Source organism: Pinus tabuliformis, chromosome 8, assembly GCF_031772625.1.
Source record: "Pinus tabuliformis cultivar Carrire ecotype Pingquan chromosome 8, CPIR1, whole genome shotgun sequence".
NCBI lineage: Eukaryota > Viridiplantae > Streptophyta > Pinopsida > Pinales > Pinaceae > Pinus > Pinus tabuliformis.
In genome coordinates, this window is record NC_142294.1 from 1,140,224,199 (window position 1) to 1,140,296,287 (window position 72,089).

The window sequence follows — 72,089 nt, forward strand, 5'->3', positions numbered from 1 at the left end:
CTACTTCCCACATTATGAATTCTCGAGGAAAGAATCAAGAGGGCAATGTGAAAGTACCCGAGAGAACAGAAACTTGGAGAAGAAGGGAAATTATGTCATACTGGAAGGACAAATGGAAAAGGAGCTAAGTCTGGTGATGACCAAATAGCTTGTATGCTGTGACAGTTAAGTCTTGCAAGAAATCATCAGTCTTGTGAGCAAGAGCTTGGGGGAGAGTTGGCACTCAAGGCAAGTCTCATGGTTGAGAGGATAAATTTGTGAAGTAAAGTAGAGACTTCCACAGTTGACTAATTTCTGTTTTTATACAGGTAAGTACCGAGTCCTTTATGTTGCATTAACCATAAACAGTGCATGTAGTAGCTCTTAAATTAAATAAATTGGTCTGTGGGGGATAGTTTGTACTATGTTAAATAGAAAAAATCATCAGTAAGAGAATCTAGCTAAATTCTATTTGTTAAGAAAGAGGAACTGTAGAATCTTTCATACAGAAAGAAACAGTATTGTGAAATTTACAAAGTTATACAGAAAGCACACAAAAAGATACATTAGTATGATATTTACTGTACGAAAGCCTTTCATTGTAATATATATAACTAGATATTGTGTCTATAAATGAACGATATAATAACTCCTAAATATCTAAATCAGTAAAATAATATTTCTGGAAACCACACCACGACAAGGAACTCCATATAGCAAAATATAGACAATTGCTACAATTACAAGGTCGGGAATTCTGGAAAATAACCCTTTTCTGACAAAGGAATTTATCCCAAATAAATTTAGAAAACATGTAGTATCCTATTTAATAAGTACATCAGGTAGAAAAAAATTATATGGAAATAAATTTGCTGACAGAAAAGAAAAACCCTCGCGGCCAAGCCTGGGGTTATAACATTCCAAAGCATGTAATTACCAACCGAATGATGCAACTCAATTTAAAACCGTTCTTGAAGGATCATTTTCGACCTACATGGAAGAGGGCTAATGATGCCATAAGAATTCCCGGTAGATATCAAGGAAACAAAGTCGTCAGGTAGAGATTCCCCAAATGGGATTCTCTCTCTATCTTCAACCCGTTTGCAAACAACCATCAAGATTTAAGAACATGGAGGAAGCACAAACACATCTGAGTGGCTCAAGATTACGCTTAATAGAGCAACTCTTGCAAGAAACGATATAGGTTATTCTAGTTCAGATAGTAAGAAATAAAATGATTCCACCTTTCTAACTAAGATTTAAATAGAAGCAACCAAACATAAAGGGTTTAAACCATAACAGGTAAAACCCTAATCAAAACAATTTGTGAATAGAGCCTTTTGTAAAAGAAGAAACAATAGAAGCATTTTCTTTAGAAATAAAGTTAAATATATAACTGAATGATTTACTACGAGCTACCGGACGAGAAAAAAGTCAAAACCTGAGACTAAGAAAAGAGTTATTTGCATCCTCTGTTCAAAATTAAATATATATGTATAACTGATAAATCCGAGCAAAACCCTCACTACATAGAAATTACAGTAATCATAACAATAGAGGCAAACCTCAATATATGAAAAGGGTTCATAATAACACTAAAAGCCTAGTAGCATTTTAACACTCAAGCAGAACCAAAAAAACTAAAACAAAAACCTCTCTAGATTATAACATTCAGAAAGTAAACCAGCCTCTACCAGAACCCTTAATGAAGATAAACAGAATGCACATACCTAGAACCACCGAGAAGAGCAGGGTATAGATCTGTGATAGTATATCAGAGGCGGTGCCTTGCTTCATAGCTCGGAGCACTAGAGGGCCTCTATAGGCACCTACAACAAAACCCATAAATGCATTCTCTTTAGAATTGTGAGCAAGGATACAAATCAAGCAACATTACATTGCAGTCAAAATAACATAGAGGTACCTGTCGAGGTCGCGCTGTGGACCAGGGTCTTAGCTGGAATCGACCCTAGGGGTCACCCTCCAAATGCAAAGCAGTCGCTTGGAGAAGCCTGTAAGGGTTTCACAAGACGAGCCTGACAACTTAAGAACACCAACGAACAATGACATACCCAAAATTCAACAGTCTAAATCATAGTCTCAACCCTAGCTTAACCCAATCTACGAGGAGGAGTCTCGACCGTCCGATGTGTTTAGGTCAGCTTGACCATTGATGGAGAAAGGATTCCGAGGAGGGAGTACCACCAAGATTAAAGTTCGAATTAATGAAATTCTGCAAGTTTATTAATGTCGAATATACAAAGTACAGATATATTCAATTATCGAATAATGTTGTAGATATTGTAATTCAAACCATAATTATTAGAGGTTATAATGTTCGGAATGATTTCTCATTATATATATGTAAAGTAAATTTGAAATATGTAATTGTATTAGATTCGCATAATATAGGAATTACTATAGATACATGCAATTAAAGTTAAAAAAAATTAAGTCGATATATGATAGTGATTTTTTGAAAATTTTTCTCATTTATTTTTCCCATTTAATTTGATTAAAATCCTATAGGATTTCATTGAAATCACAAGTCGGATGGATAAAATCTACACAGTTGATGTGCTTTACGGGTTTTTGAGGGCGTTGAATCTATATATGCAGTAAAAAAACCAGTTTAAATAACAAAAATTCAAAATTTCACCTCAAATTTTTCGGCATCCACCATAAAATTCAAAAAATCACATTAAAAACAACTCATATATATATATATATATATATATATATATATATATATAATTATAATAATAATATTATATTGTTTAAATTATATTTATCAATGAATTTAAATTATTGAAAATTCTTTTAATAATTTTCTTTTGTAAATTACATAGCTTAAATTTACAAGTCAAAAACAATTTTACTAGTTTTAACATAAGAATATAGTAAAATAATGCTAAAATGTAAATTTGTGTAACATACAACAACCTACACCATAATACTACTCAATGACAAAAAATAAAATCTACATATTTCTCTTAGTCATTAACTTTTTGAGCTTTTACTATCAATCAAAAAGTTGATAGTAAATGAAAATTAATATGACGTGCGTCCTAGAGTCAAAATTTAGCCGTTAATCTTTTGTAGCCGTTGGAGTCTCTGCTTAGACTATTTAAGATGCTAGACTGGATCTTTTTCTTCAACTTGTTCTAACCATGAACCACACTAATTGGTACGAAACACGTCTTTCTATATGTGATTTACACCGAAATTCTTCATATAACTATGATGGATCAGAGAAGCCTCAATTCTACAATCAAAAACATATAAAAAAATATTATTCACTCGCTCTTAAGATATACCACCTTCGATACGCGTTACCCCCTTCATTGGACTTTTGGTGACCACTAAGTTCCTAAAGTTAAAATCGGACGCATGCCTCACTAAGATGGGCTCGAACTTAATATGTGTATAAATGCATAATTGTGGGTCAATTTGGATCGAACCCTCTCAACTTCATGAATGACACCAACTCATTGCTTCGAGATGGGAGCCATTGGGATCTGAGCGTAGATCAATGATGACAGTGTAGGTTGGCGAGCTTTCGGTTCTGATGAGGAACATGTGGTTAGAGTAACCAGTGCCTTTCCCTTGCAGTGTTTCCCTTGGTCATTTGCAACTTTCACGAATGAGGGTTTAGCTCCGCAAACCCTACACCATCAGGTGCTTGCGGACGAAGGATTGAGCTTAGAGCTATCAAATTTGAAGGGTTGATTTAGTAAACATCACGTCGCCATTCTACACAGTTGGCTTCTTCTTTGGATCACGTTGAATTCTTTTGGATGAACATTGTATTAGCATGTACAGGTCTGACTCAACAAGCAAAGGTATGGATTTCTCATCTGGCATTTGGATTGTCGCATGAACGATGATTTTCAATGGGTATAAGTTCTTCTTCTTGAATCCACTCAGTTTTTTTTTTGAAACTTGCCTTCTAACTGAGTTTATTTTCTTCTTGGTTACCAACGTTGAGTAGAAGGGATTTGACGGAAACATTATAAGGTAATTTCTTGAGCGCTGATTTTATGGATTTATCTCTCTCTAATGATGGCTCACTCAGATATATATTTGTATATTGTTTTTTAATTGACTGTTCAATCCTTAATTTGGATTCCTGATCCTTTACAGGTTTGACATTACAATCCTACTCATCGCAAGCCCAGTATTATTTACTCTTTCGAATGCACAGGTTCCAAAGCCTAAATCTATTTCTCTTGCTCTGTTTGATCCAAATACGAAATGGATTTTCCTATTTGACTCACGGTGAGGACCATTGTCCATCGCAGCTAAGCACGTATATATAGCCTGTTTGTCATAGTTTAGGGCTTTATTGTACAATGTAGAAGGGATTTGCTCACTGGACTGTTACCTCTAGTTGTTATTTCACTATTGCTAAATTATATGGTAGATATTATTTTTCCATAATACTCTGGTTTGGGAACCCGACTAGGGTTTTCGGTGAAGGTTCGCCTATCATATTATCATAACTTCTTTTTTTGGCTGTTGTAATTTTAAAGAAGTGATATGGGCTATGCCCCTTTTTGTTTTTATTGATGGTTTCCCACATGGAGCATTCGAGCCTCCTCAACCCTCATCAGGGCCTGTCTTAGTGTAACTGTGCAGGGATTTACGAATCATGCTAACCGCTATTCTTTTATAATGAATTTCACCAGATATTTAAATACAAGTAAGTGTATGTGCTTTAGCATGTTGACCCTATACCTACGGTTTTTTTTTTCATCATAATGGTACTATCTTTTATCTGTCAAATTTAAAAATATATCATCAGGACTACTTCGTTTATTTACTCATTTACCCTTGATTGGAATAACGGTTAATATTCTCTTTATTGATATTTCTATTTAAACCATGATACTAGCTCTCTCTCACACAAAAGACATTATTCGATTTCCTCATGGTTGACTTATTTCTTTAATACGACTGTAGTTCGGCTCTCGACCCCGCGGGTACATTTGTACACTAGCCTCCACCAATTGAAAAGAAGAAATCCATAATATATATTGTACTTATGTAAACATAAATTAACAGTTTTTTTTAAATAACTAGGTTAAAGTATATTTCAACTCAGATGGTAATTTATAGACGGCTTTTAACCTTTCTTTGGATATTGGGTCTGATATTTCTTCAAGTGAGGCCTACTCATCCATTCTAACATTCAACCATAAGCCAACACTATTTTTAGTTACTATCCAACCATGGAACTAATCTACTTCTCTAGTTTTAGTCCATTTATAAATTGAGGTTGTTGTCGTTAATCGTACTTATAGAATTTTTAATATTTAAAAGCGTAAAATAGATATCAGGTTGATTGCCACTGAAACTAGTGCTCAACCCAACCAGGGATATTGGCAATTAAGTCCATTTCTCCCCCAAGCTTTTTCATTTTCCAGAAAGCAGATGGAAAACAACATAACAAGGTTTGTTCCAGGGTATAAAGACTTTACGAGTCCAACCTAGTAACAAAGACTCACATGTTAAACTCAAGAATCCCACTGGTCAACCAATAGCTCAAGGATACCTCAGTTTGGCACCGTCCTACTAACCTTCAACAACATCTTGTTTCAGGTTCCAAAGCTTGAAACTCCAACTCCTCTCTTGGACCACCTTAAGCTAGGCACCAAGTCTCCAAGGTCACCTTAGGTTTTCCTTCCTCCCACCCTCTTCACTACCTTATCCCAACTAAGATTATTTATCTCAAGGAAGAGGAATAATTGTCTTAAATCTCTCGTAAATGAAACTCTCTTCTAACACTTTTCCTGTAATTTTATGGCTATCCACAACTTGTGTTATTTATAATAAATTCAATTGCACTGAATAACATTTATATTTTACCTTCCACCCAGGTATTTAAGTGACCCATAGTTTTACCAAGTCATTTGCAATAAAAAAAAACATTTACTTCCTTTATCGAGGGGTGTTACATCTTCCCCCTCAAGAGAGAAACACCATCATCGGTGCTTCTTAGCCCTCCAAAATAGGCTAGAATATGTCTTCATATATATGATCTTCATCTTTTCCAAGGTAGAATTTCCAATTGAAGTGCTTCTATTTCACTTATCCTAGGTGATTACTCACCTTCACAACTTTTTTATCCACTTAAACGATATATAGGTTCTATTACAAGCTTTTCCTCCGATGTGACCTGCGTTCACCATCAATATGGTTTTGGTTAACTTCCATCCATTATTTAAGAAGTAGGTATACATATCAAATTCTATCACAGACATCTCCAAGCGTTACTTATGTGTCCAACAATGATGCTCAACATACTTCATCACTTCACTAGATTCACAATTTGTACTCAATAAAAGTTAGTAGTATTATTATCATTAATCCATAATAGCCTCAGTCCTTTTATTTATCCAATGGTCATGTCAGTTATCAAGGACTCCATCATGTGGTTCTGTCATAAATTTCAGTTTATGGAAGTGCCAACTACTTACATGGTAATAATTTCCAAAAACTTCTTACCTTTTTATTTTTATTATTAAAGATGGATTACCATTAGCGCATTGTTATACTAGGGTAGGATTACTATATCATATGCTTTTACGTTAGTTATATATGCTGTTAGGGTCCCACCCTAACACCCTTATTTATGTCATGGGATCACGTCATAGTCAAGAGTCAATAAAGCCCATAATAATATTTGTAAATGGTTAACCCGCAATTAATGACGGGACCACAGTTAGTTGCAAATGGGCCGTAGTATTAGATAGATGGTATTAATAAAACCCACGGTATTGGCCCGTGGTATTGCATGTATGAGTCATATATAAAGGATAGAGACTCCCTGCGAGGAGCATCGTGTCTTATTTTGTAGTCGAGCTCTGCTCTGTTGGAGGTTCCCCCCTCGAAGAGGCAATTGAACATTACTGTCTCAATAATAAAATCATTGCTATTCTGTGTTCTGGGTATCTTTTCTTCGCATATTCTATATTTGGGTATCATTTTGCAGGTTAAGAGCATAACAAGTGGTATCAGAGCACTTTCCAGGGCCGGTGGGATCTCCAATTCTTAGCAAAAAAAAAATTTGGCTAGAGACGTGTTCCGGCGTCTTTAAACCACGGGATCTGTCGTTGAGCGCATAAACCTGCGGATTTGGGGAGGCATGCACGCAGGAAATACAAGAGGTGGTCATGTCTGTTGGACTCCCTTGTAACCCCTGTGAGTACCCCTTCGAGTAGTAGCACATTAGACAGAACCGCGCACGGACTGTCTTCCACATACCCTCTGGGTATATCGGAAGCCCCCTAGGCTCCCTTGAAACCTCGCCATAGATAAACCGTCGGCTGTCTTGTGGCTACAGTACACCAAGAACAACACTCGGAGAGATTACTCGCCCGTACGATAGGGTAGTCTAGTAGTACGGCTAAGGGTAGAGCCCTGAAACATTGGGCTGAGTATTACTGCCAGACCCTTATGTATATTGCGATCTGTAGCACCTGACACTCCTCAAGACCATAGTTCCCTTTTCTATCGGGGGATCGCACATCATCTATATCAGATCCGCTTGTGCAAAGGAGTGCAGTAGCAACAACAGACATCAGTCCCGCAGTCTCGAGTTCGCAGATCAGTCATTCTGATCTATTAGATCCAGCCAATCCGCAGCAGCAGTCTGTTCCGCCGCCCAGAGCTATCCGATCCGCCATTCAGATCTCTCAGATTCTCCAGATCAGAGTTGTTGTGAAGGGTTCCTATACCGGGGTATAATTTTCGTAGGACTTTTGGCCGAATTGACATTTTGAGGATTTGGCGACTGCAGTATTGATCAGGAAGGAGTAAAACTCCGTTAGGAGTTTTCAGAAAAAAAATAAAAATAAAAAAATTCTGAGATCTTCCGAGGCACTTATTGGTGATCTAGCCCATCAGAATCAGGACGACGAGCTGAGCACGGTGGTACCATTCAATTATTAGTGAAAAATTTTTCGGCGGTCCCAATTGTTCATCAGGTTGGTGTATGGTAGAAACTAGAGCCCAAGCGATGGCCAATGAAAGGACGAAAAAACTTGAAGAATCCGTGCAAACCCTCACCAATCAGATTAATGGACTATGTATCCAGGTCCAGCAATTAATCCCGAAGGGCAAGGAGCAAGCCCATGAGGAGGCGTATAATGGCAATGAATACAATGAGGGTGAGTCTAGCCACTCTCCTCACATCTGGCACACCCACCAACCACCCAGTCAGCGACCTCCCAAGTTGGATATGCATAAATTTGACGGTTCACACCCATTGGCATGGATAGCACAAATGGACCAGTATTTTAAATTGAATCGTATCCTAGATGATGCGACTCAGCTTATGTTGGGGAGCATGTACTTGGAAAATGAAAGGTGGCAATGGTGGGAATGGCATCAACGTTGCAATGGACCTTTTAAGACTTGGACCCAATTTACAAAAGCTCTTCAAAGCCGCTTTGAACAGGAGGACTCTTTTTTGGGTCGTCTTACTAAGCTCCGACAGACGGGTACAGTGGATGAATATATTACAGCTTTTGAAGCCTTAGCCTTCCGCACTTGGGGTCTCTCAGATGTGTTCTACACGAAATGTTTTATCAGCGGTCTTAAAGAAGCCATCAAAGCTCAAGTCTTACTGCACCACCCTCCCACATGGACAGAGGCTTGCAAGGTAGCCTATAACGTGGAACGTGCCTTAGCAGCCCAATACAGTTGCCCAAATTTCTCCACTAAAGGGCGCCCCCCACAAGCTCACAACACGACTCAAACACTTAAGGTCCAAAAGGTGTCACCTGCGGAAATGGCAGAAAGAAGAAAGCAAGGACTATGTTACTACTGTGATGAAAAATACTCCCTAGGTCATAAATGCAAGGAACCTAAATTTTTTCAAATAGATGCCACTGACTACAACTCAATAGAGGAAGATCCACCACTTGAGGAACATGAGGCACTAGAAGAAGACAACCAAAAGGACAATGTCTCTGACGAACCAGTTATTTCATTGCATGCGTTGGTAGGGATTTCTTCCCCTCAAACGCTCAAAATCAGAGGTTTTCTTAAACATCACCCAGTAGTAGTCTTGATTGATAGTGGAAGTACACATAATTTCATCCATCAAAAAGTCGCAGAAGCAGTGCATTGTTTTGTACGAGCAGTTTCTAACTTCCAAGTCCAAATTGCGGATGGGGGCCCAATGAAATGTGAAGGCCGCTGTGAAAATGTCAAACTTCAAATGGGGGATTATCAGTTGAAAACCCACATGTTTGCCATACACATGGGGCGTTGTGACATTGTCCTCGGCGCTGAATGGCTCCGCACTCTTGGGCCAATCACAATGGATTTCCAGGAGTTATATATGAGTTTTAAGCAGAACAACTCCACACATACCCTCCGTGGACTCCAGGCAGGAGCCCCCTCTATCATCAGCTCGCATAGGATGGAAAAATTGTTAAAAAAGGGCCATCATGGAGTGGTAGCTCAATTTAATGCCATCCAGGTAGTCGAAACCAAGTCTCTGCCAATTAATCCTGAGATGAAACAGATTTTAAATAACCATCTGCCGGTCTTTGACAAGCCTCATGAGCTTCCACCCTCGCGAGGGGAACATGATCATAGCATCACCTTGGTTCCAGGGGCCCAACCCCCAAATGTGCGGCCATACAGATATCCGTTCACCCAAAAGAATGAAATAGAAAAAATAATCAAGGAACTTTTGGAAGCAGGTGTCATTCGTCCCAGCATTAGTCCTTATTCATCCCCAGTGGTCATGGTGCTCAAGAAAGATGGGGAGTGGCGGATGTGTCCCGACTTCAGCGCCCTCAATAAGCTGACAGTCAAAGATAAATTTCCCATCCCGGTGGTTGACGATTTGCTGGACGAACTCAATGGGGCTCAATTCTTCACTAAGTTGGATCTTCGCTCAGGCTACCACCAGATTTGCATGAAGGAAGTCGACATTCCCAAGACTGCTTTCAGAACTCATGAAGGCCATTATGAGTTCCTGGTCATGCCATTCGGTCTTTGTAATGCCCCCTCTACTTTTCAAAGCCTTATGAATCACATTCTCAAACCATATCTCAGGAAATTTGTCCTTTTCTTCTTCGATGACATCCTCATCTATAGTGGCACTTGGGCTGGACATCTTCAGCATGTAGATCTACTCTTGCAACTGCTCCGCAAGCATAAATTATTTTTCAAGATGTCCAAGTGTTCGTTTGGCATGGAAGAAGTTGAATATTTGGGCCACATTGTGGGGCGTGAAGGTGTCAAGGTGGACCCCAAAAGGATCCAGGCAATGCAAGAATGGCCTCAACCTAAGACCTTGAAGAGCCTGAGAGGATTTTTGGGTCTCACAGCCTATTATCGTAAATTTGTCCGCAACTATGGCTGCATAGCGAAGCCCCTCACTCAACTCCTAAAGAAAAATTCCTTCTTCTAGAACGAGGAAGCACAATACGCATTTACCACTCTCAAAAACGCCATGTGTTCCACTCCAGTCTTAGCACTACCGGACTTCACCAAATCCTTTGTCATTGAATGTGATGCTTCGGGGACAGGTATTGGGGCGGTCTTAATGCGGGAAGGGTGACCTTTGGCCTTCACAAGCCAACAACTAAGTGGGAGGAATCTGGGCCAATCTACCTACGAAAAAGAAATGATGGCCATCTTACATGCAGTCGAGACCTGGCGACCTTACTTATTGGGGTGACGTTTCCAAATCCACACAGATCATCACAGTCTTAAATATTTTTTGGAGCAACGCCTATCCTCCCCACAACAAAATAAATGGCTTGCCAAAATGTTGGGATATGATTATGAGATCATTTACAAGAAAGGGAAAGATAATAATGTAGCAAATGCATTTTCTCGCCAATTTGAGGATGAAAGTACTATGCTAGCAATTTCCCTCCCCATTCCAGAGTGGATTGAAGAGGCTCGCAAGGAATGGTTTTCACACCCCGGGATATCCCAACTCATTTCTCAATTGCTGGTAGATCCAAATTCCACCAAGGGCTACTCGTGGCAGGATGATATTCTTCGCTACAAGGACAGATTTGTAATAGCACCAACATCCACCCTCAAAAGTCGCATTTTGGCAGAATTGCACTCATCTCCCATGGCAGGACATTCAGGCTTTCAGAAGACGTATGCTCGCACCAGAAGATCATTTTTTTGGACAGGCATGAAAAAGGACATCCTTACTTTCGTGGCAGAATGCGATGTCTGTCAACGCCACAAAGGAGAAACCGTCAACACACTAGGCACATTACAACCATTTCCCATTCCAACATCAATTTGGACGGAGGTTTCTATGGATTTCATTACAGGTCTTCCAAAGTCCGGGAACAAGTCAGTCATCATGGTGGTTGTGGACCGACTGTCGAAGTATGCTCATTTCTGCGCCCTACCCCATCCGTTTACACCAACTTTGGTCACTCAATCTTTCATGGATCAGATTTTCAAATTGCATGGCATGCCCACTTTTATTGTGTCTGATCGCAACCCGATCTTCACCAGTAATTTTTGGCAGGAACTTTTCAGGATACAAGGCACTCAACTAAAACTCAGTACTTCCTATCATCCGCAAACGGATGGTCAAACTTAAGCCATCAACAAATTTCTAGGAACCTACCTTAGGTGTTTCACTTCAGAAAAGCAACACCTTTGGGTACAGTGGTTACCTCTGGCTGAATGGTGGTATAACACCAACTATCATGCCACCACCAAAATGACTCCCTATGAAGCAATATATGGTCAACTTCTGCCTTCCCCTACTTCTTATCTCAAGGGGTGCTCCAAAGTACAAGCAGTGGATCAACTCCTACAACACCGCGCAACCATGCTCGCCCATCTTAGAGAGAATCTTCATCAAGCCCAGAACCGCATGAAGCAACAGGTCGACCAGCATCGCTCAGAGCGCCAATTTGAAGAAGGGGATCAGGTCTTTTTGAGGCTGCAACCATATAAGCAAACATCACTCAAAGACAAGGGTTGTCAAAAGCTCTCTCCAAAATTCTACGGACCATACCAAGTACTTCAGCGAATTGCCTACTGCAAAAATCCATGCAGTTTTCCATGTATCGTGCCTCAAGAAAGTGATTGGGAACAATTGCCGAGTTCAAACCAGTCTACCTGAATTGGACGAAGAAGGGTCAATCTAGCTTCAACCCGAATAGGTTCTAGACACACGAGACAAGCACCTGCGCGGCCGCATGATTAAGGAAGTCCTCGTCAAATGGAAAGACACCTCTCCGGAAGATGCAACTTGGGAACCAGCCACTATTCTTTAGCAGTTTCTGCAACTTCAGCCTTGAGGACAAGGCTAGTCTTAAGGGGGAGGGCATGTTAGGGTCCCACCCTAACCCCCTTATTTATGTCATGGGATCACGTCATAGTCAAGAGTCAATAAAGCCCATATTAATATTTGTAAATGGTTAACCCGCAATTAATGACGGGACCACAGTTAGTTGCAAATGGGCCATGGTATTGCATGTATGAGTCATATATAAAGGATAGAGACTCCCTATGAGGAGCATCGTGTCTTATTTTGTAGTCAAGCTCTGCTCTATTGGAGGTTGCCCCCTCGAAGAGGCAAGTGAACATTACTCTCTTAATAACAAAATCATTGCTATTCTGTGTTCTGGGTATCTTTTCTTCGCATATTCTGTATTTGGGTATCATTTTGCAGGTTAAGAGCATAACATATGCAGTAATTATGCTTCAAATCTATTTTGAGACAGCTTCCTTCCCTTCCATTTGTTTTCTACTTAGTCAAGTACTTTTCTTTATTTCCATCTTAGATTCTTTAATGTGTTCTTCCATCGTAACAACATACGTTAGCACTGCTCCAATTTTGTCCCTTTTTCATGCTACATTAAAGGTGATGTGTGCTCATAAAATTTATCTCTTTTATATTTGTACGTATATTACCTATCCAACACTCCTTCAATAGTATAGCACAATGCTTTCTTATATATATATATATATATATATACATATCATTTCCCTGAATGTCGTTCACCTCATTTAGTCCACAAGTTCCTTTAATACCTTTAAACTATAGGGTCTTAGGGGTTGTTAAAAGAAGAAGAAAACACCAACTTAGCCCTATACACGATTAACTATTCATTTCGTACCAATGAGTCATAATTGCTATCATCATCATTCTTTTATTCTCTTTCAATTTGAGGGAGCTCCTATTTTATCCCCATGAGGCTTGAAACTAAAGATTGGTTCTTTAGACACCCTCGTTGTCTAGAATGTCACAGCAACATGTTGTCCAAGTTCTAGATTAAAAGCTTCACCTTACCATTTTCACAACAAATATTGCTAGCCTGGCTTATCTAGGGGTTCCTTCCTAGCCGTCATCTTATTTTTTATGTCCTTTATGTTCTTCACTCATTAATTAGGGTATCTAGGAAATCTTATTCCCTTCAATACATAATATTCATGTGGTTATCTTGACATGGTAACTTGTAAACAAAATTCATTCTAGTCAATCATTTAACCAAACTTCATTTGTGTCTATCATAGTCTTAACAAGGTAATATTAACTTACACTTTCCATGTTGGTATGCTTTTGTTAATGTGCTATCAACATTTTTAGCTTTAAATTTTGTTAAAAGATAAAACTAAGTGCCATATTCTTTCATTCTCTTACTGAACTATCTATTCATTTTTAATCATCATTTTACTTGAACCCCCTAAGCATTCATTAATGCAAGCTAGGACAATGAAATATAAGAATTTTATTTTCATTGTCATGGGTACCAACCAAGGATAATCTCTTTTCTTTATTTCTTATATCCTCACACTTTGTTTTTCTTCCCCTTTTCATCATTAATTTTTTTTAGTAGTCTCGCTAGAATTGAATTTTTTCTTTTCCAAACAGTACTTATAGAAGTTCCCATGCCTGTAGCATAGCCTTGACATAGAGTGAATATTTCTCTTATGTAACACGAACCTTCATACCCTAGGAGTTCAGTTATTCCTACCCACACCAATGTTGTAGCTCATTATACCCAACAATAGATTTGTGGAGACTACTCTCCCCAACTCAAATTGAAAGACATATCCCAATTTAGGTGCAACACCAATCTCGTTGATACCCAGGCTAGTGTTGTGGCTCACTGTACCCAACAATAAATTTGTGCAGACTACTCTCCCTAACACAAATTGAAAGACATATCCCAATTTGGGTGCAGCATGAATTTTGATCAACGTTTTAAAGGACATATTTGCAATTGAAATAGACAAAGGATCAAATTAGACTCATATCATAATTACATCATGACCAATCGATAACTTAGTTTAGATGAGCCACCAAATATTTTGTATATATCCACTACATTAAATGCCCAACATGTAAATATTCCTCATTCATACACCATGTATAGGTGAATACGAAAAAATGTTACACGGGGCCATACATGTTGGAAACGTGATACATAAGAGAAAACTTACAATTGACTTCTAGATTTCATAAAGCAATAAGCTACTACATATCAACAATTAATTGGTTATTTCTTTCTCTCTCCTTTGGATCGAAATATGTCATTAACAAACTTTATTGTTATTATATATAATTTTAATATGCTACCCAATTAATTATACGTCATTTGTTTGGTCCACCTCTATGATTCATATGGGGACACTTACGTATAAATGCTTATGATCCATTTTCTAGGTTAATATATTTTTTAACTCATATTTCCACTAAACTGTCGATGGTATCTAGCTGGAAACTATTAATGTTTATTCTACTGTACCATACCAGATCAAATCTTGCAATTAACCCCTTTTTAATTCGTCAAATTTCACTAGTTATCCTAATTTCAGTGACCTTAATCTTTTCCAATCACGAGGTGATCAATTAGTGAACCATTCCATGATTCACTATTATCAGGCGCAATGAATTAAATAACTATCTAGATTCCTTTTCTAATAATTATATCTATATATATATTTTAAATGTTATTGGCTCCAGTGTTGCTCATTTTATGCTTACTAAATTTGATGTATAACTGATGTCTTCTTCGGTATTAGTAGCACTTGTTTTCTGAAATGTTTCCATGTGATATATATATATATATATATATGCTAGTTTCAATTTAAAAGTCCTAACTATGTTGATTCTTTTCTTATTTCTTAGGCTATCTTTTTCATCACAACATGCTAGAAATTTTCATCACAATTTGTGTCCAATGTTGGTAATTTTTCAGTAGAAATTATATCTAACAATTCCATGGTAGTCCTTAATTTCTGGATATCCCTTTTGTAATCTATTTATTTTGGTTTTGATTTTTTTAAGAAAGAGAGCTTATGGATTATGTTCAAGGCTCATCCTTTTGCAACTTGTTTATGATTTTTCTTTTTTCCTTTTTTCCTAATCACCCATGTTATAGTTTTCAATTGTTGAAATTTAGATTCTCAAGAGGCCCAAGGATTTCCTTTCGAAAATCTGCTAGCTACAAAATTCCATAATATCTCTCTACATGCAAGGATCTTCACAATTTTTAGACATGTAAATGGTATTAATTTAAATACAATCCTTCGTACTAATGGCGTGTATCAGAGACTTCCTAGTGAAAAGGTTCATTTACCCCCTTACTAATTTATTTTCAGTGGTCATGAAATCCAAGCTTACTCATACCATCTAGCTAGTTTTATATTAACTCATTTATACCTGGATCATGCTATTAACATTAAGGTTTTCACCTTTTTATGTCATGAACTTTGGTTTATACCATGTTACTTACAAATATTTAACTTTGTGAAAAGAGCTCCAACCCTACTAACCAATTACCCAAGATGGCCTTAATGTTTTATATTTATAACTTTTCTAATTTCTCGATTCAAAATGACAAGTTATTATTGAGTGTGTCGAGACAACAATGCATGTGCTACATGGTTCTTGATCCATTTTTGGATTTCTTCGCATACATAGGTAAAATTTACACTTAGGTTAGCATTTGAAAGCATGTTTCTATTACCAAGTGTTTCTTCCACTCCCTATTCCAACAAATTCCTTGGGCAACACCCCATATATGCGCAAAGGGTTAGTTTATACTAATTAAGAGACTACTTCCCAATGTAACTAGAAACTAGACTATACATGACTTTCTTTATTAAACAAATATGTTTAGCATTCTTAGATAAATCTTCCAAACAACTGTTTGTTCTACTAGGTGCCCAACACATTAGTTTTGATAGTTCTTCCATTTTTCTTACTTACTTAACTGTAGTCTGGTTCATAAATAAGCGACAATATTGCAACTTGACTCTCATAAACCATAATATTTCAACTTAGCTCTGATACCGCTTCTAACCTATAACAACCTACACCATAATACCTAACCTACAACAACCTACGCCATAATACCATGAATAAAAAAAAATAAAATATACATATTTTTCTAAATCATTAACTTTTTGAGCTTTTACTATCAATAAAAATATATAAGAAAATGTTATTCACTAGCTCTTAAGATATACCACCTTTGATACTCTTGCAAGGTAGTTTATTGTGAATTTATAATTTATGGGACGGTCATGCCGCCATACCCCGTTCATTGGGGTTTTGGTCACCACTAAGTTCCTAAAGTTAAAATGAGACTGAGCACCTTAGTGACTGAGAATGCCTCGCTAACATGGGATCAAACTTAATATGTCTATAAATGCATAATTTTTATTCATGTTATGATTTTATAACGAGTAAGTATGGATCCCGACTTCGTTAATGGAACCAACTCATAGCCTCGAGATGGGAGCCATTGGGATCTGAGTGGAGATAACGGACAATAGTGTAGGCTGATGAACATGTGGTTAGAGTAACCACCGTGTTTCCCCCATGCTGTTTCCCTCGTTCATTTATAACTTCCACCAGCGAGGGTTTAGCTCTATAAACCCTAAACAATGAGGTTTTTGCGGACGAAGGAATGAGCTTATAACTAGAAAATCTCAAGGGTTGATACAGTAAATATCAGACCTTCACTCTCTACAGTTGGCCTCTTCATTGAATCACATTGAATTCTTTTGGATTACCATTGTATTAACATGTATAGGTCTGACGCAATGGCCAAAGGTATGGATTTCCCATCTGGAATTTGGTTTGACGCACGAAGGAGGATTTTCAATGGGTATAAGTTCTTCTTCTTGACTCTAATCAGTTTTTTTTTTTTGAAACTTTTGTTCTAACTTAGTCTATTTTCTGCTAGGTTGCCAGCGTTGGGTAGAAGGTGTTTGACAAGAACATTATCGGGTAATTTCTTGAGCGTTGATTTCATGGATTTATCTCTCTCTAATGATGGCTCACTAAGATATATATTTGCATAATTTTTTAATTGGTTGTTCAATCCTTAATTTGGGTTCCTGATCCTTTACAGGTTTGACACTACAATCCTTCTCATCGCAAGCCCAATACTATTTTATTCTTTATGATGCACGTAATGAAGCCTAAATCTATTTCTCTTTCTTTGTTTGATCTAGATTCATAATGCATTTTCCTGTTTGACTGACGGCGAGGACGACCATCCATCATGAGTGCTACCTCTAGTTGTTATTTCACTATTGCTAAATTATATGGTAGATAGTTTTTTTCGAGAATAATCTGGTTTGAGAACCCGAAAAGGCTATCATATTATCATAACTTTATTTTTTGGTTGTAATTTTTGTTTTTAAAAGACTTTCATTTGCTGTGCAAATTACAAATATTTAAAGACCACCGCCCAAATATTTAAAAAAAAAATTTCCTGCTTCTGGCCCAAATAATCTGCAGTATTCATCAGTGACACGATTCATAACGATGCCATGGACAATGAATGATGCGCATCACAACAGAGTGGCAGAAGTTGACATCCTTTTTCTCTTCTGCACGGCCAGAGAAAAGGTGTGCAGCAACCAAAACAAATATACACAGCAAAAATAATCATTTTACCGAGGAGCCCGTGGGTTTCGATTCCACATCTCTCTTTGTTTCTCATGTAAAGCAAAAAGACAAGGCACGGCTTTCAGTAACATAGTCTCACAGATTAAAAGAAATAAAACCAAATTTTGGCACAATATGCTGTTGTGCTCAACATCAATTTCCGTTGTTTGTTTGCGTGCCCATGTGAAATGGCATACTGAACTTGTTGAGGGTAATAAACAGAATTGTGTTACGAATACTGAATTTATTGAGAGCAGCGAACAGAATTGTGTTACCTAGCACTTCTTGAGCCACTCTCTCCACGCAACACCAGCACCTCCGCGCACCTCGACGCAGTTGAACAGCAGTTCAACCACGCACAGCAACAAATACCTCCACGCAGTTTTGGTTGTCACGGGTTTATTAATGTATACGCGCAGGTCTCAGATACTGATACATCGAACTGTCACTATTGTTACAGCCGCCGCTGCTCCCGATGTAGCCACAGCCACCATCACCATATCGCAAAAAATGAGAATGACTCTCAACGCTGCTCCACGCAATAGCGCTCCCTTCAGTGGTCTGCGCGCTGGCGATTCACCTTCACGCATCCGCAGTTGGTCCACGCAGCAAACTCAGCACCCTCACGCTCACACGATGCCTCCAACTTGCTCTGATACCAATTGTAGCAATTCATAAAACATATACACAGCAAATAATTCAATCACAGGAGACACAGCTTTTAAAGTGGTTCACCCAATCAATAAGTCCACCAAACATAGGCAACGGCAATTCTTATTAATCAAACAGGGGATTACAAAATTAAATTCTCACAAACTCTCACACCATCATCCCAAACAATTAGTATGTATACCTGTTATATAGCAAAGGAATCTAACTGCTTCATAAATCCTCTCAATTCAAATTTAGGATGCCTTAACTCCCTCCCAACAAGCTGGAGCTAGAAACTGATTCCTATTGTTGTCATCTACTGAGATTTTGCCTATCTTATACAAAACAAAAAATCTCAACACTCAACTGGAGGGTTCGATAAGAGATTTATGAATCATGCTAACCATCAGTCTTTTATAATGAATTTCACCGGACATTTAAATACAAGTTAATGTATGTTCTTTAGCATGTTAACCCTATACGTAGTTTTTTTTTTTTTCTTTTTTTTTCCTTTGTCACTATTTTTTCTCTGTCAAACTTAGAAATATATCATAATACTTCGTTTAGTTATCATTTACCCTTGATTCAAATATGGGTTAATATATTCTTTATTCATATTTCTATTTACAGCATGAGGCTAACTCTCTGTCACACTTAAGACATTATTCGATTTCCTCATGGTTGACTTATTTCTTTAACACGAGTGTAGTTTACCACATTTACAATAATAAATCTAGAATATATAACGTAGTTCTGTAAATAAAGATTAACCCCTTTTTTAAATAACTAAGTTCAAATATATTTGAATGCAGATGGTAGTTTATAGTCTGATTTTAACTTTTCTCTAAATATTGGGTCTGATACTTCCTCAAGTGGTGCCTACTCATTCATTCTAGCCTTCAACCATATAAAACCAAAATTTCTTTCAGTTACTATCCAACCATGGAACTAACATACTTCTCTCGTTTTAGTCCATTTATAAACTAAGGTTGTTGCCATCAATCGTACACAAAAATTCTATATACAGAAGGAAACATAATTAAGACGAATAAGACCAATAGAATTTTTAATATTTAAAATCATAAAATAATTATTAGGTCGATTTCTTATCTTAGTTTCACTACTGACTAACAATAAAATTTCCAAGGAAACTAGTGCTCCTCCAAACTAGTGAGATTGGCAATTAATGCCAATTCGCCCCCACAAGCCTTTTCATTTTTCAGACAGTAGATGGACAACAACATAACAAGGTCTATTCAAGGGCATTAATACTTTACCAAGGAACTTTTACTCACAACTTAAACTCAAGGATCTCACAGGGCACCCACTAGCTCAAGGATACCTCAACTGGCAACCTCCTACAACCTTCAACAACGTCTTGTTTTAGGTTCCAAAGCTTCAAGCTCCAACCCCTCACTTGGACCACCTTCATCTCAACCTTCAAAAAAGTCTTGTTTTAGGTTCCAAAGTTTGAAGCTCCAACTCCTCACATGGACCACCTTCATCTCGGGGCATGTCTCCAAGGTCACCTCAAGTTTTCCTACCTCCCACCCTTTAGGCTCTCTTGTCTCAAGTAAGATTATTTATCTCTAGGGAGAGGAACAAATGTCTTACTTGTTTGGTAAATGAAACTCTCTTCTAGCACTTATGGTTTTCCACAAGTTGTGTTATTAATAATAAATTCAATTACATAAAATAACAATTATATTTTACCTTCCACCCAGGTCTTTATGTGACCCATAATTTTACCAAGTCATTTGCAGTAAAAAAAAATGTTTACCAACTTTAAGAGGGGTGTTACAATTTGTCTGATTAAACATATAAATACAAGTAAAATAGTACCAAAATGTATAATTGTAAGAGTAGTTGAAATGTTTAATTTTTAACGAAATATAATACTATATAGTTGACATTGAAATATTTTATAATTGACTTATATTGAATTTTACATTAATATTATTAATATTTTTTAAATACCACATAATAGTTTCATATTAAGAACATATCTCTGTCATTAGAGCTAAGAGAATTTGTACTTTAAATTACACTTTCTCTTTAAACATTGAAATATTGTATTATGGTCTTTATTAAAATAATAAATTTTTCTATTAAAATTGTAACACCCATGGTCCTATAAATAATTGTCCTTTACATTTTCTTTTGTTACTATGTAAAACTTGGTAATTCGTGATGAAGGTAGTGAAGAATTTGAAGATGAAATAAGTAGTCATTATTGATTAACTTAAAAGATTAGGTTTGGTGGGAGAAAAGAGAGTAAAAGACAAAAAAAAAAAAAAAAAAACACTTGACTTTCCATGCAGTTAGATACTCACTTCCCTCCCAAGAAGATTAAAGAGAAAAATCTGAGATGGGAAATGCATGAGTAGCCTAGGGAAAAAGTAGGAGGAAAAAGAAAGAGAATTAACACGATGCTATCAGGAAGCACTTCTTCTATTGTAAGGAATTTTGGAGCTGGTGGTAACCAGTGGAAACCTTAGTAAGGAAGGAATTCCACATTGCCACCTTAGTAAGGAAGGAATTCCACACTGGACTGGTGGTCTTGGGGCTCTCGAAATAATACTGTCGAAGACTGTTTTCGAACCAAGAGGCTAGGGGGAGGTCTGGAGGTCATTGCCTGCGTGGGTAAAATAAGTCTCTTCTGGTCTTAATCTATGACAAAGATAATTAGAGATATAAGTATAATGATAATAGAACTATATTAATTTGATTTATTAAATTTGTACTTAGAAAGAAATTGGAAATTCTCAATAACCTAAGTAGTTGCTTGTTGTTTTCTTTTCCATGATTTTACTACTATGGTAGTCTTATGAATTAAATATTAAATGGTCATTATGGAAAGGAAATATTGAAAGATGTCTGGGTAATTGATTATAAACCTCTCTACTACTATGGTATTCTTATGAATTAAATATTAAATAGTCATTATGGAAAGGAAATATTGAAAGATGTCTTGGTAATTGATTATGAACTTCTTTACTTGTGTGTTTATTACATAATTGTCTTTGGAAAGAAGTTTGCTTAACTAATCCATGTTCAAGAAAAATTGGTGGATGAAAGAGAGGCCAGAACCGACCCCTTGTTGGGTACAATGAAAAGAATCTGACACTCATTATCAATAGGAAAAGGAATTGCCTCGAACAATTGTGCATGAGCGAATAGATCAAATAAGTTACAGGTTGTGAGGTGGGTAAAGGGTAAAATAACTCATGGAATGATTACAATAACATGGGATAGGTTAGTTATCTTTGCAACCATAGGGAAACTAGGAAAAAATCATCCTACTTGCAGAGGGATAATATCTTTGTGGCTAGAAACCACACCCTGTAGGTGATGTACTAGTAAAATAAATAATTAATAATAAAACCCACATGCAAACATTAAGTCTATTCAATAAAGAAGATTACAAACACAAACTGTAGCATAAACCTATAGTAATAAAACTGCAGAGCCCTATAAAAATGTCATGCATGATAACAAGTGGATACAACAAGAACCTTATTGAAATATAATGAAGATAGCAAGAAGAATTGTAAATTAACTCAAAATCTAACATAGATAATGGACACAACATACAACAAAACTTAAGATATTGACCTCGTTCAAGGAATAGACATGAAAATTAAGAATATGAACTACAATTGAAACTACTGAAATACTAATTAAAATTTTATATCAAAATGATAAGTCACAAGAGAAGAAAATCGAATTCTCTATGTTAGTTAAAGTTCAAATATGTTGTGCACAATAACCCTGGTTCATACATTAAACTGTCTATTAGACTTCATTCATAAGGAATTTCTAATTATACAAGCTCTAGAATTCCCAACAGGACACATAGATAATTACAACCCTAAATACATGACAAATAAGAATAATGACATTAATATAGAGTATGACTTCATTTCAATAGAGTTATCGAGAGATGATAAGAACATGGAAGAAAAGCATCCATTTAGAAAGAGGCTTCAAAACCTTGTAGATTAATTCCAGGAGTCACAAGCAAAAAACGTGAGGAATTAGTTCAAACCCCAAGTTTTGTATCTTCAAGAAACCGAGAGCTATGAGATTGTATCCATAATGCTACTACCACATTTGGTTGATGGAAATATGCACATACCCTTGATAATCTTATGATAAGCAAAAAATAAAATAAACTAACTTGAACTATAGCATTACCTGAATTATTCTCTGAGAGCATAGGCATCAATGATAAACCTCACATCAGAATAAAGAAAAGAGATTAGAATCGGGTGTGAATGTGTGTATATGATACCTTGTCAAAAGAACAAAGAGATTGAGTAAAAATAATACAAGGTAAAAACCCTTACCTGAAAGCATGAAGATGGCCTTGCTCCCTCAGACCTAAAGTTCTCAAACCAAATTACAACCATCCATGGCACCTAGGTGAGTCGACACATAGGACGGTGTTGTATCAAAGAACGTAAGAAAGGAAAGGGTAGTCTGAAATCACTAGGTAATGGAAACATAATGGTTTGGCTCACCTGAAGGGTAGCAATCTAAATTGGGCCAAAAAACTGAGGCAAACTAGCTACAGAGGGAAGCATCATGAGGCAGAATAGCAGTATCAGAGAGGATATAGGAGAGGGACAATTACCATTAATCATCCTTCCAAAACCAATGTCTTTCAATGAGAACCCTAGCACGTGAACGGTATGGATCAATCCAATTGTAAAGCACCAATCATTTCAATTTTTCTGCAAGGTTATCTTTGGAGGGTTCTTAACTCTTACATGGTTAATCCATGACCAAGGGCAAGTAACCTGTATAGCATATTGAAGGTTCCCCATAGGGTTAAACCAGAGCATATTGTATGTGAAATTTCCATATTGATACATGTATTATGGTCAGACCATATGTCAATCAACACATTAAACCATGTTAAATATGCGAACCAGAATCTATAACTCCATTTGATATTTCATAATAATTATTTCTTCTTGTACATAGTTATGTATTTATATAAATAACAAAAAAAAATTAATACAGGTAAATTGTGGTTTTTGTTATGAGGATTCTGACAAGTGGTATAAGAGCCCTAGGTTCCAATACAGTGGGTTGTTTGCGAAATTGATTAATAAATACTTATATGATGTGAACAAAAAGTGGAGACATAATGTAGAGGGGATATTGAAGTATACATACTTCAGGGGTTAACCATGAAATTTGGGTACAGTTGGATGGAAAGCACTAAAACCCCACTATCATGGTGTTGGAAATTGTCCAATATTTAAGGGCTGAAATGGCTAGTCTACGGGCGGATAATGAAAGATTGATATGAGATCCAGAAAATATATTAAAAAGTATTTCTAATCACGGAAATCATCGAAAGTCTATACCCAACTCTGGCAATGATGGTAGGGGCAAGAAGCAAAGATAGAGAGGTGAAAATTCTCATGAAGGACACCATGCCCAACACTTAGAAGGTGATAAGGGTGGGAATGAAGAAGAATCTGACAATGTGCCAGACCACTAGAAAAATAAGAAGCATAGGACCCAGTTAAAAGGAGAGTTTAAAAAGATTAAGCCCCAACTTTTGACAGGGAAATGGAAGAAGTTGTTGAGGCATGGCTTAAATACTCCCAAATTTATGAATATGATAACAACCTAAAAGTGAGATTATCCATTTACCAGCTTTAGGGAAAGGCTACGCTATGGTAGGAGTAGGTTAAGCTTGTTCGTGCAGTTAATGAAAAAGGGGGGACTTGGGGAATCTATCAAAAATAGTTCAAGGATAAGTATTTAAGTAAACGATTTTACGATGATAAGGAAAAATAAATTCCAGGGATACCTACTAAGAGGGAAAAGATTTCACCATAGAATTGATTCCCACATCTACGCTTGTGTTAAAAACCTCGTAAGTAAAGATTATTCCAGAGCTAACTGAGCTAAAAATGCAGTTGTAAGAATTAATTGACAAGGGATATATCCGCCCAAGTACATCCCAGTGGGGAGTACTTTTCTTTTTTGTTAGGAAAAATAATAGTACTCTAAGACTATGCGTGATTACTCATAACTTAACAAACTGAAAAATTAAGAATAAGTATATGTTTCCCATAATTGACGATTTATTTGATCAGTTCAAAGTAGCTACAATGTTTTCTAATATAGATTTGCAGTTAAGGTACCATCAAATAAGGGTGAGGGAGGAGGACATGCCTAAAACTTCTTTTCAGACCCGTTATGGCCATTATGAATTTGTAGTTCTACCCTTTGTCTTAACCAACACTACAACAACTTTTATGAGTCTTATGAAGGGTGTATTTCATCCTTGTCTTGATAAGTTTTTTCTAATATTTATTGATGATATTCTTATATACTCAAAGAATTTAGAGGAACAAAAGAAGCATTTGCGAATAGTTTTAAACATGTTACGAGAACATTAATTATATGTTGAATACGATAAGTGTTATTTATTTAGACATCGCATTCAATATTTAGGACATATCATCTTTGTAGAAGGGATAGTTTTTGATCTAGAGAAAATCAAAACTATTATGGAATGGCATATTCTTGCCAATGTTACTGACATCTGATATTTCATGGGTCTAGCATGATACTACCACCATTTTATTTAATGATTTTCCAAAATAATCTATCCTATCGCCTCCTTGCAAAAAAAAAGAATTTTTTTAAGTGCAGCGTAGCTTTGAATTACTAGAACATTGGTTAACCACAGCTCAAGTATTAAAAATAATAGAGCTGAGAAAGGAATTTGTTTTTTACACTGACGCATGTCAGGAATGAGTAGGAGGGGTGTTGATGCAATAAGGCAAAGTTATTGCACATGAATCCTAGAAAATAAAGGAGAATGAGCAGAGATATTTACTTATGAATTAGAATTAACTACAATTGTACATGCTTTAAAGGTATGTAGACATTATCTTATAGGGAATATATTTTTGTTAATGACTGACCATGGCAGTCGAACAAATTTATTTAAACAACCTAACCTTAATGCACGTCAAGGTAGGTGGACAACCATTTTGAGTGAATTCGATTTTGATATTAAACACCTAAAAGGGAAATAAAATTGAGTAGCAGACACATTGAGTAGGAAGTTGCATCATGTGTATCAGATCTCGTACAATCAAGTTGAGCTTAAATTTTTAGTTTTGATTAAAGAGGTTGCAGATAAGGATCTTGAATATTTGTTCTTATGGAAACAAACCAAACAAGTAAGAAATTTAGGAAAGAAAACTGATTATAGCATAAATAAAGACAATTTATTGATTTTTAAAGGGAGAATATATGTTCCAAATTAGGTGGTCGTTATAAAATTAATGCTGGATGAATTTCATAAAAGGCCTTATGTTTCCCACCTCGGATATCAAAAGTTTTTTTTCTATTGTTAAGATTTTTTTTGTTGGCCCAGAATGAGAAAACATATAAGAAAATATTTGCATAAATGTTTGGAGTGTTAGTGAGTCAAGGTTGAACAATAGCACCCAACAATATTACTTCACCTACTACCCATTTTAGAATGGGAATGGGAGGTAATTATTTTATATTTTATCATTGTCTTTCCTAAAACTAAGAGGCAGAGCGATTCAATCATGGTCGTAGTAGATAATTCAAGTAAATTAACCAATTTTATTCATGTTCAATTAATGTATAAGACTGTGAAAATTGCAGCCATATTTATTTAGGAAATTTTTAGATTACATTGAATGGCCACAGTTATGATCTCTGACAAGGATGTGAAATTCACATCAGCCTTTTGGAAAACACTCTTTATTGGCCTAGGAACTCAAGTTCAATTCAACATGACATATCATCCGTAAACCGATGGATAAACAAAGAGAGTGAACCAAGTGATGGAATACATGCTACGAATGTACGTAATGTAACAACCAAGTAAATGAGAAGAGTACCTCCACTTAGTAGAATTTGAATATAATAATAATTACCATGAATCATTGAAAATGAGCCCCTTTGAGGTTTTATATGGAATGAGGTGTAAAACACCCATTAAATGGAGAATACTATATAAAAGGTTCAACAAAATTTGAAATCCTCCTCAGATAGAAAGAAGATATATTTGGATAAGAAAAGGACTTTTAAATAATTTTATATAGTGTACCACATGTATGTTTGAGTTAAGCCCAAAAAGAACACTTTGCAGTGGAAAGGATGCGCTAAACTCGCCCCACGATACTATGGGCCCTTCCAAATTTTAGAAATGGTTGGAATCATTGCATACCAGTTAGCATAACCAGATATATGTGATTCCATAATGTGTTTAACATATCATTGTTAAGAAAATATCTATATGATTCTAGAGAGATAATTAATTGGCAAGAGGTGCAGGTAAAAATGTTGTTAAATAATGTGTTACATTTTTTTGTAATCGAATATGATTATGAAATATTTGACCATTTTAATAGTTTGTGATATTGGAACATGTAGAACCAGATAGAGAGTTCTTCGTAGATCCTCCATTCATTCTTGGTTGGAGAGAAAAAATAGTACGAAAGTGAGCTATCGCCTAAGTTAAAGTGGAGTAGAGGCACTTTAACCCGAAAGAGGCCACCTAGGAAGATAAAAGTTGGATGTGGGAATCATGCTGTGACATGTTCCAAGGGCACAACTAAACACCGAGGACGGTGTCTTTCTCAAGAGGGGGAAGATGTAACACCCATGTCCTCTAAATAATTGTCCTTTATATTTTCCTTTGTTACTATGTAAAACTTGGTAATTCGATCTAATGAAGTTAGTGAAAGAATTTAAATATTAAATAAATATTTATTGTTAATTACTTTAAGATACTATATTTGGTGAGAGAAAAGGGACGACAAGACTTCTAAAAGAAAATATTTTCATTTTCTGAATAGTGAGACAATTACTTCCCTCCTAGGGGGATTAAATGGAAAAATATCAAATGGGAATGGCGTGTGTGTCCTAGGGAGGAAGTAGGAGGAAAAAGAAAGAGAATTGACAGACATTGTCAAGAAGGAGTTATTATGTTGTAGGCTCTTCTTGAGTTAGTGCTAACCAGTCGAATCCCTTGTGAGGAAGGAATTCCAGGCTGGACTAGTGATCTTGACACTCTAGAAGTATTACTGTCGGAGACTCTTCTAGAAACCTAGCCGCTTAGGGGGAGGTTTGGACGTCATTTACAACCTCATAGGTTGGGTGGATAAAAGAAGTCGCTTCTGGTCTTAATATCTGACAGATCTAATCAGACATATAAGTATAATGATAATCGAACAATATTACTTTGATTTAGTAAATGTGTACTTAGAAAGAAATTGGAAATTCTGAATAACCAGAGCAGTTCCTTGTTGGTTTTCTTTTCTAGATTGAAAATTTTACTACTGTGGTAGACTTATGAATTAAAGATTAAATAGTCATCATGGAAAGGAAATATTGAAATATCTCTTAGTAATTGAATACAAATTTCTTTATTGTTGTGTTTATTACATAAATGTCTTTGGAAAGGAGTTTGTTGAACTAACCCCTGCTACATGAAACATTCGAAAAAAAATTAGGGAAGAAGGAGAAACTAGAACCGACCCTCGCTAGGTACTAGAGGGAGTATGTGACACTTATTATCAATAGGAAAAGGAATCTCCCCTAACATTTTTGTATCCGTGAATGGGTCCAAGAAGTTATGAGCTATTGGGTGGGTAAAGGGTAAAGTAACTAGTGAAATGATTACAATAATGTGAGATAAGTTAGTTATGCCTGTAACTCGAGGGCCACTGGGAAATAATCCTTTTCCCTGGATAGGGACAAGATCTTTGTGGCCATAATTTTCACCTTGTAGGTGTTGTACCAGTAAAATAAATCATTAATAATAAATTCCGCCAACAGAAATTAGCTTTATTCAATAAAGAAGATTATGAAAACAACCTACAACATAAATCAATAGCAATAAAACAAGAGATTCATATAAAAATGTCATGCATGATAACCAATGGATAGAACATGAACCTTATTTAACTCTAATGAAGATAGCAAGAATAACTATAAATTAAATGGAAAGATAACATATATAATGGCCACAACATACAACAAAACAAAAGATATTGAATAACAACAATACAAGCTAAAAGCCCTTACTTTGAAGCATGAAGATGGCCTTATATGCTCGGACCCAATGTTCTAGAATCAAATTACAACCTTTCATGGCACCTGGGTGAGCCAACACAAAGAACAATGTTGCATCAAAGAAACTAAGAAAGGAAAGGGTCGCATGAAATGATCGGGTAACATAGACATAGTGGTTTAGCTCAGCTAAAGGGTGGTAATATGAATTGGGCCAAAATACCGAGGCGATGTAGCTGTAGAGACAAGAGTCGGGAGGTGAAATAGTGGTTCTAGAAAGGAGCTGGGAGAGGGGTAGTTACCATTAACTGTCCTTCAAAAATTGACGTCATTCGATGAAAATCCTAGTAGGTGAACGGTGTGGATCAATCAACCTATAAATCATGAATCGTTTTGATTTTGCTACAAGGTTGTCTCTAGAGGGTTATCAACTCTTCCAGGGTTAATCGATGACCAGAGGCAAGCAAATTGAGTACCATATTGAAGGTTATCACATAGCGTTACACCAGAGCATATTGTATGTGTAATATCCATATTAACACATGTATTATGATCTGGCCATATGTCAATCAACACAATAAACCATGTTACACACACAAACCAAAAGATATAGCTCCATTTGATATTTCATAATAATTATTGCTTCTTGTACATGGTTATGTATTTATATAAAAATTATTATTGTTAAATTGTGATTTTTGTTATGAGGATTGTGATATAAATATATTAGTTAACATTGATATCTAAATAGTTTAATTAAATGGTATATGAATTTAAATGTCGTTGAATGTAGAATATAAATACAGTCATTATGTAATTGTTGAACATAGATTTAGAATATAAGACAACAAGATTCAATTAACTATTTGAATGCAGGTTTAGTAACATATCTCGACTACGCCATCACGAAAGTATAATAGAATAATTGTTAAAACCCTAACAATATCTTGAATGAAAATTTGATCGAATTCCATCGGAATTGATCCATCAACCTGGTAAATACTTGCATGAATTAAAGAAGGGTCCTCTCAGCCTGGAAAGCAACAACGATGAAAAATAACTTAACTATTCCCAAATAGATAAATAGATAGGATCAGTCCCATAGAGGCAAATATATAATTTAAGCATTCCATATAACTGGACATAAACTGGTTCACCTCAGTGGCCGCATAACAAAATAAATAAATTCTTCTGCAAGACAGAGCTTAAAACCCTCCGTCGATGACAGAGCGGGAGTATTCTCCTCCAAAACTACAAAAAACCTACACAGAGTTCCTTAAACCATCTATGAATATTTACATAATTATATAAACAACAGAGCCATAAAAACTGGATCCAACTAGACGCTCAACACGAGATTGAGTATCTATCTTCGACTATGTGAGTCATGTTTCCATAAATTAATTCATGCCAGAGTTAAGAAGCCAACCTATAAGGGCAAATAGTGTCGTTGTGAGAATTTGCATTTCGGTGAGAGGTGGTATTTACTAATACAAATACCAATAAGCACTATGAATTTACCTTTCATAGACATCTGAAAACTTAGATTAGTAAAACCATGATGGGAAAAAGTGTACAGACCAAGAAAACAGACAATGAGAAGAAGTATTACCTAGGAATGGGAGGTTTCCACGTGAGGCAGCTTCCCTGTTCACCAGTGAACACATAGCATGAGTGATTTTTAACAACCGAAGGATAAAAAGAAACATTCAAACTAAGAAACACTTAATAGTTACCTTTTGTGGCTAAGTCCTGAAAGCGATTGACGTCAGGTGCAATGAATCAGCCATGGGGTTTTCCTGCACAGTGAAGGCAGAGAATTAAGCGTTGCCAAACCATAGCCCAACCCTATAGTAATCTCGCTATACGGTCCAAGCAAACAATAGAGCAACGACCTGATGGGGTTACCTGGTTCTATTTTAGCAAATGTCATCACCTTCACGATTCTCAAAGGATGCACAGAAAGGAAGAAGCCTTGATCAGAGCAAAAAACCCTCGCAGAACAACAAACTGTCATGAAGTAGCAAGAAACTATAGGAGCAGCAGAAACAATGAACTACATGAAGGCCGATAATGAGAAGTTAGTTAGGGATTAAAACCCTAAGTGTTTTCCATCGTCTGATCGTAAGAGCCCAATCAGTGGATGCAGTACCAAATAGATGGCATGAGAAGAATTAACCATCTAACCAATGCTGATAGCCTCCCACCATGTCCTCCCGTTGCATGGCTCCAGGTATAGAGGATAGCAAGTCAACATAGGAGCAAGGACAGGGAAATCACATTGTGAATCATATGCACTTAAACCCAATCTCTTCACCTTTAATATAAACTGTGTGATTCATTAGACCTCTGGTAAATGTCAAGTGTATGGACATACTATTTAATATAACAAATTAATCCAATTTCATACAACAAACAAAATGCCAAAGTCCAAGATGGACATAGTTAGAAAGTAAACATATATATATATATATATATATATATATATATCTATATATATATATATATATATATATATATATATATATATATATATATATGTTTGGTAAATTAACTTTAGATGTTACAAGTGGTATCAGAGCTCAGGTTCGTACACTGAGACTCTTTGGGATAGATAATTATATGAATGTGCATGTAATAACTTGATTTTTTTTCTTAAAATCTAACTAAATAAAACTCATATGTGAACACAGAAACAGTCTCTATACAAAAGACAGAATGCGGAGAAGTTCAAGACTGCCCGATACCACGAAACCAGCTTATGTAAATTCCAACCTTGACATTTGGATATAGTTGGAAGAGGAGATTCTTCAGGCTAATGCAGTTTTACTCGAAATTGTTCAGCAGTTACATGCTGAAATGACAAATTTACGAAGGGATAATGAACGACTATGCTTGGAATAGGAAAGGATACTCAAAAGTCTGTTTTATCTACAGAATAAAAGACACCCAGACCCCAGTGTTGACGATAGAGAAAAGACCCCAACAGTCCACCATGGTGACGAGAATGCCGAGTGAGTTGAGAGACATAGGAATGACGACGAAGGATGCTCAAATAATGTATATGATCAACAGAAAGCTAAAAGACAAAAGTCAGAACTACAAGGAGAATTCAAAAAGATTAAACCCTCACTTTTTGAAGGGGAATCTAAAGAAGCAGCGGAGGCTTGGTTAATCGATATGGGTAAGTATTTTCAGATTTATGAATACACAAAAAGGTTGAAAGCACGGTTGGCAGTCTACTAGTTAAGAGGGAAGGCAACCCTATGGTGGGAAGAAATCAAGACAGTAAGAAAAATTGATGAGGAACAAGTGACATGGAATGAATTTCAAAAACATTTTAAAGATAAATATCTAACTGAGCATTACTATGATGAAAAAGCAAAAGAATTTCATGAATTAATACTGGGGGCCTTGACTATGGATGAGTATGTAACTCGATTCACCTCCCTTCTATGCTATGTGCCTTATATGCAGGAAGAGAAAGCCAAGATTCAGTGTTTCATCAGTAGCTTACCCAATTTCATGAAGGAGAAACTTGAGTTTGACTACCCCAAAACAATGGATGACACAGTGTGGAAAGCCCACATTTTTTACCAGCAAATGAAACAAAAAAAATGAAGGGTATAGAGGAGGGACGATTAAGAAGGGAAGGAATCTAATTTCAAGTAAACACCCAAAATTTTCTAATAACAAAAATTTATAGCAAAAGTCTCTCCATAAACTTTCAGCAAGGAACTAACCCAAAGATGGCTATTCTTAAAATCAATAATTAGAAGGAGTTAATAAATTCAATAATGAACAACAGTCAAAACCGTCGTTGCAATACTGGGGATGCGGAGAACCCCATTACTACAAAAACCGTCTGCACAAGGCAAGGATAGAAAACTTGCAAACCTACAGGAAGCATCTATTGTTGGAGAAGTGGAGAGAAATATACCTATAATTAATGCTCCCTTGGATGATCATCAAGTAGAATATCAGTCCACCATGATTGAATGTGAAGGTATGGTTGCTAAGCAACATGTTTCAGTTTTATTTGATCCTGGTGCTAGTTTAAGTTATGTTAGTCATAAAGTGGTAGAAAAATGTCAACTAAAAACTAGTAAATTCCCAAAATCTTGGCTAGTTTAGTTCGCAACTGGGACAAAAAGAAAGGTAGTCACCAAAAATATCAGTGCCCCCTAATCATTTCCAAACAGCCCATTCACGTAAACCTCAACATTCTTCCTTTGGTCTCATATGATGTTTTAATCGGAATGGACTCATTGGAAAAATTCTAGTCTTTAGTTGATTGCAAGCATAAAACCATTAGTTTTATTTCTGAATCATGACAAAGGAGGGAACTACAAGTAATTAAGTCCAACACCAAGTAGCACCCCATTATTGCCAGTCAGCTAAGAAGGTGTATTAGGAAGGTTTGTTAAATATATGAAGTTCAAGTGGAATTTACCAACTCCAAGAATAAAATGACCTCCTTGGAAAATATTCCTGTCATTCAGGAATTTGCGGATGTATTTCCTAGAAATATCCCTATTTTACCACCAAATCGAGATATTGACTTCACCATTGAACTTATTCTGGGTGCAGCTCCTGTGTCTAAATCCCCTTACCACATGAGTGTACCTGAGTTGACAGAACTCAAAATGCAACTTGAGGAGCTTTTGGATAAAAAGTATATCCACCCCATTGTGTCCCCATGGGGTGCTCCCGTCCTATTTGTATGAAAGAAAGATGGAACTTTGATATTGTGCATCGATTATCGTCAGTTAAACAAGTTGACCATAAAGAATAAATACCCCTTTCCAGTTATTGATGATCTATTCGATCATGCGCAGGGAGCCAAGGTTTTATCAAAAATCGATTTAAGATTTGGCTATCACCAGATGAGGATAAAGGATGACACTAGTACATGTAGGGGGGTTTAAGACAATATTTAAGACAATATTTGCGTCAATTTTCTTAACTTAAGACAAAAAGAAACTTGTGTATTTTCTTAGATATTGTCTTTAAGTGGGTGTCTCAAAATATAATGTCTGTATAAAGACAATATAGAAAACATATTATTACTATCTCTATAAAGACAAGAATTATTGTCTATTAAGAGAGAATTTCATTTGTCTCTCTAGAGACAATTTCATTTGTCTTTGTAGAGACACTTTAATTTTTGTCTCTTTAGAGACAATTACATTTTTGTCTTTTTAGAGACAATACCTGAGATTAAAAACACATTGTCTCTATAGAGGCTATATGTCCATAATTCAAACTATTGTCTCTCCAGAGACAATATAAAAAAATATTTAAAAATAAATAAATAAAATCATCTTGAATGTTCTTTCAAAGTAGATTCAACATTCAAAGTTCCCAAATAGTGATCTAATTACCTTAAATCTTTTTTGCTTATGGATACCAATTGAATAAAAGATAAATAAATCCATTATTTTTAGTGCTAACAGCAAAGTAATTTTAAATCTAAATGAAAAAACAATTCTCGAACGAAACATTGAAAATAATAAGGAAACACACTTATATTTTATGAAAATTCATTCATGTCATTTGAACATGTAGGATCCTCAGTTGGAACTTCATTTTAAGACATATTATGAGTCAAAAAAGAAATGTTCTAGATTTCTCCATCCTACAAGAGGGTTTACTCTCTAACATATAAATTCAAAGCTTCAATCACATTAAATGGTGGAAATTAAATTCATATCCAGTTGTTAAACCACAATTTCAATACCCTTGTATAATTGGAATTGGCTTCCTTGATAACAAATAATTGTAATAATGTATATGAATTTGAATTTACAATTGATTGGAAATTCTGTCTTCATGAAGGTTTTACAAAAGATGAAAAATTGACATAGGTCCTCGCAACATGATATAGGCCAATTCTCAATCTATTGGTGACCTACATAATTATCTTCTCCACTACTGGCTTTCACAATTCAAGTTGGCTCCATCTCCTGTTTGCAGCCTGAGAATTGTTGCAATTGGTATCCAAATTGGTGGTGATATAGTTCCCGAGGAAGCTTCATATCCAATGAATCTAATTCGGGTAATGAACTATTATGATCAACTTCATAGCAAGCTGAAGTTGCAGAGAAGTCTCTATCACTAGATTTTTTCTGGGCAGTTAATCATTTCTTGGAGGCACACCAAACCACCCATCCTTCTTCCTGTTAAGAATAAAATAATAAATTCCTATAAGGCAAGTTTTATACCATTGCTCAAACATTTCCAAGAGAGTTACTTACTGAAATAAAATAAAATAAATGTAGTGTGTACCTAGAATAGAAAGGTGTTCTCTCTTAGTATTTCTTCATTATCACTTTCCTTGTGTTGCTTGATTCCCTAGAGAACTTGCAAATGAAATAGTAGAGTCATTTTATGTTTTTTATAATAAAAATCCCTACCATCTTTATAATAATTAATAATTGAAATAAATTAAAATTTTGAAAGCTTATTAAACTCTCAATATAAAGATGGCTCAAAAACAAAATCAATATACTCCTGAATATAAAAATAAATTTTAATGATGATACCATCTCTATTTTTGGTTGGTAGCACTGTTTGTTCCCAATGAAAGCCTAAAAATTTCATGAATACTAGTGAAAAAACTAGGTAAGTTTCAAACCCTTTTAAAATGAAAGTACATCACCTATTTTTCTCTGCAGTGGGATGGGAAGTATTTGAAAACTCTTATTAGAAGAGTGAACATAATCTTTGACTAAAACTTGCAGAATCTCAATCAACATTAATACTCAACAATCATATGGGATTTTCCATAAATGAGGAGATAGGGGAGAGAGAAGTGAATTCTTCCACCTAGCCAGATGATGTGAGATTAAGTGGTGATTGAATCGGAAAACATAAAACAGAGAAGAGGTAAGTTGGTTCAAAACATAATAAATGTCCTCCTTCCCAGCGAACTACTCAATTGGATGGTACTCTCACTATTGCAGTAAATCACAGATAGAACTCTCTCACAAATGCCATTACTTATTACAATAATGAGTTGGGAAGATTGAGAAAATGAGTTCAATGAAGATAGGTTGAGCAGAATGAATCTTCATTGAAAAAGGTTGGTAGTTTGTATTCCCCTGGAGTGTTGGTAGTGGTGAGTATCACTAATCTGGTCTATTAGCAATTGCCCCAAAAGGTGCAAAGACAAGCCAATAGATTTTAAAAAATTTTAAAATAATATGAGGAATGCATTTGTAAATATGTAGGCCATATATATTGACAAATTTAAATTTCAGTGGTGTATAATTGTTCAGTCTTATCTATTGTGGTCTTATGCATACAAGTGATGGCTTCAAGGTGGTTGTCCTGGGGTAAGTAGTTTAGCATTCTACATGCCTTTTTTGAATGCAAATGAAATATAATATAAATATACACATAATTATAAAATAGATGCTCCTGTGACACTCTACTTATGAGGTTTCTTGGAAATGACACTCGCACTCTGCTGCATGTTCTCGCAATGTGTGTTGAAAGAAATTTAATAGAAGAGTGAATTAGAGATATACGATAAGATCTATACGTTCAAGTAACATAAACGATATGGGTATGATGAAGGATAAATCCTTTAATCACAGTGAAGGAAAAACATGATGACAAATTGGCCAATCAATAATTTTAAGGAGCAATTTGCAGCAATTAATAAATCTATCATATAGGAAGATGCATCTTCAAAGCTACAAATATCCAAAAATGGCATATGGTGGGAACAACAATAGTAGTCACAAACTCAAATGGAGTAGAAATATTTTGAGGAAATTAAGGAGACACTAATACACAAAGGTGTATATGGAAGGACTCATATTTTAGGCATCCTAAATGAATGCTGTGGATAAAAGCAAGTCTTTGTTTGGAAGCGGCTATCCTTACTGGCCAACTATTAAAATTTGAAATGGTTATTGAGGAATAATAGAGGCAGCTATTAAGATTTGAAACGGCTATTAAATAATAATAGACGAATAGTTGCTCACAGTCTATGCTTGCCTCTGAACGGAAAAATTATGTGGAAAGGCATTGTGAAAGCAACCAAGGTGAGATTGATGCTAGTAATTCATGCAACAACGAATAGATAGTTTATAAAGATGGGCAGTGAGCACCATGAACGTCCGTGTCAGTAACAGTTGGATAAAGAGAACGTTATAGCAAGTTAAAGCCATATATCATATGAATAACCGGCTTCGAGTGGCATGAAGAGTTGGTTATGCTGCCAAAAAATATTGACAAATTTCCAACCAAAATTCAAGGAGAAATTTGTAGCAATTAATTAGTCTATGACAAATGACGGATAAAGTAAAAAAATAGAAAAATTGCAGACTCAGAGTTCAAGGAGCAGTTGGGAGAAATTAATCAGTCTATCACATATGATGATACATCTTCTAACTTGCAAGTATCGCGAAGGAGTAGCCCATGAGAAAAAGAGTAGCAAGTGCAAAAATAGACGAGTGGATGCATTTTTAGCAAACTTAGGAGAAATTAATACACGAGAGGTATATGAAAGGACTCAGTTGTTGGCCCTCCCCAGTAAATGTTGTGTAGCAAAATCATTAGAGCGGACTTGCTTTATTTCTTGGTTTTTATATTGATCACGTTGCAGTGATCTTACCCACAATAATACTCTATCTGCAGCTATGGAATCTGGAACCATATTTTGATGTATGGATGTAGATTTTTGGGTTGTTTTATGGAGCAACATATAGTACATAGATTTTTTGGGTTGTTTTCTGATTGGTTTGTGACGTCATTTTCACTTCTGAAGCAATAGATCCATAATTCCAGCATTAACTTATAGATTATGGAAAAATGTAACATTGAAAAGAGTTGAGAATACATACACAGTTTCCTTCTCAGGTGGGGTTGCCAAAGGTGGTTCCAGGTACTTTTCCTCCAATATCTAGGTTATAACATTGGAGTCTGGAATCCACTTATAATCAATCTTGATGATAGGAACTTTTCCTTTAGGGTTCATATGCAAAAACCTGTGCACCAACATCTTCAACTTAGCTCCCCCTAATTTCCCACATAAACATAGGCACAGTCTCACACTCGTAATTAGTTTTAACCATAGCCATAAAGAAATGGCCTACAATGAAAATGAAAAATAAGATATCCTCCTCAGAGCTAGAAAATTACTAGTCAGGTTTGTTACTGGTATCAATGAACTTCATGTTGCATGGAACCTGTTTTTCCTCAAGAGTAAGCAAAACCCTCTTGTTGAAGGGACCTGCTCAAAGATGTGTTCAATACATTAAGCTTTACCTCATACATTAAAATGTTTAAAATGCACTAATAGATGACAAATTGTTTGACAAATAAAGATGAAATAAAAGTTAGGAAATGCAACATTGAATCATTATTCTAAAAAAGGGAAAATGACAAGAAAATTACTTAGAGCCCCGAAGGGGCTTGTGCAAAGATGTGTTCAATACATTAAGCTTTACTTCATACATTAAAATTCTTGAAACGCATCAATACACCACAAATTGTTTGAAAAATAAAGATGAAATAAAAAACAAAGAAAAGAGGAAATGCAATATTGAATAGTTCTGCTAAAACAATGGAACATGACAGGAAAAATTATATACAATCCCCAAGCTTGTCAGGTGCACCTGCGACAGCATTAACATAGACTTCCAGTGCTTCATCCATGCTCACAATTCATGTACTGCTAATCTTCCTCCTCTAAAGCAAGACCCTAGATCTAACCCCTTTCTCACCAAACAAATGGGTACCCGAGACCATAATTAAAGGCTCTACAATACAACACCAATGATTCCAAAGAGTCGTAGTGTAGATTTTTTGCTATAGTGAGAGACGAAGTGGAAGCTACACTAAGCATGGATATCATAGCCATCTCTGACTTCTATAAATAGACCTCACTCTCATAGGTTTCCATCCTCCCCATTTTTATGACACTCATTAGTGGAAGATCACTCTGCACTACAAATCCCCATATATGAAATGCAAATAACAAATGAATTCATTGTGCAATCTAATCCCCATCACATAAATGCTAAAATAAGAAACTCTGGGTTCCTTCCAGAGACCTGTCGACGTGTTTGTCTCTGAGAGACCCTCGTATGCGCTGTAATGCAGCTCGCAAGAATGTTGGCAAGAAATCCAATCGTGCACCATAAGTTTTATGTCCAATGCCATAAATTCCATGAAACATTCAAACGGACTCTCTCGGAACCTCGGCTTAAAAGGTGGGTGATGAGCCCCAAATTTGGTAACATTTTGGGCTCATTTGGCCTAACTACCCTTGTTCAATCCTTCATTTTTCATAACTTATGCATTATTTTTTACTATGTTTATGTCATTTGTACGAATAAGGGTAGTCACTATTCCTAGTTGGCTAACACGTGCTCATTTCAGGATTTTTTGACACATGTTGGAGCAAAACCGAGCAGACATGGGCTAGGAGACAGCCAAGCTTGGGTTGAGGATTCGTAGGGGGGTTGTCTATGGCATTAAATAACCTCCCTCATGATCTTCACCCCCAACTCCGAGCTCCAAAGGCCACCAAAACCTGATCTAGAAGGCAGCCAAACAGATTTCTTGGAAGGAGCTGTTCACTCACAGTTTTGGTAGCCAAGTCCCATAGATTTAGGAGGCTAGCTAGGGCCTCGTGGTGTATAAATGTTAAGGCCTCAGCCTTCGAAAAGGACTTTTGAAAAACTCTTGCATATTCTGCACTACAGGCTGCTAGCTCTGTTTTGTTCTTTTGTAGCCATTATTGGCATAACTCTTGACTTATGATTATTTTTTTGATAATGGGAAGCAGTCAGATTTGATATCAGCTCTGAGTTTTTAATAGGAGCCACAGCTCTCGGGGTTGGGCCCAACCTGAGAGCCTAGGGCCTCCTCCTTTGTATTGTTATCTCTCCTTTAAGCACTGTGATTTTCCTTTTTCTTGCATTTGAAACGAAGTTTTGTTGAGCAAGATTTAGTTGTGTTGGTTAAATAGGTCATTGTTGAGGAATAGAATTGCTTCAGATGTGTAGAATAGACTGATAAGATAAGAATTTATAAAGCTCTAGAAAAGGGTTTCCTGCACTCTCAGTTTCACCTCTCCCTTATTGGATCAGGGGTTGGAATTGTAGAAACAATGCTGCCCAACAAAAACACTAGTTTGCTTGACATCCAATCTTTGGTGTAATGTCTTCATTTGTAGAAGTTAGTCATGTGTTCAGACCTTTTTAGATGTTTCTTTGATTAAATTGTTGTACATGGTTCTCTTTGGAAATAAAGTTGCTGTTCATTTGTTTCGTTGACAATTCAGATAGATTAGCTAAGATTTTGATTGTATGCAGGATTTGGTTGATTCAGTTAAGTACACACCGTGCAGGGCATATCCATCTTTCTCTCATCCACCTAAGCTTCATCCAGGCCAGCTGCTCCATCTCCTAGTTAGCTTCCTCATCTCACAACTACTCTTCTGTCCACGTAACCCTACCTTCTTGCTCTTCCTTTACCTTCGCCTCCTTTAAGCCAAGTGAGCTGTCCACACCCTCTCATCACTTCATCCATCAGTCACTGGGCCATCACAGACCCCTACCCTACCTCACTATCCATTCACAGACCCCTACCCTACCTCACTATCCATTCATGCATCCTCTTTCACTCACCCATCCTCTAAAATCCAATTTTAGAACATCTTGTAGAAATTTCTGACATCCTGTAGAAATCCCTGAAACATCTTGTAGAACCCCTGCAGACTTCTTGTAGAAGCTCACAAGTGAGGTTGCTGGATAGCCAAACTTTGTGAAACTCTCTGGAAGGGTGTTAGGGACTCCTTAGACCTTCTCTGTGCCTTCCCAACCTTTTCCAAGCATTCCCCTCCCTTGACCCACCCCTGCACAGTAAAAAGCTAGTTAAAAGCACATGTATGATAATTCTAATAACTTAATCAAAAATACAAAAAGATGTGTTCTTTAGATAGAGATAGCATAGGCATGTGCATTTTACCTTTGTAGAAGTAATGGCATCTTTTTCAATATTTTTCATCCTCTCCTCTGCATCAGTAGGACTAGCTGGTAGAATTAGGGTTTGCTAGGGTTTATGTTACTCTTTGGCTTTCAGTTTCTTTCTGCAAGTAGATCAGCTTCCTTTGAGTTAGCTTCCATCCATCAGTTACAAAGCTTCTTCTAAGAGCTCATAGAAGTTGGCTTGAGCCCCTAGAAGACTTGTGCCAACTAACCAAGTGACAGCTGCAGCAAGAGCTAGTACTTGTGCATACAGCACCGTCGCTTCCAAGTTTGTTACGAACTACCGGGTTGATAAGAGTAAAGAAGGGAGTCCCAGGAGTTGCTGCATTATTGTTGCAATACTGGAGCCCACCATCTTTTTGGTTCTGTTGCCGGGGAAGCGTCAGAGTATTGGTGATTGTTGCTTCTCTTCTATTTTTCTACACTCGCCTTCTGCTAAATAGTTTATTTCATTTCCATCCTGCAATTTCATTTCAGCAAAAGTAAAATAGATATTTCCTGCTTTCATAGATTAGCATTTCAATTCTGCAAGAGTAGATTAGCAATTTCAATTCTGCAAGTGTAGATTAGCAATTTCAATTCTGCAAGTGTAGACTAGCATTTCATTCCTGCAATTTCATTTGAGCAATGTAGCTTAGTCCTTTCCTGCTTTCATTTCAATTCCGCATCTTCATTTCAGCAAGATAGCTAGTTGCAGTTCAATCTATTTTAGTTTTTCAGGTACAAGCAGAAAAAGCAAAAAGTAATCAAAAGCCTTTCCATTTCATGCCTCGTAGAAACAGAGATAAAACCGGCAAATTCTTACCCAACACCCCCACCACTTCACTGAGTCACGCTTCTCTCTTCTTTGGTGACAGTGACCCAGAAGAACCTATATGAGAGCCTCCTGAGATATACGAAGATCCTATACCAGAAGAAGAGTTAGAAACCACTCCACCTGAAGCCATGGCTGAGAATGGAAGAGAAGATGAGAGAATAGAAGGTGCCTTTCCCATCCGAGAGACCAATGGAGACATGAAAATGAAAAACATAAGCCCCTCCGCTTTACCTCACTTCCATGGATTAACTACTGAAGACCCTGATACCTTCCTGTTTGAGTTTGTTGTCCTTTGTTTAACCTATGACTATACAGAAGATGAGCAAAAATTGAAACTCTTTCCCTCTACCCTCAAGGATGCAGCATTACGCTGGTTCATGGGATTACCTGGAAACAGTATCACCACTTGGGATCAGATGCAGCAAGCTTTCAATACCAAATACCGGGACTACTGTAGGTCCAAGGAAGCCAAGGGAGAGACCTTTCGGATGACCATGGGAAATGATGAGTCTTTAGGAGATTATGAGGAAAGATTCCAACTTAGCTATAAACGGGCCAGGTGCACATTCGACCCTCAATCTCTCAAGTTGGTCCTGCTCCGAGGGGTCCCTGAAGACCTTCTAGATACCCTTCACATGCTAGCTGGAGGAGACATTTACCAACTACCTTATGAGGATATAAAGACTGTGTTTAGAAACCACTCTAGGGCAGCCTGGAAAAGAGGTAGGGGAAACCCCCTTTCAGCTAGTGCAACTTTCTCCAAGAATGAGTTTGTTAATCAGCTGGAGGACCTCAAAAGTGAGGTGAGACAGACCATTGCCATGCAACTTGATACATTCCGAATCTAGCAAAAGAAAGAGGAAGCTGAGAGGGCTTTGGCCATATTCTGTCCTAGGTGTACAAGGAAGCACCCTAAGAATGAGTGTCCATTACACTCGGTAGAGGTATGCTTCATTTGTGAGGAGGACCACCCCACAAACCAATACCCAACCTTACCTGGGTTTAAGGCCATGTACCAAGGAACTGAGGCACCCACTGAACCTCTCTACTTCCTCAACTAAAGGAGGCCGCATGGACCTAGACCTTACGAGCAGGGGATGCAAGGGACATCCCAAGCCTATTATAGCCCCAACCAATCTGCTCCTATGCCTTCTTGGGGTCCCCCTACTCATCCTCCCTGGTCTATGCCTCCACCATTGTCTTACCCACCTCAATACCATACTCAGCCCACTACTCATTCGTTTCACTCACATGTCCAGCCACAGCCTCAGTGGAATGCACCTCAACCGAGGTGGAGGCCCCAGTACAACACTCCTCCCGCCATTTTTCCTCCACCACCAGCTCAACCACAGGAATTACCTCCTGCTCCTCCGAGACAACCCCAAATGCCTGCTCAACCGAACCCGAACCCCAACAACCGACAGGCCCAGCAGGTATATAACGGGGAAACAACCTACCCTACCTATGCTGTGGAGATGCAGGAGATCAACCTGCAATCCGGGAAGACTCTTCCAGATCGCCAACCTCCTCCCCTAGAGGACAAGGAAGATAAACAGGAAAGTGAACCCAAGACCACTCCACCCTTTCCTGAGAGACTAACAGTAACCACACAACTCGACCGAGAGGAGAATGAGCTTCTGGCAGAACTCAAACAGTTGTGTGTGAGAATACCACTTCTCCAAGCCATCAAAGATGTACCGATATACAACAAATTGGTTAAGGAAAAGTGTTTCATGCACCCAGGCAGGCGAAAAAGAGATGCCTCAACCATCAATGTCATAGGACAACTGTATGATCTTATGTTGGGGCAAGTAATCTGTCCAAAGTATTTGGATCCTGGGAGTCCTGTAGTTGATGTCCACATCAATGGCACCATCATACCCCACACTTTGATTGATTTAGGGGCTGCCATTAATGTGATGAACAGGGATACCATGCTCAAACTCAACCTTCAAGATTCCTTAAGGAAGACCTTGACGGTCCTGCAATTGGTAGATCACTCCACTGTGACTCCCGATGGGATTGTGGAGGATGTCTTGGTCTCTGTTGACTCTTGGGAGTATCCTGCGGACTTCTTGGTTCTTCAGCCAAAGGCAAAGCTTACCGGATACCCCCTTATTTTGGGAAGACCTTGGTTAGCCACTGCGGATGCTTACATAAGCTGCCGAGCAGGAAACATGACCATCAAAAATGGTCCTATGTCCAAGCAGCTAGTCCTATACCCTCCTTCCCAACCTCTATTAGAGCATGACTTACCACTTTGGTTGGAAGAAGGAGAAGAGGATAAGGTGTACTCTGCAACCTTGTGCACCTTAGAAACCACCAGGGGAGGTCCTCAAACTGAGGATGATTTGATTGAGACCTTGATTCAGAATCTGCCTCCCAGTGCATTGTCCTTAGAAAAATTGGTGGAAGATACTCAAGCCAGCACCTTAGTGGACCTTTGTGTGACCGATCCACTCTCTCCCAGAGTAAAAAATGTGGAGTTTGGCCCCGAGAGAGCGTTAAAGATCAGCTACTCCCTATCTCCTTCCCAGGAAAAAGAGCTGTATAGTCTATTGGCCAGTCATCTAGATGCTTTCGCTTGGAGCTATAAGGAGATGAAAGGAGTCCATCCTTCGGTCTATACCCATCACATCTACATCACAGAAGATTGTAAACCGGTCAGGCAACCTCAGAGGAGAATGAATCCAGCCCTTAAGGACATTGTTAAAGAAGAACTGCAAAAACTGTTGGATGCAGGATTCATCTACCCCATCTCGGATAGCGAGTGGGTGTCCCCTCTGGTGTTGGTACCGAAGAAAAATGGAAAGTGGAGAATCTGTGTCGACTACCGAGAACTAAACAAAGCCACCAAGAAAGATCACTTTCCTCTACCTTTCATAGATCAAGTGTTGGACGGACTAGCGAGGAAGAAGTTTTTCTCTTTCCTAGATGGGTTCAGCGGGTATAACCAGATCCAAATTAGCTCGGAAGACCAAGATAAGACCACCTTCACTTGTCCTTGGGGTACCTTTGCTTACCGAGTCCTTCCCTTTGGGCTATGCAACGCTCCTACCACTTTCCAAAGAGCAGTATTGAGCATCTTTTCTGAGCTGGTCCATGATTCGGTGGAAATCTATATGGATGACTTCACTCCCTATGGGTCCAACTTCCAAGAAGCATTGTCCAATCTGGGAAAAGTCCTAACCAAGTGCATTGAGATGAACCTGTCCCTTAGTCCTGAAAAATGTGAATTCTTGATGACTGAAGGGACTGTGCTAGGACATACCATTTCTCGCCAAGGATTGCAGGTGGATCCTAATAAAATTGCTCTCATCAAAAAGGTTCCACCTCCTCAGAAAGTAAGAGATGTTCGGAGTTTCCTAGGCTTAGCAGGATATTATAGAAGATTTATTAAAGACTTCAGTAAGCTAGCCTCGTTACTGTTTGGCCTCTTAGCAAAAGATGTTGAGTTCAAATGGATGGATGACTGTCAAAGGGCTCTGAATGAATTAAAGGATAAGTTGGTGTCCGTGCCGATATTAAGAGGTCCAAACTGGGCCCTACCTTTCCACATCCACATTGATGCCTCGAACAAAGCCATAGGGGTAGCCTTAGGACAGGTTGAACAAAAACTCCCATATGCCATATACTTTTTCAGCAAAAACTTATCCAAGGCAGAACTGAATTATACTGTAACTGAGAAAGAGTTCTTGGCCGTGGTCCATGCCCTGAACAAGTTCTGACACTACATCACTGGCTATCAAACATTTGTACATACTGATCATGCTGCAATTAGATATTTAATGAATAAACCAGATGTGAATGCTCGTATTATTAGATGGTTACTTCTGTTGCAGCAGTTTGATTTGACTATCGTTGACAAACCAAGTAAAGAAAATGTTGTTGCTGACTTCTTGTCTAGACTGGATTTACCTGCAGGTGAAGATGGAACAGTGGACGACCAGATGCCGGATGAACATATATTTGCTATCTCAGTACTCTCTCCATGGTTTTCTGATATAGCAAACTATCTGGTCTCAGCACAGTTCCCTCCGCATCTATCTTCCAAAGAGAAAAGCATAATTGTAAGGAAGAGTGCCTCATTCACTTGGATCGGGGGCAACCTGTTCAAACTTGGCCTTGATCAGATCTTAAGGCGTTGTAAGGGAGGAGGAAGTCTTTGACATCCTCCTAAACTGTCATGATGGGCCTTGTGGAGGACATTTTGCAGCCAAGAGGACTACCTTCAAAATTCTACAGGCAGGCTACTATTGGCCCATGCTTCATCAAGATGTCAAGAGATATATCATCCAATGTGACCGATGCCAAAGGATGGAGAAGCCAACCCCAAGGGACGAAATGCCTCTCCAACCTCAAGTGACTCTTGAACCATTTGAGAAGTGGAGCATGGATTTTGTGGGTCCTATCAATCCTCCTTCAAGGCAAAGGTCTTACATCATTGTGTGCGTAGACTATCTGACAAAGTGGGCAGAAACCAAGGCAATCAGAGCAGCGAAAGAAGAGAAGGTGGCTGAGTTTTTAAGAGAAAAAATCTTCTACAAATTTGGCTACCCAAGAGAGCTAGTCACCGATCAAGGAAGCCACTTCACCTTCAACTTAATTGAAGACTTGCTTGCTCATCACAAGATCAAGCATAGGATTTCCACCGCCTATCATCCTCAAGAAAATGGGCATGTGGAAGTCACCAATAGAGCATTAGAAGGGATTCTGACTAAGGTGGTGAGCAGCAGCAGAAAGGATTGGGCAGATCGCTTGGTTGAGGCCACTTGGGCTTACAACACCACTTGGAAGACCACAACCGGCTTCACACCTTATGAACTGGTCTATGGGAAGAGAGCTTTGATGTCAATTGAGTTCGAGTACAACACATTGAGGATGGCAGCCCAGCTAGACCTAGATCTCAGTCATGCCCAACAAGAAGGTTATTGCAGCTGAATGGGCTAGATGAACACAGAATGTAGGCCCTTCTCCACTCAGAAGTGGTTCAACTTCAGAGGAAGATATGGCATGACCGGCACCTCAATGACAAGCAATTCCAACTGGGAGATTGGGCGCTCTTGTATGATTCCAGACATAAGGATTTCAAGGGGAAGCTAAGGACAAGATGGCTAGGACCATATGCAGTGGAGAAGTGTAATGATAATGGGTCTGTTCTTATTTGGACCATTGATGAGGAAGCCATCCCCATGCTCGTCAATGGGCATCGACTAAAAATCTACAGGAAACCTCTTTTGAGGCAAGAGTTCATCAAAACTATGGAAAAATCAGTGCTGGTCATAGAGAAGGGTTCTGCCTCTGTTTTGGGCATACCCTGAGCATCAAAAAAATAAATAAATAAATAAATAATCATAATAAAAAGATCCTTGGGTGAAAACCTTTATGAGGCTCCCAAGGCAGATGGTAGGGGTGAAAACCTCATTGAGGCGCCCCTGCTGTCTCTATAAAAAATTGAAAAAAGGACCCTTGGATGGAAACCTTTCTAAGGTGCCCAAGGCAGATAGTAGGGGTGAAAACCTCATTGAGGCGCCCTTGTTGTCTCCTCAAAAAAAAAGAAAAAAAAAGAGAAGAAAAAAACAAAAAAAAAAGAAAAAGGAGGAGGCAGAAACAGAAAAGCAGGCTCATGCTTTGGAAATTAATGCAGGTTGCAGGAATTCCATGCAAAAAAGGAGGCCTCTCAACTCAAGGATAAGGGTCCCTACCATGCTACCAGGTGACCTCACCAGCACTCCCTCCAGAAACACTCATCTCTTCCAAGGTTTGGGCATGATCTGGTCATAGTTTAGCCTCCTACAGGAAGCTACAGGACTTTCTATAGGAAGTTCTGTATTTCTACAGGAAACTTCCTGTAGAATCTTGGGACGAGCCAGGACTGACTATGTAGAATAATTTGAAGCCTGAATTCCAATAAGGAGGCATGCAACCAATGTTTTTCTCCATCACCCACTGCTGTCGCCTCCTTCCACCACCATTGCTGCCATACGATTGAAATACCTGCACAGTCATACCAAAACGTTGGACTCTCAGAAGAAATAATTTTCAAATGGAAAATAAAGCATGCAGAGGCCCAATGCGCTACCTGTCAAGGCAATCCGAGGACCCTGCAACCGTGAACATGACTCCACCATTTCGGCATGCACCCTAGGAGGAGAAACGGCTACAGGATGTCCTACAGGAATCCTGTAGCAGTTGATTCGGCTAGAGAACACACCATGAAGATACCTGAAACTCATGAGCCGGCACATGCACCATCCACAACCAGGCAACCGGTCTCATAACCAGCAACAGTCAGCGAAAAGGAGCTCCCGTGCCTGTGCACGAAGTGGCAGCAAGCGGATCCGTCACCCTCGTCCTGAAGCATGAGAAAAATAATGTCCACGACCGCACAGGTAAGTGCCTCACCCTGTTTCGTCAAATTACATGAACAATGCTCTAAAATGTGTGTAAATATGAAAATGAATGGGTTGAGCAAGTCAGGTAGCCATTGAACTGGCCACCACAACCAGCCCGACGGTCTCATCTGATCCGAAAAGCTTTGGGTGTGTCGACGAGACAGGAAATGGACACATGGGAAGCGTCCAGTCGGAGAGAAGCGGCGATCTAACAGGAGTGGCAGCAGTAGATATGCAGGGAATGATTCGGCGGTCAGACAGACATGCAGTGGAACGATAGCAGGTGACGTCGGCCAATGGGCCGACGGGGACAGCTCACCCCTGCGCCACGAGTTCCGCAGAGATTCAAATCCAAAGGTTAGATCACGTATGGCGCACTACACTCATTTATTCTCAACTACTTTGCAGCTGAGTATGCATCCGCAATTTCCTGAAGGTTGTTACTCCGAGTTCTTGGCCTGTTCAAACGTCATGTTGTTGCATAGAAGGCCCAGAACCACTGAAGCGCTCCCCAGAACCCGTGAACGACTTCTACAGGAAGCTCAACATTACGGAGGAAATTAAATTGTTCACGTCAAAGGTGGCAATTCTGGAACGAGGTAAGCTTGAACATAGTCCTCCAATGCAATTGGTTCAAAAGGTGGTGAAGTCGACATATTAAAGGGGGTAGAAAACCGTAAATTACAGTCTGTGCATGAATTTGCAAGTGTCTTCTTATTTCTGCATGAGAATTGTTGTCGTAGTGTGTATGCAGGATTTTCTCCAGGGTTTGGTTCATAATTGAGCCACTGTCAAGGATCACCTGTAGACAGTCGTGAATTTATAAACTGTGTGCATAATAGAGGCGTAACTCTGCGCTCTATCTAAGGAAATCCCAGAGATCCATTTTTTTATACGCGCAAGCAAGCTCAGGCCAACACATCAAACTTTTACCATGCCGGGTGGGTTCATTAGGAAAGAGCCTACAGACTCAAAGAAGCTACGGGAAACCCCTGAGGTGGTGGACCTATTTTCTCGTGCACGGTGGATGTCATTCTATGACAAGCTTCAAGGTCACGATGACGAGGTTGTAGAAGAATTCCTGCGATCCTTGCAACCAAAGTCAAAAACGTTGGCTGTTGTCAACTTCAGAGGTTTGACCCTCAGACTCACCCCACAGTTCATTAGAAGAGTCATTGATCTACCGATGGGGGTACGTTGGGATAAGGAGGAGAGAAAACTGGGCCAGAAGGCTAAGAAAGAGTTCTTTTTGCCGGAGGAGCAATTCTCAGTAGACAAGAATGGAGTTTGAAGAACCAGCCTACAGCCATTCTGGAGTGAGGTCAGCCTCCAAATTATGAAGTATATCACGTGCGAGGGGCAATTCAGCATCGTGTATGGATATCATTTCCGGCTGCTCACAGAACTTAGGCACCAAATGGACCTACCCTCAGAGAAAAAGTTGAGCATTCCTTACTTCCTCCTGCAGTCCATGACTGAGTGTGCCACTAAATTGAGAGAGGGAATGCCAGACCAAATAGCCCATCATGGGCTCATTAAGCTCCTCATGGAAGATGCACTCCATACGTACACCGTCCCTCTCTCCTAGGAAACCTTTCGAAATTTGACTAAGGACGATGACATCCGAGTGCTAGCCGAGGAGCTCACCTCCTCTAGCAGCGAGGAGAAGGAACCAATTCAAACAGAGAAAAAAGAAAAAGGCCAAGAAACCATGGCCAAAGCACCAAAGAAAGAACACAAGGGAAAACAAGAGAAAAACCAAGCTGCCAAAACAGAGGGTGACAAAACCACACTAACACCCAGGGAGAAACGACTACAGAGCAGGGTGGAAAGGACTGAAAAAGTCCATGTCAGTGAGGGAACCTCTAAGGCAGCCTCAGCAAAATTGAAAGAAAAAGCATCGTCAGCCAAGCAGGCTAAAATGGTGCCATCTGTTTCTACATGAAAGTTAAAAACGACTTCTATAGGAAGCCAGAAATTAGCCACTACAGGGCTTTCTACAGGAAGTCCTGAGAAAAGAAAACAGAAGGAGAAGATGCCGAAATTCTTGCTTGGGAGGTAGCAGCTGTGCTAGCCACCCTAAGTACCTCTCCCAAGCCAAAGGAGAAATGCAAAAGGGAGACTCCTCTATATTTCAAAGCAAGGAGAAGTGTAAGAATTAAAACCGGCAGGCCCCAACCTCCATCTAAAGACCCAATTACCATCAAAGACACCCCTACCTCACCAAAGGAGAAGTCCCCCTCCAAAATATCAGTCACTTATGAGTGGGGGAGCCCCAAGACAACTACCTGGAGGGAGAGAATGGAAAGGTCAGCTTCAAAAACCCCTCTACAGGATGCTGAAGCAATTCTACAGGAAACATTAGCCAGGCTCAAGGAGACCGAAAGAATGGAAGGGGAGGTAGCCACCTCACCACAAAGGGAAGAAGAGGTAGAACACATTATGGAGCCTAGCCCCCAGCCCAGCTTGAGCTCTTATTATAAATTTTTGGAGGCTGGAAAAGTTATTCCACAAAAATTCACGGTGCCGCTTTTCTTTGCATTGGAAGAAGAAAGAGTGCGGACCCACACATGGATGAGGATAGCTAAATCTAAAGGAGTAGCAGATATAGGCCCCTTGGAGGAACAACTCAAGGAGGCAAGAAGGGAATTAGCTATGGCAAAACACGTGGGAAACTGCCAGCGAGTATTTCTACAGGAAGAGAATGAGAAGCTCAAACTGCAGCTACAGGAACAGAGGAGAGAAAGAGGCACATCATCAGAGGACACTAAAGCAGAACCTCAAGGCAAAGAAGGAATGCAAGTTGGTCTTGAGGAACTAAACCAGCATCTACAGGAAAGGGAATTGCAAGCAAACATAGAGATACAAGCTCTCAAACAGCAGTTGCAAGAAAAAGAGGCACAACTGGCCTGCATGGCCAGTTGGGCTATGGATGCTCTACAATGTAGGCAGCCAGCCAAACCTTATGGCTGATACCTACGGGACCAGTTGCTGCAATTCCAAATTAATGCATTAGCACAGAGGGGTATCTCCCAGATCCAAAACCCCCAACAGCTAACAGATTTATGAAACAACAGCTCCACAGAGGACAAGGCCAAGCTATCAGAGTTCTACCTCCGTAATTTGGTCCTTCCTAGTGTAACTTCATGGGATCCCAACACAGTTGTGGGAGATATGCAGCTGATGGCATTTACCTCATGGTTAAACCACGAAGAAAAGAGAGCAACAAAGGTCAAAGATGTTATGAACCGAGAGTTACATGAACCATTGTTAATTAGAGCAGAGCCAGGGGACCCCACTGCATTGATATCCACCCACCAACACCTAGCAACCAACCCTCAGGCTTTACTAAAATACATGGATCAATAGGCTCAGGCTATAGCACATTTCGAGGATATGGAGCGATTATTAGGGGACAATTGTGTTCTTGATTGCACCCGAAGGTTGAACACATTGTCCCACAGCCTCAAAATCAGGGAGTATCACACTCCAACTAGAATGAGGGAGGGCCTAGTACGGGTACCTCTCTACAAGAAGTCCATGCAAAACCTCTAGGCCAGCTGGATCGGCCTCAAGCTAAGCCCACCTTTTCTTTTGGGTTTGGTAGAAGGAAGTACAGAAAAGGAAGAGCATAAGCAATGGGAAGAGGTGGAAAAGAAGGCCGGGTTCCATGACAGTGAGGAGGATACTACTTCAGAAGCCTGGGATGTGAGAGTGGCGGTTAAAGCAATGAAGGACGAGGAGCTGGATTAGTTTCTCAGGGATGAGCAATCATTTTAGCAGGGGGGTGATGATGAGCCCCAAATTTCATAACATTTTGGGCTCACTTGGCCTAACTACCCTTGCTCAATCCTTCTTTTTTCATAACTTATGCATTATTTTTTAGTATGTTTATGTCATTTGTACGAATAAGGGTAGTCATTATTCCTAGGTGGCTAACACGTGCTCATTTCAGGATTTTTTGACACATGTTGGAGCAAAACCGAGCAGACATGGGCTAGGAGACAGCCAAGCTTGGGTTGAGGATTCGTAGGGGGGTTGTCTATGGCATTAAATAGCCTCCCTCGGGATCTTCACCCCCAACTCCGAGCTCCAAAGGCCACCAAAACCGGATCTAGAAGGTAGCCAAACAGATTTCTTGGAAGGAGTTGTTCACTCACAGTTTGGGCAGCCAAGTCCCATAGATTTAGGAGGCCAGCTAGGGCCTCGTGGTGTATAAATGTTAAGGCCTCAGCCTTCAAAAAGGACTTTTGAAAAACTCTTGCATATTCTGCACTACAGGCTGCTAGCTCTGTTTTGTTCTTTTGTAGCCATTATTGGCATAACTCTTGACTTATGATTATTTTTTTGATAATGGGAAGTAGTCAGATTTGATATCAGCTCTGAGTTTTTTATAGGAGCCATAGCTCTCGGGGTTGGGCCCAACCTGAGAGCCTAGGGCCTCCTCCTTTGTATTGTTATCTTTCCTTTAAGCACTGTGATTTTCCTTTTTTTCGCATTTGAAACGAAGTTTTGTTGAGCAAGATTTAGTTGTGTTGGTTAAATAGGTCATTGTTGAGGAATAGAATTGCTTCAGATGTGTAGAATAGATTGATAAGATAAGAATTGATAAAGCTACAGAAAAGGGTTTCCTGCACTCTCAGTTTCACCTCTCCCTTATTGGATCAGGGGCTAGAATTGTAGAAATAGTGCTGCCCAACAAAAACACTAGTTTGCTTGACCATGCAATCTTTGGTGTAATGTCTTCATTTGTAGAAGTTAGTCATGCGTTCAGACCTTTTTAGATGTTTCTTTGATTAAAGTGCTGTACATGGTTCTCTTTGGAAATAAAGCTGTTGTTCATTTGTTTCGTTGACAATTCGGATAGATTAGCTAAGATTTTGATTGTATGCAGGATTTGGTTGATTCAGTTAAGTACACACCGTGCAGGGCATATCCATATTTCTCTCATCCACCTAATCTTTGTCCAGGCCAGCTGCTCCGTGTCCTAGTTAGCTTCCTCGTCTCACAACTACTCTTCTGTCCACGTAACCCTACCTTCTTGCTCTTCCTTTACCTTCACCTCCTTTAAGCCAAGTGAGCTGTCCACACCCTCTCATCACTTCATCCATCAATCACCGGGCCATCTCAGACCCCTACCCTACCTCTCTATCCATTCATGCATCCTCTTTCACTCACCGATCCTCTAAAATCCAATTTTAGAACATCCTGTACAAATTTCTGACATCCTGTAGAAATCCCTGAAACATCCTGTCAGAACCCCTGCAGACTTCCCGTAGAAGCTCACAAGTGAGGTTGTTGGATAGCCAAACTTTGTGAAACTCTCTGGAAGGGTGTTAGGGATTCCTTAGACCTTCTCTGCTCCTTCCCAACCTTTTCCAAGCATTCCCCTCCCTTGATCCACCCCTACACAGTAAAAAGCCAGTTAAAAGCACATGTATGATAATTCTGATAACTTAATCAAAAATACAAAAAGATGTGTTCTTCAGATAGAGATAGCATAGGCATGTGCATTTTACCTTTGTAGAAGTAATGGCATCTTTTTCAATAGTTTGCATCCTCTCCTCTGCATCAGTAGGACTAGCTGGTAGAATTAGGGTTTGCTAGGGTTTATGTTACTCTTTGGCTTTCAGTTTCTTTCTGCAAGTAGATCAACTTCCTTTGAGTTAGCTTCCATCCATCAGTTACAAAGATTCTTCTAAGAGCTCATAGAAGTTGGCTTTAGCCCCTAGCGGACTTGTGCCAACTGACCAAGTGACAGCTACGGCAAGAGCTAGTACTTGTGCATACAGCACCGTCGCTTCCAAGTTTGTTACGAACTACCGGGTTGATAAGAGTAAAGAAGGGAGTCCCAGGAGTTGCAACATTATTGCTGCAATACTGGAGCCCACCAGTGGGAACAAATTTCAAGTGGAGAGTGGCTTAAAAATTTGTGCACAGATGTCAAACAGACATTAAAAGGGTAGACGATCGACTGATTCAAAAGAAGGCCTATCGGCCTAATTATGTTAAACACCATGGATTACAGCATTACCAAAGCTGGTAGCCTGGTTCACAAAGCCCCAAACATGAGGATTAGATTGTATAGTGGCTAGCTGAGGATTAGACTGTATGGCTTTAATGTCACTACATTCATATATCTATTATGTTAAACACCATGGATTACAACATTACCAAAGCTAGTAGCCTGGTTCACAAAGCCCCAAACATGAGGATTAGACTGTATAGTGGCTAGCTAAGGATTAGACTGTATGGCTTTAATGTTGCTACATTCATATATTTAGTTGACCATGGAGGGGAGAATAGAGTTGGAGTTATTGGTCTAACAATGCTGGTACAAGGAATTATTGAGGTAGGGGAGTCTGGATCAGGGAAAATTTTAAGAACCACCCTAAATTTATATGTATAATAAATGGGCTAATCCCCATGATACATAGGAAAAAAGGGAGGCAATTTTATCAATAATATAATATGTATATATAGTTTTTTTTGTGAATCTCTCACCAGATTATATTATCTTGTACAGTGATGGAGAATCTTTCACTGAATTATAAAATCTTGTAAGATCTTGGCAAATATTTTACTGAATAATAAAACATTGTGAAGTCTTGGCAAATGTTTTGTTAAAGTATGAAAGCACATATGATAATAAGAAAACATATTCATTAAATTGTAATATACTAACATACATGTTTGGAAAAAAGTAACATAATTTTCTCTTCCTGCAAACAATGTTCCAAGTTTCAGTGGCCGTGTTTGTCAAGGTTCATACAATGCACTCTTTCATATCCTTCTATTAGTTTTGATAATATTCCACAACAAAGTTCTTGTAGGTGTTGATAATGACAACGAGTTCTGTCAAAGTAGGAGAGATTAATCTTTTCTCTACAACTTTTGTCAAGCTACCACTTTTTTCAAGTTATCAAATTTATTTCTTATTCCATAGACTCCAACTGCGAGATAAATAAAAACACATCAAGCTTGTTTACCCCAACACACCAACAAGTAGCAAGTACCAACTATATTATATAAGAAAGCATTAGGTATCCCAAAGGCTTAAAGGGGATCTAATTGAAAGAAGTGACCATTGTGAGAATCCTTCCAATCAATATATGAATATATAAATGTAGATTTATTATTATTTTAATTGGAAATCTTCAATTATATAATAACATTTCATTACGTCTCTCCCAATCTAAATTGCTTATTAGCATAATTCACTACCCTCATAGGTCTCACATTTTTTAATAGCGTTGTAACATGTAGATTAATTTCCTTTTTGGTGAACAAGCTCCATCTTTTAAGAAAATATGGTGCAGTGGCTCCAACCCCTACAGATCATTAGGACAAACTAAGAATAGCACAAAACATGAAAGGTTGTACAAACCAGCATATTTTTCAAACAACTAATCCAACATCGGTACCTAACCTTTTTCATGAAGATATCATATTGAGAATGTTTGAAAAATGGTGAGAAATCCTCTACGAGGGTGATGTGGAAAGAGTGATAAGGTTTGATTGTTTTGATTTTTTTTGATAAATCATCAAAAGTTAAAAACCAATATTAATGAAGATATTGGTATTTTTTACTAAATTTTGTGAACTGACTAAATGTAGATTTCACCATTCACCTTAAGATGTTTTTAGAATATAATTTCCTAACTCTATTTAATATCTTCATTATCATAAAAACCAACCTATATCCATCTTAACTCCACATCTACCACTCTTAGGGGGATGAAATCTATTTATCCCTCTAGGAACTTGGTAGACCCAGAATTAAGATGGATCTAAGATGATAGAATTTCCCCTTTAAATAGTCTATGCTCACATGAATACCATGGTATTACCATGGGTCAAAACCATGGGTTATCATAAACCTAGAGCTTAAAAATTACTATTAGTAATTTATAAAAATTAATAATTGATTTTTATTTTGTTTTTTTATTTTAACCAAGTTAAAATTTTTAACATACATTAAATTACAACATCCATTTTTACTCTTGATCCACCAAGCCCGGAGAGGGATCAAATATTTTTTCACTCTATGCTATTTTTCATATCACGATATTTGATCCCTCTCGGGGCTTAGTAGATCCAGAGTAAAGATGGATCTATGTTGGTTTAATTCCCACATTTAAATAGGCTACATTCCACGTGAATACCATGGGTCAATACCATGTTCCATTTGTATTTTTATTAACACTAATATTAGGGTTAATAATGCTTTTTTGCATGGTATTAATAATAATCTAGCCCATGGTATTTGGCCCATAGTATTTTTCCCATAGGTTTCACCTAAATATAAATATAACGCATTTTTTGAGTGTTCCTAAATATAAGGTGACTTATATTTTCCATGGTATAGATTTTCCTTTGGCCAAAAGCCTCTTTAGGTGGATTACTCTAGCTGTTATCACTCGGAAATTTCCTGGCTATGAAAGAAAATTACCAAGGTAACATGAAACTAATATTTCAGATTAGAAGCTAACCCTTCCAACCTAGAGAGGCACTACAACAACTAGTTTTTAATAAATACAAGAGCTAGATCTTCTGGTTTAAAAAGATGGTGGTAGGGGAGCATGTGAATCCATTGGGAATGGAATCAATATTTAAGGATACCAATTAAAATTTTCAAAGACTCGTTTATATGAACAAGTGTTTTCAAAGGCAGGATAGTTAGCAATCTATCAAACATTAAATTGTTATAGTATGATGGTGGGAAGAGAAATACAACTCAATTATAACAAAACATCTAACACAGGATGAATTTTTTCATAATATCATAAACATTGGTGCAAATATTTGAATCCAAAAATATAGAGCATCGACTGTTGAGTTCCATATATGTAACTATGCATTCAAATATAGAATATCAACACATCATGATTAACATAGAAAGGAATCATTCACTAAGAAACAGACAGTGAAACATTGTACTCATCTGGACTTTGAAAATACAAAACAAAAGAAAGACTGTCAACAAAAAGGTTGAGGTAGTCAGCACAAACCCATTTAGTGATAGATCAATAGAATGAATACCTCTCCCTATTTGAATTGCAAGGAATGTAACAATTTATTCCTACAACAGAATCATTATGGTACATAGTATATTTTCTACTCTTACCTGAGAATATTACCCTTTTCATGTCAGAGTTTTACATGTCCATAATGGCATCTCCATGTACAAATCAGAAACCTCTTGGTACACTAAAAATGAATTCTTGAATGGTTAGAGAAATGGTATAAAAAGGAAAAAAAATTTGTTAAACAAGAGAGGCTTACACTGTCTTCTTTATTTATAATATATTGAATTCAAGAAATTATTCTTATACCGTAGATAATACCCATGTGCTCATACCTGAAGTAGAAAATCTACTTAACGAATCTGCTTGAAATACATGTTTAAAGCACCATCCGCATCTTTACTCTTGGTACTCTTTAAGGTATCAAGAGCTCCAAATACTTACCAAATACAAAGGAAAGGCCTTCATTGTGTCAACACAAAAGAAAAGGAAAGAATGTTAGTACAAAAACAAAGACTTTCAACACAAAATCCATTTAGCGTTAGATCAATACAATGAATACCTCTGCCAGATGCAGCACTCTAGAAGTGTGGCCTGTAAAGCTATCTTACCTTAACCATATATGGATATTTCCATAAGGTAAACTCATTTTGGCTAAATCAATGTGAGCAGATAATAGCCCTGTGCTCATTCCTGAAGGAGGACAATCTGCTTAGCGGATATGCGTGAGATACATGTTAAAAGCACCAACCACATATTTACACTTTGTCCTCTTTAAGGTATCAGGAGATCCAAAGACTTGCCAAGACCTAAGAGTCTCATCTCCTGCAGCCAATGCAACAGTGTACCCATCCGAACTCTGAAAATACAAAACAAAAGAAAGACTATCAGCACAAACCCATTTAGCGATAGATGAATAGAATGAATACCTATGCCTATTTGAATTGCAAGGAATGTAACAATTTATTCCTACAACAAAACCATTATGGTAAACAGTATATTCGCTACTCTTATGTGAGAAGATTATCCTTTCCATGTCAGAGTTGTACATGTCCAGAGTGGCATCTCCATGTACAAATCACAAACCTATTGATATACTAAAAATGAATCCGTGAATGGTTAGAGAAATGGTATAAAGAAGGAAAAACAGTTATGTTAAACAAAAGAGGTTACAGTGTCTTCTTTATATATAATATTTTGAATGTAAGAAATTATTCTTATACCGCAGATAATACCCATGTGCTCATACCTGGAGCAGTAAATATGCTTGAAATACATGTTTAACGTGCCATCCACATCTTTACTCTTGGTACTATTTAAGGTATCAAGAGCTCCAAAGACTTACCAAATACAAAGGAAATGGTGTCATTGTGTTAGCACGAAAATAGGGGAAAGACTGTTAGCACAAAAACAAAGACTTTCAACACAAAATCGATAGATCAATATAATGAATACCTCTATTAGATGCATCGCTCTAGACATGTGACCTGTAAAGCTATCTTATCTTAACCATATATGGATATTTCCATAAGGTCAGTTGGTTCTGGCTAAATCAATGTGAGCAGATAATACCCCTGTGCTCATTCCTGAAGGAGGACAATCTACTTAGTGGATATGCGTGAGATACATGTTAAAAGCACCAACATCATCTTTACACTTTGTCCTCTTTAAGGTATCAGGAGCTCCAAAGACTTGCCAAAATCTAAGACTCTCATCTCCTGTAGCCAATGCAACAATGTACCCATCTAGACTCTGAAGATACAAAACAAAAGAAAGGTTGTCAGCAAAAAGGCTAAGACTGTCAGCACAAACCCATTTAGCGATAGATAAATAGAATGAATACCTCTACCTATTTGAACTAAAAGGAATGTAACAATATATTCCTACAACAAAATCATTATGGTACAGAGTATATTCATTACTCTTACATGAGAAGATTACTCTTTCCGTGTTAGAGTTGTACAAGTCCAGAACAACATCTCCATGTACAAATCACGAACCTCTTGATACAGTAAAAATGAATTCATGAATGGTTAGAGAAATGGTAAAAGAAGGAAAAACAATTATGTTAAACAAGAGAGGCTTACAGTGTCTTCTTTATTTATAAAATTTGGAATGCAAGAAATTATTCTTATACTGCGGATAATACCCATGTGCTCATACCTAAAGCGGTAAATATGCTTAAAGAATCTGCTTGAACTACATGTTTAAAGCACTAGTTGACATCTAGTATGCTTTCCAACCAGAATGCAATCAAATAGCTAGAAAGTACAAGATATCTATGTCCTCTTATATACTTAAACCAATTCCCCAAAATATTAAGATGAAGACAAGTTGTCTAAAGTCATCCCTAGTGCATACAAAAGGCTAGCACATCTTGACCGGACTTTACTTGAAGCATACAATTTTTGGATGTCTAGAATAGTATGTTAAAATTTCACTATATGGCAGACAAACCTGCAAACTTAAGGAACTCTCAAAACTACTTCTGTGTGCTAGATCTGAAATCTCAAATGCTAACTAAAAACTGACAGGAAAACAAAACAATTTATAGCATTCAAAAAATCATCTCTATTTGTCTTTAGTAGCATGGGAAAGGAAAAATAGTGCACACACTCTCTGGTAAACTAAATGGATAACAAAAATAGATGGGACACCTTAACTAGTGCATCCTAATCAAACCCTAATTCTACTCTAGGGTAGTGTACCTAGGCTACATGTACCAAATGCTTAAAATATATCACCTTAACTATGGAATAGTGTGCCCTAGCTAAGCATGATCTACATGGAATTCTAATTTTAGAACTCTGGTAAACTAAATGAATAACAGATGCAGCAGGGACACCTTAACTAGTGCGTCCTAATCAAGCCGTCATTCTACTCTAGGGAAGTGTACACAGATTGCATGAAGCAGATGCATAGAATAGATCACCTCACTTGTGGAATAGTGTGCCCTAGCTAAGTCTGATCCACATGGAATTCTAATTTTTGAACTGAATTGGATAGAAAAACACATCTAAGGATGGAACATTCATTTTTCAGTAGATTTGCAGCAACCTTAGCTCAACTATATATTAGCAGCCAAGTTGGACACTAAATTGGTGTCTAATCCCCCCTTATTTGTGAGACAAGGGATCCCATCCACACAGCAATTTCACTACTAAAGTCTACCATACATGTTAGGGAACCTATATGCTTTTTCGTACATTAACGAATCAACCAAATCTAAATCTGAATCTACTGAAAACTTCAAAATATGTATCATAAAAGTAGCCTAGGGTTTATTGTCCATTATCTTAAACTTCTTCAAAATCTTAATTGCTTACTTACCCATGTTCGAGGACCAGCTCACCTCAACTTATCCAAACCTTCAAGACCAAGAAATAACACATTAGGATGATGTCCTTCATGTCAACTTCACTTGCCTGTTTCTTGTTGCACGATGGGATAGAGTTTTTTAAACTAACAGTTACGACCAAGTAATCTACATACAACAAAAATATAAGCATATCAAATTTATCATAATCAAACAAATAATAATATTTAGGACTTGCAACGGTCTTAGTGATGACCATAATCTATACGTACTCATAAATCCATGTGTACCAAGCACATGGAGGCTACTTTAGCCCAGACAGGGCCTTATTCAACTTGCACACATGGGTATCTCATCCTAACAAAGATATTATATTTGAACCCAAGCTGAAACAAAACCATGAATCACTCTTCCTATGACCTGCATCTCTGGCCCTGTCAAAATCCACTAAAGCATGTAGCAGCTCAAAGCATTGTGCCAGTGTGCCCTTTAAGTACCTCACATGCCTCAGACCATGCAACATGTTTGCAACAACCTCAGCTCAACAATATATTAGAAGCCAAGATGGACACTAAATTGGTGTCTGAGCCCCCTTTGTTTGTTAGACAAGGGATCTCATCCACACAACAATTTGACTGCTAAATTCTACAAGACATGTTAGGGAACCTATATACTTTTTGTAGACTGACAAATCAACCAAATCTGAATCTGAATCTACTGATAACTTCAAAATATGTATCATAAAAGTATCCTAGGGTTTATTGTCCATTATCCGAAACTTCTTCATAATATCAATTGCTTACTTACCCCTATTCGAGGACCACCTCACCTCATCTCAGCAAAACCTCCAAGACCAAGAAATGATGCATGAGGTGTATGTCATTCATGCCAACTCCACTTGCTAGTTTCTTCTTGCACCATGGGATAGAGTTTTCTAAACTAACTATTAGGACTAGGTCATCTACATACAACACAAATATAGGCATATCAAATTGATCATAATCAAACAAATAATACAAGTTAGGACCCACAACAGTCTTAGTCATGCCCATAATATGTAATTACTCATCAAAAAAACAAAGTATCTTCAAAATTTGTTTTGTTGCACATAGAATTATTTTATGATTGGACCCTCACAACCTAGTGTGCTCCTTAGAAGCTAGAGCAATGCACATTCAATTTATTAAAATTTGACACATATCAATCCTTTCTGTTCTCTTTTTGGGAGGTGATACATTAATTGTGGTTGTGGAATGCTCATCACACTGAACACCCTCCTAATTATTTTTGTCTCCCATTCGCTGAAATTCAACAATGGTTTCCTGCCAAGGTTCAGGAATGACAATTGAATGATTTTGTTCAACAAACAAACCATCATGTGCTTTTATCTCCTCCCCATGCTCACTCCGTGATGTTTCGCCTAATCCCTATACAGAACACATTTTAACTTGTTAGAATAACATTATACCTCCAATTGATTTATTTCATTATGCATATAATATTATAGACAACTAACCTTGGATCCATAAGTAGTAATTAATTTTTCCCCTCGATTTATCATGTGTTGGTGAAGACCTTGGGAACCATGTAATAAAGCATATTTAGGTCTTCCTCTTAAGCTTCCTTTTGAAACTGGTGAACCAACATTAACAAAGATAATCATATCTATAAGGTAAAATAACTAATAAGATACAATAGAAAATACAAAATATAATAGATGGAAATATAACTTACCATACCACCATGAATACTATTATATCCGTCAGAGCCTAATTTGTGAGATCCAATTTTTGACACCCTAGCTTGGGTTGCTTTTCTTGTATCTCGTAGGGATCTCCTAGCTCCTCCTTGTGCAGATGGCGTATAGTTTGGATTTTTTAGGACTTTCCTATTAAACATGGCATCTTTCATAAGTTCATCCCACGTCACTTGGTCTGTGATCCAAGCTGGATGTGGATACATCAAGTTTTTTGTTAACTTTGCCCTTAAATTGGACCTCTTTGAGTGCATGTATTTACTTGCAATCTGTAAAATAAGTTCCTTATCAAATCTAAGATTACCAAATGCTATTACTACATCCTTAAATAGTTCCTCTTTTTTGGTATTTGCTTGTTTCCTCCAATCCATTTGGATGGTATTTCCAAATAATTGTTCTGCACAATGAAAAATAAAGTGATAAAATTTCACCTTCGTTTCATCCTTCAAGACATTTCCTTTTGAAGTGAGCAAGATTGTAACTTCTTGCATTCCTTTTGTGGTCACCAATGATATTGTTGTAGTCTTGGGGATTGAGGAATATTCCTTTATAGATACATTAGGCACTTTGTCACTTACTTCTTATGTTTACAATGAAATTGTGGAACTATTAAGAACCCAACCAAAATATGAAACTATTTTTCATTTCTAAAATAATTATCCTAAACATAAGAAATGAAACTATAGAAAAATAAAATAATTTTACCTGTTGATCTCTTGTAAGAGCTACACTCTCCAACAATGAAATTTCCAATAACTGAATTTGTTCAATTATTTCTTCTCTAACTTGAAAATTTGCAAGAATATTTGGTAGGAGCCTTAACATTCTTGTTTGTGATTCTATAAGACTTCTCAAAGAAACTTGTTCTGGTCCTGGTGAGAGAATGCTGATTGGACCCATATTTTATGTAAAGGGCATGTTATGGGGTTATGGTCTAGGTGTAGATGGCATAAAATGACCCTCTATACCAACAGATTGTGTAAAGGGCATGTTATGGGGTTCTGGTCTAGGTGTAGATGGCATAACACGAGCCTCTATACCAACAGATTATATACTTGTTGGAGTCACCCTAGAAACATCCTGTAAGGCACAAATATAAATAACAAGATGGAATAATTGATGAATAACGTTGAAATATGTAACTAGGTTCGGTCATCATAATGACATATGCAATCACAATTCTATGTAATTTATGTAAAAAAAGGAAAAATAGGATTATTTTTGTTATGATTGAGGAATGGGTTTCATGAACACATGAAGAAGCAAGTCCCATTATAGAATGACAGTATCTCGGAAAGCTCATTAAAATAAGGTCATGAAGGTTGCAAATGATCAACGAAATGTATAGTACCGTTGCAAAGAATTATGGCAACTAAAATAATAAGCACTACAAATAGGTGTCCGTGAGGTATGTATAATAATTTTCTTTTAAAGGGTCCATCATAAGATGTAGTAGGGTTGAATTTATGGGTTTATGTTTTAAGAAATACCCTAGTATTTAGAAACCTTAATCTTAAGGTATTTGTTCCCTATGATTTGATTTCTAGGACATGGGATAAACTCTAGAATGACATAAAAGGAAAAGAGTATGATCTAAGGTTTGAATTTAAGAAACCCTAAAATGGCCTCTTGATTACATAAAAACCCTAGAAAAGTAACTTGGCATCATGTTTTGGAATAATATTTTGCTTGGGTTACTTGTTAAAACAATATTGTATGTACAAGAAGAAAAAAATGGATGGGGTGATCCATTTGAAGCCATGATGTAGCTCTTTGTAACCTCATAAATCATGGATTCGTTGTGCAAAAACTTTATTAAATATATGCCCTAGATTTCTCAACAAATAACATAATCAAACTCACAGAAATAAATGGTTGAATCTTACATTTTGGATAACATTAGATGTATATGGGGGCATTAATGATCCCTGCATGCCAACATTGGTTGTGTTGAGGGGCATAAATGAATCTTGCATGCCAACGAAATGCATGCTTAGTAAAAGAAAATTTTTAATAAATATATATAGTGAAATAAGTTAACTAAATGCACAAAAATATTGATCAAGTTTTACCACTAGCATTACCTTAGATGTGTTATAAGGTGTTATAGGGGTTGGAGTGACTTTAGTGATTGCTTGCATTCCACAAAAATAAATTAGAATAATATAATAAGGAATATAAGATAATTGAACATATAAAAGACAATATTCAAGATTACCTCATGCATCATCATAGCAGCATCTTGCCCTCATTGCATTTGTTAACATTTCCATAAAAGTAGTGAATATCATTGAATCCCCCATAATAGCATCAGTAACACCCATGGGTGCATTCTTAAAAAAACACATAATAACATAAAAATAAGAAAACCTTGATCCAAAAACCAATAAGAAAATAGAATCAGTAACACCAAATATATATGTCTTTCAAGTAAAACCTTTAACATTCAAATTATTTGATGTTCATTACAATTAAAAACTCATTACTTAACTTGTAAAGAAAAATTATACTGTAGTGAATCCTTAAAACTATCTTAAAGTATACATAGTGATAGAAAAATGTCATCCTCGCATGAAATCTCCTCATCTAATGGCATATATACCCCATCATTAATAGACCCTAAATCCACAAATAAATTAATACCATCATTTTCATAGTCTTCATCACCTTCAACTATAGGTAAATTAAAATCAATGAATTCATCATCTTCATGGATTTGATGCCCATGTGGTTGCTCATGTCCTTCAGAAACTTCAGTAAACTCATCTTGGTCTTCATCTTGGTCATATGCATCATTGACAATAAATTCTTCATCATCTCCATCTTGGCCATCTATGTCTTCAAGGGGAACTTCTACATCTTCAAGTAAATCATGGTCCTCTACATCTTGAACAAATGTTACTCTTCGTCCTCTTGGATCATAATCAATAACAAATTACCAACCTAGTTGTTCTAAATTTGGAATGAGAAAATTTTGGTCACATTGACTTGGAAACACATAAGGTTCAGAAGTGGCTTCAAACCTAGATGTATTGATGATGTGGAATCCATTATTATGGAGCAAGATAGTTTTTTCTTCTCCCACTTCAATAAGCTTGTACCATTTAACACGAAAAATAACTTTCTTGAAATACCTAAAATCAAGCTCTATAATGTCCTCCAACACTCCATAGTAGCGAAGTGTTATTGTGATTGGTTGTCTATCATTTGCATGTGAGTGACATTCCACCTCAAATGATGCTGAAACTCCATAATCATAAGTTTTTCTCTTTTCATAAACATTTCTAATGCGAAAATGATGACCAAAATTCCACATTCCTTTGTAATATCTTACCTAAATTCATATAAATATCAACTAATTAGATTCACGGATATGAAATCTAATTTTTTTTTTTTATTAAATATATGCAATATATTAATATATATCACCTCCCCATTTATGGATCCTTTAATGAAATTCAATTGTTGTTGTGTTACTCTGTTATTCCCTTTTGTTGCCTTGTGTTCAATATTGGCCTTTAGCCAATTCCAACAGCATCTCTCTGGCCACTCTATTTTATGGCTTGCAGGAAATCCTAGAGTAGTTTTTTCACCATGTCCATTATATATATCAGCCCATGAATTTTCATCTTCTAATTTCTTTTTTTTCAGCGTACTTCTCCATCCATTCCAACATAAAGTCAGAATTGTATGCAACATACAAATGTAATGCCTCCCACTCCTTCACATCTACAATGAAAAATGTATTTGTTCAATGAGTTAATAATTATTTTAAACCATGTAATATAGAACTTAAGATACAAATAACTCCTAACATTTTTTTATACCTTTTATCCAATTTGAAGTCCCTTCACCCTCTATTTTTTCTCCTTCAAATGATTGAGATTGGTTATAATTCCATAATTGCAGAGTTTCAAGATGCAATTGAGGCAAGTACTCACTCAAATGAACCATGGCCTAGAAAACCATGTGCCCCTCAACTATGGACCCTTCTAGTCGAGCCTTTTGCCTCACAAATTGGTTTAAGACCTTCATATATCTCTCCACGAGCCACATTGTTCGAATATGAATAGAACCACATTTTTCAATCTCTTCTACTAGGTGTATAATGTAGTGCTCTTGAGAATTAAAGAAGCTTGGAGGGAAGCACATTTGAATATCACACATAAAAGTGAAACATTCCTCTTCCAATACTTCAAGTCATCCTGATGTATCTCTTTAGATGAGACCCACCTACAAGTATTACAATAAAGACTTGTTATTTGTTGTAAACTAAAAGTAGAAACTCATATAAAGGCATAACCAATGATGCACTTCAAATGATAAGAGTAATGGAAGAGTATGCATGATGGATTGAAAAATACCTCAGATATTTACATAATTTGTAAATAGTCAAAGTGACATTATGGTCAAAAGTACTTGGTATTGTTGCAGGCAATAGATACTGCATGACCATTAACAAATAACCATGTTCGAATATGCATGAACCGATTTTATCACTATACTAGCATGTCTATTAACAAATAACCATGTTCAAATATGCATGAACTGATATTATCACTAGGATATACAATTTTCTAATTAAGTTTCCAACAAATATAACATGTGACAACGTTACCTTTATCCAATTGTGCCAATCATGTGTTTTTAGGCCTGAGAACTCTAATCCATCTCTTGTGAATAAGTTTTTTAATGTCACACTAAAGCCAGAAGGAAATCTTATGCTTTTCATAGTATAAATGATGTTTTCTTTCTCATTTGATGTAAATGTCCATGGAGCATGAACATATGAGTTGTCTTCGTGCAACCATATGTTCGACATGATATTGGCAACCCGAAGGTCCTTTCTTAACTTCATTTGTGCTTCAATGTTATTTCCATTTAGATGTTTCCACAAGCACTCTGCCACATTTTTCCCGATGTGCATAGTATCAAATAGGTGGGCTATCGGTAAGCTCTCATAATATTCTAATTTGTAGAAAATAGAGAGTCTTTTCATTCCTAGGGAAATGCATGTCCCTTCTTTTTTGTCATACATCATTTTCCACCTAGAAGGGTTCATCTTTATTGGCTTCCTCATTTCCACTTCCTTTCCATTGAACATATGTTTATCACGAACTCGATAGCGATGATTTTTTGGTAAGAATTGTCGACGCTCATCATAGAAAGTTTTATTGAAATCCCTTGACTGCCTATGCAACAATTTTGGCCTACATGATGGACAACCATGTTTCCCCTTTGTTTGTAGTCCTAAAATAAGATTGGAACCCATATTTAGTAAATTCTAAAATGAACATAAGAATTATAAATGTAATTTATATTATATTACCAGAACAAATAGAAAGGCTTGGGGCATCATGAATTGTCCAGATAAGAATCAAATGAAATAGGAAGTTTCTATCATTGATAGGTCTTGATACATCAAACATATTTAAACCATCCCATAATTCATGAAGCTCATCATTAGGGGCTCCATGTATACATCCATATCCTTTACTTGATATTTCCCTAAGTGAGCAAAGAGTTATTTATTACGATTAACTGAATTGAAATATTTTTATATAATCTTCAAGAAATCATTGCATTCACATGTGCTAGTACCTGGTATGATAAGAGTTAACATTGCATGTTCCTTTTCCATTTCCATCCAAGGGGGGAGATTGTTATTTATAATTAACACTGGGAAAACAGAATATGTTGTTCTAAGATCTCCAAAAGGATTTACGCCATCCATTGCTAGAGAAATTCTTGCATTCCTTGGCTCATTTGTTAAATATGGCTATTTTACCTCAATATCTTTCCAATATTTACTATCTGCGATCATACGCATGAAACCATCTTGGCTCCTCCCTTGTGCATGATGATCCATATATTTTTCCAACTCCTTGCATTTGAACATTCTCTCAAACCTTAGCTTTAGTGGAATGTGTCGTAATACTTTATAAGGAGCCTTCTTGGATAATTGATCTTCAAGATACCTATCTGTGTGACACGTTGGGCATTGTTGTAAATTTGCATTATTTCCATAGTACAATATATGGTCATCTGGACATGCATCATATGTCTTGTTCTCCATTCCAATGTATTTCATTATTGAAGATACTTCTCTATGAGAATGAGGAAACTTATTGTCCTTTGGAAGTATTTTGTTTGCCAAAATTCTGCATAGTGCAACAAATGATTTTTATAACTATACCCAATATTCAAAACTTTTAAGGCATCTAGAGTATTAATTTATAGGAATATCAATCCAACCTTAATATATCATTAAAGGATGTGTTTTTCAGTCCTTGTTTAACCTTCAAGTTCAACAACAACATAAGTGTCACCAATATATAAGATTCAGCATTTGCATAAAGAGGTGTCCTAGCCAAATGAGCTAGGGGTCAATCAACAACTTCTTCAAAAGATGTGTAGAAGTCTTGGATAAATTCATTGACACCAGCCCCATTTATCCGCAAAGTGGCTTCTTTGTTAAATGTGTCTTGTGCTTCATCTTGAGAGTCGCTATTATCAATATCATATGTTAGTTCTTCACGAATATTGGGAACTAGAAGCAACTTTTAATAAATAAAAGAATCAAATGAAATGATCAATAATAATGTATTAAATAATGTGTGTATTTATTTATTATAAGAATAACAATTTGTTAATTATAATGTACCTATTCTATATAAACTCCATGGTCCAATCTATGGATACCAACAAGCCTTCGCTTCTTTAGCTTCCTATTTTGGCACGTTTTGCAACTGCAATATATCATTTCATTGAACTATTAATCTATACCTAGAGTAGGTCTTATTTACTGTTCATTTGAATATTCTGATGAAAATGTGTTATTTCCCTGAATGCACCATGTTTTTTAAACAATAAGACTGCAATTTTTAACTTCGGTATTACTTATTTTTGAAGAGAACATGACCAATGAATAAACCTAGGGAGTGAATCCATGAATATGTAGTTTTTCAGTGTATTTTTGGGCTCTTTGATCACTTGATTGTTTGTAGTTTTTTCTTTTTGTTGTTTCAAGGTAGTGTTTAGTGCTTCTGTAGGAATTAGGAATGAAAAATATTGAGAACTGGGTTCAAACCCTGAACAAAACTCTACCAATGTGTTGAGTGAGCATTGAAGATTTGTCCAACACTTTGAGGCAAGATTATCAGAGTGTTCCAACAAGCATCTAACTAATCACAAACAAACTTTTGAAGTATCGTTTTAAATTTATTTCTAAAAATAAATCCAACATCTAACTAAATCAACAACATAAATAATACAAATACCAAAATCAACATAAATACCTAGTCTACCATTTTGTATAGAATAATGTAATAGAAATCTGCGAAGAAATGTTTGTGGACACCAGTTAGGATCATTACATAAATAAATGTTGAATTATATGACAACGTGTAAAATGATAAAATTATTCTAAAATATGTTGGTTTAAACTTTTATGCATGTAATACCAATTTCATTGAGGAGTTCTATGATTAAAATGCATGTAGTGAATGTAGACCAATTCAAACTTTACAAGCTACTAAATTCACATGATGTAGTCTTACTAAATTTACTAACATCTCTATAATATTTCTCAAAAACTTATATATATAAATACATTATTTATTTTATATATATAAGAGCATCATCTGGAGTTGAGTGGTGGAGAACTAGCAAATCCGCCATTGCACTTTGAACAAAAAATAAGTGTATTTGAAGACTCATTAATTACTATAAAAATGTACAAAAATGTTAAAAGATGAAGGATTGTAGGGGGAATGAATTTCATCCAATATACCATAGAATAAAGCTCCTTTTAGATAAGTTTCAGAGTTTTGATCTCTGCCATATTAAAATGGATACCAACCGATTAGAAAATGAGCAGTACAATATTGGAGTTAACATGGCACAAGGAATGATTGTGGAAGACCAAAATAATATATCTGTATAACATATCCCATGATTGCACCCCTTCAAGGGAGGACTATAGTTTCTTTAGCTGGAGTCATCCTTGTGGGATTTTTGGTGTGGCTAGCTATCTTCTTGAGTAGCCCAGGTACATGATTGACTCTGCCTTTTAATCATGATCTTGAATATGACTTTGATGGCAATATTTTTATATAATCATCAGTTTATATTAAACTATGAAATCAACATTTGAAAAGAAATGCATATTAAGCATGCATGGCAACTACGGAGTCCAAGGAATTATTATGGTAGACGAAGCGATATGGTCTGCTACCTTAGAAGAGAACCAATATGCAATAAAGAACCCTCAAATATGTTTGGAAAATGAAAAGACATAAAATAATGAATAGTATTGGTTTCACAGAGTGTATAAAAACCCAGAATTTTGTTTTTTCTCCCCAAAAAATGGTTGAAAACCATATTTTTCAGACCTAAGACAGCCCTGTAAATACTACCAGCCAGGGGAGGAAGAGTCACACAGATATAATGTTGAGAACAAAGATAGAAGATCTATAGTGATCTATTCATCAAACTGTAATAGAATCATGTAGAAACCCTTTAGATTTACTAAGACATTTAACAAAACAGCAACATTAATTGTAGCAAAATAGCATGAGAGAGAAAAATAGAGAATTGTGCTTGGGTAAATATGGCACTAGATCAAAATAATCAATGAATATGTTGTCCAAATGAGTCTGCATGAATTTATTCACCTCCTTATAGGGTTCCACACTATAACCCACTATATATTCACACTAGTGAAACTAACGAGGTTCCATATATGGTGCTCAAAAAACAAGTAGTGTTCTTAACAAACAAACATCATTTTCTATATAAATTATTTAAATAAATTATCATCAGTTTATATTAAACTGTGAAATCAACATTTGAAAAGCAATGCATATTAAGCATATTAAGCATGCATGGAAACTACTAATCGGAGTCCAAGGAATTATTATGGTAGATGAAGTGATATGGTGTGCTGCCTTAGAAGAGCACCAATATGCAATAAAGAACCCTAAAATATGCTAGGAAAATGAAAAGACATAAAATAATGAAGAGTACTGGTGGCAGAGAGGGTATAAAAACCCAGAATTATGTTTGTGCTCGCTAGAAAATGGTTGAAAACCATATTTTTCAAACCTAAGACAACCCTATAAATACTACCAGCCAGGGGAGGAAGAGTCACACTGATATAATGTTGAGAACACAGATAGAATATCTATAGTGATCTATTCATCAAACTATAATAGAATCATGCAGAAACCCTTCAGATTTACTATGAAATTTAACAAAACAACAATATTAAGTATAGCAAAATAGCATGAGAGAGAAACATAGAGAACTGTACTTGGGTAAATATGGCATTGGATTGAAATAATCAATGAATATGTCATCCAAATGAGTGTGCATGAATTTATTCACATCCTTCTAAGGTTGGGCACTAGTGCGAAGAGGGAGACTAGGCCAACCTAGTCATAAATAATAAAGTGTGTAACTTTCCCATATGTAAGAAAATTAAAGCACTCAACACATCATGTAGTGGGTCGCCATGTGGTCTTAAGTGGAGATTACCCATACTCTAAAAATTAATCAATGCTCAAGCACAGATTTGTATCAGTGGAAATCTTGAATCATGAAGGCATTTATGTTATAGAAATAGTGTTGTACACATCAACGCTGGCTAGTGGCAATCCATATAGATGAATAATGCATATATCTGGCTAGAAGGTTTTTTGTCTCTGATCTCTGTGTTAGAAAGAAAATCTGACTCAGATCCTCTTTTGGATAAGAGATGAATTTTCTCTAGATATTATAACAAAGGGAAATTCACTGTCTTAAATTGTTGTCGCATCATGCAAAGTAATCTCTGTATAATATTGGGTTTATGCGTTGTCAACCATAAGTTTATAACATTTAAATTGCTTTATATTATTGTGAAAGGCAATTTCCCTTGGTATGTTTTAATAGGTACTTGTTAGATTCGTTTATTATCTAGTCCCATTATTTATCTAATGTGATAAAAAAAAATTTCTAGTTAAGACTAACCTAAGTACCCAAGGTGGATTTGAACCGGCGACCTATCACAAGGAGTGCCTTAACAGCGCACCCATTCACCGTCAATCCAACACCCCGTGGGCATCTAATGTGATAAAATTATGCCTTACAC

At 37.1% G+C, this 72,089-nt stretch overlaps 1 long non-coding RNA gene and 1 pseudogene across 1 annotated transcript in view; both read right to left on the reverse strand.

Moving 5' to 3' along the window:
• The window catches only part of LOC149239367 (uncharacterized), a 13,485-nt gene extending 11,384 nt beyond the window's left edge, over positions 1 to 2,101 (reverse strand). The window contains exons 1-2 of the long non-coding RNA XR_016245446.1: positions 1,904 to 2,101; positions 1,710 to 1,808 (exon numbers count right to left, since the gene is read on the reverse strand). This is a non-coding gene — a long non-coding RNA (uncharacterized LOC149239367). The remainder of the gene's footprint in view (positions 1 to 1,709; positions 1,809 to 1,903) is intronic.
• A 16,351-nt stretch (positions 2,102 to 18,452) lies between these two features.
• Positions 18,453 to 38,513, reverse strand: LOC149239368 (glutathione S-transferase DHAR3, chloroplastic-like; annotated as a pseudogene).
• Between the last annotated feature and the right edge of the window lie 33,576 nt (positions 38,514 to 72,089).